At 43.1% G+C, this 69633-nt stretch overlaps 2 protein-coding genes across 2 annotated transcripts; both read right to left on the reverse strand.

The window, feature by feature from the left end:
* Window positions 1-974: 974 nt before the first annotated feature.
* LOC129830050 (peptidyl-prolyl cis-trans isomerase FKBP1A-like) lies at window positions 975-9025 on the reverse strand. The gene is made up of 5 exons (XM_055892227.1): window positions 8896-9025; window positions 8727-8774; window positions 6933-7045; window positions 3525-3687; window positions 975-3369 (listed from the first exon to the last, which is right to left on the reverse strand). Exons 1-4 carry the CDS (start codon window positions 8930-8932, stop codon window positions 3559-3561), a joined length of 327 nt encoding a protein of 108 aa, XP_055748202.1. The 5' UTR covers window positions 8933-9025; the 3' UTR covers window positions 975-3369; window positions 3525-3558.
* Window positions 9026-13483: 4458 nt separating this feature from the next.
* On the reverse strand, window positions 13484-25713 carry LOC129830051 (NSFL1 cofactor p47-like). Its single transcript, XM_055892229.1, has 9 exons — window positions 25571-25713; window positions 24728-24834; window positions 24468-24545; window positions 16049-16214; window positions 15817-15912; window positions 15582-15691; window positions 15230-15367; window positions 14445-14615; window positions 13484-14348 (listed from the first exon to the last, which is right to left on the reverse strand). Exons 1-9 carry the CDS (start codon window positions 25670-25672, stop codon window positions 14186-14188), a joined length of 1131 nt encoding a protein of 376 aa, XP_055748204.1. The 5' UTR covers window positions 25673-25713; the 3' UTR covers window positions 13484-14185.
* Window positions 25714-69633: the final 43920 nt, after the last annotated feature.

Consider the following 69633-nt stretch of genomic DNA (forward strand, 5'->3'; position numbering starts at 1 on the left):
GTGACCAAAACATCAGCCAGGAAGCATAGGAACTGAGAAGTGGTCTGTGGTCACCACCTGCAGAATCACTCCTGTTTTGGGGGGTCTTGCTAATTGCCTATAATTTCCACCTTTTGTCTATTCCATTTGCACAACAGCATGTGAAATTTATTGTCAATCAGTGTTGCTTCCTAAGTGGACAGTTTGATTTCACAGAAGTGTGATTGACTTGGAGTTACATTGTGTTGTTTAAGTGTTCCCTTTATTTTTTTGAGCAGTGTACTTTGTTTCCCTCATTTACTCAAGTGTTTCCTTTATTTTGGAAGTTACCTGTATATTTTAATCCCCTCAAACTCAACTCTGGACCTTGAAGCCAGTGCCACTGCTTGTTTGCATTGTCTCTCTCTAATCAGTGACTGATTTCGACCTGACACACTAGATGGGTGCAATTAATTATCAGGTAGAACAGAAAACCATCAGGCTCCAGACCTCGTAGGGTAAGAGTGAACATGAATGGTCATTCTTAAGGTTTAGCTATTCCACAGATTCAGCTTCTATAGCAAAATAGACTAATTCAACACTGATACTTTAAAATTGTTTTATCCTTGATGCCATATAATCCATTAATTGACTCAGGATAAATCAAATGTATGCATACCCATATACCCACAAATATCAGTGCAACAGTATAGTCTACCACCAATGTCCCACTTTTTCTGACAACCAGATACCCAATATCCCTCTTAGCCCTACCATTGACATCACAGAGACCTAAAGGGGAAAAAATATATAGTTTTTCCCAAAGCAGCTTAGAGAGAACTATTGCAACGGCACATGTTTTTTTTTCATCATTGGTTTTGCCTGCATATGTAACTCGGCACACAAATAGACAATACATAGGAGGACCATTTGTGCCACACACCTAGAAAGCTGTAACATCAAGAACAATGATGGCCAGCATCTGAAAAAGTGCTTTCTGAATTATAAAATGAACATTATTTCAACAGGCTTTATTTAATATCATACATAACATGGATGCCTCTGTCACCGGACTACAACAACACAGCATTTAATTTAGGCAGTGTGGTCAGTCTTATGAATGACACTGACAAAATAATTACTTTACAGGTACAGTATAAGTAATTCAGATGCCAATTAAGTTGGCACCGGAAAAATATAATGGCAATTTGTGAAACAAAATAAGGTGGGGGAGGTGACAATCAATTCCACAACCCCAAAATTCAGGCATTTCACTTCTAAGAAAAGCATCATCACTACTCCAACTAATGAGAGTATACTACAGAGCCATTTTCTGTTGACCATCAAGTCACTTTCCCGACATAAAAAAAAAACACCCTAGCAGAATAGCAAATGCCGATGTCGGGACCTTGGAAAACTTAACAGCGAGTGAGTGATGACCATGAAAAACACACAAGACTGATGGTTATAACTGTTTAAGAAGTATATTATTCTCCTGCCTTTATCTAGCTCTAATTGTGATATTTTACCTTGCCTTGCTGACTCTGTATTCAATCTTCCAGATGACATCTGCAATGTTGTAGATGATAACCATCTAGTTACATGTTTGTTAACTTGCACTAGCTGCATTTGATCATATCCACTGCTAAGTGAACTAAGAGGTTTCTCTTCGAACTGCGCGCGCCCGAGAACTGGATCAATACAGTTCCCCCATCTTTGCACTAATATGTTTAAAGCTCTCAATGGGGTTAAAGTTTTGACTTGGAAAGAAAAAGTGATTCAAATGCAGAGCATTAACACCTATAGATCAGGATATTATTAACATGCAGACCGGGCTAGTTTGTGGTTGTGTGTCTGGTAAAGAGAGGCACACATAGGATACAACAATTCTCTACTGTACTAGTTCCTCTGTGCAGAATGCTCACTAGCTCCTAATAAAATGAACAATCAAAATGAAAGAACCACTATGAAAGGTCTGGATAAATTACATATAAAAACAAAGTTCTTATTTTAGGGATCCCACAACTCAATATTTTACTACACTTATGCCACTCAACATTACACTAAACTAAATCAATTAATATTTGTTCTACTTTCAGCTGGGAGAGGTGTGGATGCAAATATGTGCTTTTCATATTCTATTAATTTTGTTCCTCAGTTAAAAAAGAGAAAATCCACTCAAAAACAAATCTAAGCATTTTCATAATCATGATATGGCCGGTGACACTTTCTTTCTTGAAACTTGAACATGCAAAACATTTTTGGGACTGAATCAACAATGGACTAAAAAGAAAAATACCAAAAGATCATTTGAGTGCATTTTCCCCTTTAAGATTTACTCAAGCACCAGCCCTCCATGTTAGTAATAGGTACTCTTACAAACAGATGAATGTCACTGCTAATATTTCATTGGTATTTTGTATTACTCATAACCATGCACAACCAATAATTTGAGAAACAAAGAAAAGTAAAGCACAATTCAAAAATGCAAGACTAAGAACATCAAGATTTTTAAGGTTATGGCTCATAGGTGTTTAAAGAGGGTGAATTGAAAGAAATATATAACTTAGTAACCAGGTTTCCATCCAACCTTTTTATGTCGGTTAGAAAATGTCACAGGCCTGGTGGAAACAGCACATTTTTCTGTGAACTTTCCAAATGTCGACAAAACAAAATACACTACACAAGGTGGGATCTTTGTGTCAGTAAAATGTATTATGCGAGAAATGGCGATGGAAATGCTTTTATGCGCAAATATTGATAACTATTATCTCGAAGTCACGTGATGATATGTTGCGTGGTCCTCCCACTACGACTCAGGAAAGCATGCAGTTTATTAGGCTACAAAGAAAATCAGTTGTAAATACCTTCACAGGGTGGTGAAAGTGCAAGGTGATGAGCTTGATGCTCCTTTCAATAAATATTGAGGGTCTTATTCTGGTGACATGATCGATGATTGGCTGCCGTTTGAAAAATATATACTTATAATCTAGCTATGTTGTAGGCTATACCCACACTGTATCTGTAAACTGTTGGCTAGAGCACACGTGCCAATACCAGAGTGGGCACATTTGCTATAATGCAACATTTGTGAGAAAAAAAATCATTAGAGTTGAAAATGCATGGAAACCCATTTTTTTCTTTAAAAAACAAATTGGTATATGGGAAACTAACTGCAACAGTAATTATGTGCACTAGGTAATCACGCATCTCTGGTGAGTAAATGTAGATTTTACAATATTCGCATGAAAATCTGTCACCAATTGGATGGAAACCTAGCTACTGACAAAAACAGATTTTGTATACATGGATAAAATATTGACCAGTGTTGGAACTATAGACTCAAGCCTCTTCTGGAATCAAGTGTAGACTCTCCTATCTTCTCTATATGTTTCCAAGGTAGGAAGTGACCTGCGAAGACAAAGAGGAGAAAGGAATTAGATTGAAACCATTGCTAAAACCATACCAGACTTTTGTGTGGTTCAGTCCTGTATACTAGATGCAGTTGTACTATTACCTCAACTGAGAATAACATAACAATTTGAAAATCTTCAAAAAGTACTTGCAATTTTTTTAAAGAAAATAGGTAGTGGGGATGCTTCACTCAAGGCTTAGTAGCTCAACATCAAAGAGGAGGGTGGCGTTGGGTGGGATGATCCCCGGGTGGCCCTTCGCCCCGTAAGCAAAGTCAGGCGAGCAGGTCAGCCTGGCCCTCTGACCGACACTCATCTTCAGGACAAGGGAGAGAGGACATAGGCAGAGATAAGCTATGGTTCATTTTTTAGAGAAACATTCATTGACACTGTTGACAACTTTTTTGCTCAAATCTAATTAATTATGCATCACTTTTTGGTTGGACTTAAGCAGCAATTCACACAAGCCCAGACGCTCACTGTTTGAATACTAAACAGAGGATTGTGTGTGGGAGGTGTTTGTCATGCTGTAAGTGTGGTGACTCTGATGAAAATGCCAAAGGCTCTTGTGGAGGAGTGCCATTAGCTGGGAGAATACCTAGCCCACACAACGAAGACTAATAAGGGTACGTCTGAATCTGTTGCCCTAATCAACTTCCTGTCAAACGCCAAGACTAAATGCTTTGAGGTACGCATGGTCTCAGTCTCAGTCTCTCCCTCCTGTTGCACACATCTCCCTTTTAAATCTGTTGCAGCTAAACATCACATGGCTGTAAAACAGAGGGCAGACTGTGTGCACTGCCCCATGAAACTACTTCAGTGTTTTATAGACCCCACCAAGCATGTCATTTGTTCAGATAACACTATGTATCAGTGGTGGAAAATTACCCAATTGTCATACTTGAGTAAAAGTACCTTAATAGAAATGAATCACGTAAAAGTTAGTCTCCCAGTAAAAGTATTTGTTTTTAAATATACTTAAGTATCTAAAGTAAATGTTATTGCTAAAATATACTGTACTTGAGTATCAAAAACAAATAATTTCAAATTCCTTATATGAAGCAAACCAGGCGGCACCATTTTATTTATAAATAGCCAGGGGCACACTCCAATATAACTTACAAAACGAAGCATGTGTGTTTGAGTCCGTCAGATCAGAGGGATGTTCTCTTGATGAGTGCGTGAATATGACCATTTTCCTATCCTGCTAAGCATTCAAAATGTAACAAGTACTTTTGGGTGTCAAATGTATGGAGGAAAAAAAAACATTTGATTTATTTTAGGAATGTAGTGAAGAAAATGAAGTTGTAGGGGCCTCCCGGGTGGCGCAGTGGTCTAGGGCACTGCATCGCAGCACTAGCTGTGCCACCAGAGCCTCTGGGTTCGCGCCCAGGCTCTGTCGCAGCTGGCCGCGACCGGGAGGTCCGTGGGGCGACGCACAATTGGCCTAGCGTCGTCCGGGTTAGGGAGGGTTTGGCCGGTAGGGATATCCTTGTCTCATCGCGCACCAGCGACTCCTGTGGCGGGCACAGTGCACGCTAACCAAGGTCGCCAGGTGCACGGTGTTTCCTCCGACACATTGGTGCGGCTGGCTTCCGGGTTGGATGCGCGCTGTGTTAAGAAGCAGTGCGGCTTGTGTTTCGGAGGACGCATGGCTTTCGACCTTCGTCTCTCCCGAGCCTGTACGGGAGTTGTAGCGATGAGACAAGATAGTAGCTACTAACAATTGGATACCATGAAATTGGGGAGAAAAAGGGGGTAAAATTCAACAACAAAAAATAAAAAAATAAAAAAAATAAAGTGAAGTTGTCAAAAATATATAGAGTAACAAAGATAACCCCCCCAAAAAACTACTTAAGTAGTACTTTCAAGTATGTTTACCCCACTGCTATGCATGAAAACCATCTTCCTACAGAAATGGAAGGCTGTACCTGGAAGTTAAATTCATCAAGCAATTTAAAATGTGTTTCCTCTGGATAATCTTGACTGAGGGTATCATATACAGTACCTTCAGAATCTACTCACCCTCCTTGACATTTTCCACATTGCGTTACAGCCTAAATTTAAAATGGATTACGATTTTTTTTTGTCACTGAGCCCACACACACACACAATACCCCATAATGTCAAAAGGGAGTTGTGTTTCTAGAATTGTTTACAAATGTGTTTATCAGGAATTTTGAATGACTACCTTATCTCTGTACCTCACACATACAATTACCTGTAAGGTCCCTCAGTCAAGCAATGAATTTCAAACATAAAGACCAGGGAGGTTTTCCAATGCCTCGCAAAGAGCACCTATTGGTAGATGGTTAAAAAAAGCAAACAAATATCCCTTTGAGCATAGTTAAGTTATTAATTACACTTTGGACGTACACCCAGTCACTACAAATATACAGGCGTCCTTCCTAACTCAGTTGCCGGAGAGGAAGGAAACCCCTCAGGGATTTCACAATGAGTCAAATGGGGACTTTAAAACAAACAGTTAGAGTTTAATGGCTGTGATAGTTCTCCTGAGGATGGATCAACATTGTAGTTACTCCAAACTACTATCCTAAAATGACAGAGTAAAAATAATGAAGCCTGTACAAAAAAAATATTCCAAAACATGCATCCTGTTTGCAACAAGGCACTAAAGTAAAACTACAAAAAGGATTTGGCAAAGCAATTCACTTTTTGTCCTGTATACAAAGTGTTATGTTTGGGGCAAATCCAATACATTACTATCACTCTCCATATTTTCAAGCATAGTAGTGGCCGCACCATGTTATGGGTATGATTGTAATCGTTATGGACTGGGGAGTTTTTTCAGGATAAAAAATATATATACGGAATGGGGCTAAGGCAAAATCCTAGAGGAAAATCTGGTTTGGTCCACTTTCCAGACACTGGGAGATTAATTCACTTTTCAGCAAGACAATAACCTAAAACACAAGGCCAAATCTACACTGGAGTTGCTTACCAAAACAGTGAATGTTCCTGAGTGGCCGAGTTACAGTTTTGATTGAAAATCTATGGCAAGACCTGAAAATGGTTGTCTAGCAATGATCAACAACCAATTTGACAGATCTTGACATTTTAAAAATAATAAAATGTGCAAATATTGTACAATCCAGGTGTGCAAAACTCTTAGACTTATCCAGAAAGACTGACAGCTGTTATCGCTGCCAAAGGTGAATCTAATATGTATATCAGGGGGTTGAATACTTATGTAAAATCAAGATTGTGTTTTATTTAATGATTTTTTTTTTACAAAATGCTACATTTCTCACTTTGACAGAGTAGTGTGTAGATCATTGACAGAAAACAACAATTAAATCAATTTTAATCCCACCTTGTAACATAAAATGTGGAAAAAGCTAAGGGGTGTGAATACTTTCTGAAGGCACTAAGTGACTGCATTGCAAATACATATACATATGGGATTTTCTGTGTTACAGTATGTCTAAATGGAAACCTCTCAGTTACAAGGAGATGTGTTCATTTCAACACAAAACCCTTCTCATGTACTTCCTGGAATTAGAGGCAGACAGACACCAGACATCTGCACAGTACACCCACCTGCACGACTCCCTCTTCCCAGCCACGGATCACTTCCTGTTTTCCCATTTTAAACCTAAAGGGCTTGTCACTGTCACGGGAGGAGTCAAACTTGCGTCCATCCGTCAGGGAGCCTAAACAGGAAGGAGGAGAAAATGAGAACAGAGCATAAAGGATTTATTTTGACAGTCTGTAACAGAGAAGGTTACGTTTATTACGTTTTAAAGCAATAACTTCAGGACTGAACTGGGGGTGCAATTCCTGTACTAAAACCGAAATGAACTTGAGCTTAAGCAGACAGACTGTCCCCCAATGGACATCTATCATTGTTACAGTTGTAAATGTTTTTTTATTTTTATTAATTTCTCTTTTTGACCTGAACTGTTGGAGTTCAGCACTTACAAATGTCACCGTACCCTGCAATTACATGCTCCCGAGTGGCGCAGCAGTCTAAGGCACTGCATCTCAGTGCAAGAGGCATCACTACAGTCCCTGGTTCAAATCTAGCCTGTGTCACATCAGGCCGTGATTGGGAGTCCCATAGGGCAGTGCACAATTGGCCCAGCGTCCTCCAGGTTTGGCCAGGGTAGGCCGTCATTGTAAATACGAGTTTGTTCTTAACGGACTTGCCTAGTTAAATAAAAAAATTGAAAACATCTGCAACCCTGTACATGCGACTGACAATCTAATCAGTAGAAGGGATTCCAAGGATTTCAGAAATAGCCCCTGCAGCTGTCTGAGGTGGGTAGAAGGGGGGGAAACGGAAAATAGGGCCATAAGAGTGTTTCCTGCTGCACATCTCTCTCTATTTAATGAACTATTAGGGATGGAATTCAACAACATTTTCAGTTGTATTTTGACTTAAAAAGGAAACTCGGGGACATGAGGTTGCCACAGACAACACAGCAGATATGTATCAGATGAGTATCACTGGTGTCTACCTTTAACATAACATGAGGGTACAATTGACAAATGAAAAATAAACCACGATAATTTTCAATCAAATGGGAACTCAAATTGACTATTGTTGCTATAGCAAAGTAGAACAGGCGTACTCTTGACGATTGCTTACACATTTTGCATTGGCATGAATCCGAGTATAATGTCAAAATTACATAATCCCATTTGTGTTACAATATCAACTGCCAATTGAATAGTCTCAATCGTATGAGAACATGTCAAGTAGCAATGTCAATCTAACTGAAAATAAACCAATAAACCAAACCCTGTAGCTATTATCCTATTGGGTTTGTTAAATTGTTCCATTAAACTAATTAGTAAACGATTCAAAAGAAACGAGTCACTCCAGACAGCGATAATCCTCAACAAAGGCAGGAAATCAGACAAGGTTAAAATCCCTCAACGTCTTGTCTGTCTCGGATTTAACCCTGCGGCGGCCGACGTCTGAAAGCATTCAAGGCAGACACATTAAATTGCTTTTACCATACTATAACCACCGATGGTGACAGGTGGCAACAACGTAACAAAGTAGTCGAGACTTCTCGTACGCGATGTTACAATGTTCCTATAACTGCATTCCAATACAAGGAAGCAGCCTCCATTTACAGAAAGCTGTAATACAACACATGGATGGGTGGCCAGCTACAGTTGTACTTGCAATTGCATCCTAATGGAATTCCCTTGAATTAACTAAATATAGTATTCCTACACAGCCAAGAGGCTGAGCCAAAAATACATCCATTCGCAAAGGCTACTGATACAACATGCGGCCTATCAAAAGTATGAATGAATAAAAAAAACGATTGGAATTTGCAGTGGTGCATGCATACGTCTCAGGAAATATCCTAAACTCACCAACATAATGCACAACACACGTCTGTCCTTTTTTAGGGAAAGTTCTTCCTGTGGAAGAAAAAGCGCATAGAAAAACAGGATAACGGTTGAGAAGACGATGATTAATTAATTTGAAAGAACGTAAATCCACCATAAATCTGAAGCGAAGATATGCATAAAAATATTTTACCATCGCCAGGGGTTATTGTCTCAATTTCGACTCCCATTTGTTCGGTACACCCTATCAAGAAACTCGCCTCCCGCAATCTGCTACTTCAATTGCTGTTCATAACTGTCTCTGTGCAGCGGCGTGACCCAGCGTTGCCAACGCTTTAGTAACGAAAGTAGCTATTGGCTGTCCTAAAAGTCGCTAAATGACGTCATCGCCTAGATTGCATAATTGGCCATGTGCATGTAATTGTGATGGATGCTGTAGGAGAGACAAAAAGTGAGTAATAACACCCTAAATATGTTTAGAACTACAAATAAACTTTCTTCTGTCGATTCTTGTTTTTTTTGTGTCACAATTCCAACCCTCCTCCTTTATCTGGGCTTGGGACCGGCAAAAGTGACCCAAAAGAGACACTCGGGCGGAGTTACTTGGTTTTTTATTTTATTTTTGTTATGTAAACCAGGGCGGGATCAGCCAGCGGCATGCGCGATTCAATTGCAGTCTGGAGGCGGAGGGGTGAACATCTCCTGCTCTGACTGGGCTGCCTGAGGACCCCTCTAGCAACATATTTTCAAAAAAGCGACTAGTGACAAATCTAGCGACTTTTTCTGGTGTTATTGGAGACTTTTGGAGACTCTGACATGAAAGCAGGTATCGTTCTTACTCTTCTCAACGAGGCCTCACCCCCACCACAATTATTGGAGGACCAAAAATAGCAGATAATCGGGTCGATTTTTATTTATATATATATATATATATATATATATATAAAATAATTGGGATGGGGTGGGGCCTCGTTACAAATATATATATTTGTAATAATGACAATTACAACAATACTGAATGAACAGTTTTATTTTAACTTAATATAATACATAAATAAAATCTATTTAGTCTCAAAAAAATAATGACACATGCTCAATTTGGTTTAAATAATGCAAAAATACAGTGTTGGAGAAGAAAGTCAAAGTGCAATATGTGCCATGTAAAAAATAAGCTAACGTTTAAGTTCCTTGCACAGAACATGAGAACATATGAAAGCTGGTTGGTTAAGAAGTTTTAGCTTGTAGTTATGACAGGTCGACTATTTCTCTCTATACCATTTGTATTCCATATACCTTTGACTATTGGATGATCTAATAGGCACTTTAGTATTGCCAGCCTAATGTCAGGAGTTGATAGGCTTGAAGTCATAAACAGCGCTGTGAAGCAAGCATTGCTAAGAGCTGCTGGTAAACGCAGTAAAGTTTGAATGAATGCTTACGAGCCTGCTGCCGCCTACCACCGCTCAGTCAGACTGCTCTATCAAATCATAGACTTAATTATAACATAATAACACAGAAATACGTGCCGTTGGTCATTAATATGGTCAAATCAAGAAACTATCATTTCGAAAACAAAACGTTTATTCTTTCAGTGAAATACGGAACCGTTCCGTATTTTATCAAACGGGTGGCAACCCTAAGTCTAAATATTGCTGTTACATTGCACAACTTTCAATGTTGTCATAATTATGTAAAATTCTGGCAAATTAGTTTGCCAGGCGGCGACTCTGCATGCAATGAACGCAAGAGAAGTGACAATTTCCCTAGTTAAAAGAAATTCATGTTAGCAGGCTATATTAACTAAATATGCAGGTTTAAAAAAATAGGTACTTCTGTGTATTGATTTTAAAAGAAAGGCATTGATGTTTATGGTTAGGTACATTCGTGCGACGAGTTTTTTTCCGCAAATGCGCTTTTGTTAAATCATCACCCGTTTAGCGAAGTAGGCTGTGATTCGATGATAAATTAACAGGCACCGCATGGATATTATGCAATGCAGGACAAGCTAGTTAACCTAGTAATATCATCAACCATGTGTAGTTAACTAGTGATTGTGAAGAATGTTTTTTAAGATAAGTTTAATGCTAGCTTGCAACTTACCTTAGCTCCTTGCTGCACTCGCTTTACAGGTGGTCAGCCTGCCACGCAGTTTCCTCGTGGAATGCATTGTAATTGGCCCTAATCGGCGTCCAAAAATGCAGATTACCGATTGTTATGAAAACTTGAAATCGGCCATGCCGATTAATCGGTCGACCTCTACAACATACACTTATGTATACTGTAGCTAAGAAAGTAATACTATCTCCCATGCATATTGCATCATTTATACAGCAGCATACAATACATTTTTGGACTCACCTTGTTGGGCTGTGCTCACTTGAACAGGAAGGTGGCGCGGCGGTCCTTCGTGGGCAAACTTTGCCATCAAAGTGTGGCATTCTCTAAATTTATGGTGCTTTCAAGACAACTCAGAACTCTTGGGGGGAAAAAAACAGGGTCGAATCATGACGTTAGTGTTCTTCAGGTCGGAGCTCCAGAAAGAGGCCAGAGTTCCCGAGTTGGATGACCGTTCAAAACGTATTTTCCCAGTCGGAGTTCATTTTTTTTCTCAGAGTTCCCAGTTTTCTTGGAACTCACTGAAGTCTGAGATTTCCCAGTTCAAAATTTCCAGTTGTTTTGAAAGCGGAAGAAGATATGCTGGATTGACAGCATGGCCAATGATGCATGTTTTATCCTTTTAAACTTGGAAAAGAGACCCATTTAACCCAGACTTGGACCACACATCCACTTCACTGAATAGCAGGCTAGTGATTGCTTTGCAATGCTTGCAGTTAGCCACTGATTGCTTCCAAACCGCTCATTGTTGAATTTGCAATTTCCAACTTGTCCAATGACCGATGAACACCGATACAATTTCTCTTCATATGACAAGGATTAAAAAGGATTTGCCAATAGATTGTCAACTTGATTCATGATGACTGCTAGCTTGCTACCTAAGATTTTGAAAGTATGATGTTGACAGTCCAAAGCTAATGTAGATATGTGATTTGACTTCATTTTATCTGTTGACGTTGAGCCTTCTTAGATGAATGAGCACTTCTAATGTAACTCTATGGCAGCACCCAAGGGGCCTGAATTTGAGCTCTCCCTGTGTCCCCATGAGCGACAGAACACTGAGCCAATCACAGCGCAACTAGAGAACATTACCAACCCCTACACTCTGTATTTTCCGCTGAAGTACCTGCATTTTGGAGTTGCCTTAAGAAAGCAAAAAAGAGACCATGTTTGTATGCAGCTTTATTAATTCAATTACCTTTTTTTATATACATTTGTTTGCAATCTGTGACACATTAATGCCAAACTAACATGCAAAACAGGCAACAAAAAACTCTGCCCCACCTGCCCTGAATGGCGGGTCACCACTGTATATTGTCCATTTTACTTTGACCTGTCATGTTTTTAGGATATGTTGTTGGTTAACATGTCAGTGTAACCGGTGCTGTACTGCACCGCTGTAGCTCTGCGTTGTGTATGGTTGATTGAAACTATAGACCTGGACTTCGGAGATAAGGTTGTTTTAATGACTCAGAACTCACTCTGCATCCAAAAGAAAAGACAAAACATTTGTGGAGCACATATGTTCTGCTAATCGTCGCGTCTTTCTACAACATACAACGGACTGGGGTCCGTCGAGGAGCTAGCCATCGTTCACACAATACCATAGCTAGCTAGTAACCACATGTTGAATTCAGAATGTTAATATCCCCAAAAAGTACAATTACATCCACTTATGAGTAACCTCTAAACATACATTATTCATGAACCAAACGGTGTATGGAATCAACATTTTCTGAAGACAGAAAAAGCGTGCCCACCTTTCATAGTGATTTGAGCACGCAGGGCAAAACGTAAGTACACACCCATATTCCCAGGATGCAGGCATACATAATAACAAATCAACATGCTATATTAATATGAACCTGGTGAAATTCAAAGTATTTAAACTGTTACATTACCACATTTTCAATTTGATACAGCACCATTTAGGTTAGGCTATTTGAACGAAGAAACCTGCACGATGTAAAGTTTGTCTCATTAATAACGTTACATTATCATACATTTGATCTCTGACCTGTCAGCTACAGAAAAGGCCACACACTGTTTCTACCATATCCTATATCTGCTACATGATTCATGTTAGATTATTTTTGGGACGGAATGGTAGTGGAATGCTGCAAAAGTGTGTTTTAATCAGCTATTTGATGACGTGAATATAATCCGATTAGTTATATCTATTGACTAGGATGGTCCTCCCCTTCCTCTGAAGAGCCTCCCCTGGTTTGTACAACTGCACACTAGTTTAATTTTTTTTTTTGAAATGTCCTAAATTGGGAATTTAAAAAATAAACGTTTTAAATGGGCCTACTCTATTAAAGCACTATAATATAGTGATAGACAAAAAGCATTCCATATTCCAGCAGATTACTTGACCGACTAGGCTATGGTTCAAAACTAGGTCTCAAGCATACCCCAAGACCGTTAGTCCGCTGAGCAAAAGCCATTTGGCTTGGGGAGCTAACGCAACTTAGTTACCAATTTCGCAGTCACGGGTCAATGAACCATCTCCATTACATTAGCATATCATCAGACTGCCTTGCTGAAAAACAAAGCACAATTTTTTTTTCAATAATGGATTTAATATCAATTTGAAATTATCATATGTAATCACAGTAATCATATGTTCTGTAACTCTTCATAATAGAAAATAGCAAGACTAGGAATTCCATATACATCAAACAAATTTATTGAATTACCTTCCAGAGGTCCAAACAATCATTCCAACTGTCCTGTTTTTGTCCAAGCCTGCGTAGAGATCAGTGAGATCAACCTGCCACTAAAACCCATTGTCTACAAGTTATAAAGTGAGTTTCTGTTCAATCATTAGTTTGATAGTAAAGCAATCTAGCTATTACATGTTACGCAATCTAAATCCCACTTCCTTAGTGTTGGGACTGTTTTGACGCTTTATTGAGATTCTGAATACGATGGGCGCATAAGGCTACTGGCATACATTGGGTACATTTGCGGTTGGGTTGACCTGATGGCAACTTGTTGTGTGGAAAAAGCCAAACTAACAGGCAGGGGTTGAGCCAGAGGAGAGATAAGTGGAAGATAGAAAGTGATGAACAAAACGAATAACAGTATTATTAACATCTAAAGCAATCTCTGAAACTTAAGAAAGCTTTATTGTTACTGTGCGTGTTCACCTAATACTTTCTAAACAGCTTTTACCACCAAATCAACTGTTTCTTCTGCCTTTCTTTGAAGCCCTATCCGTTCCCCACATTTGCCCCTCCAACTGCTGAAGAGGGAAAACGTATCACTATAGAAAAAAAAGGAATTAGAAGTCCATAAGTCCATGGTGTCTCGTCCCTCAGGGGGACCAAAGAGCTGTGAACCAGCCAGGCCACCAGGGGGCTCCATCACTTTAGCCGCTGCACGATGACTGCATTGAGCAGGTTGGCATCCCGCAGCGTCTGGCTCTCGTCAGTCAGCTCCTTGTTGGGGAAGGTTGTTATGAGCACAAACTCTGTTGCGGCCATTAAAGGTCGAGCTCCCACCACAAACTGACGCACGTCCGACACCCTATGGACAAGAAGAGAAATGATGGATATAATATTTAAATGTTGTTTGTAATGGTGGGAGTAAGGCGATGTAGAGCTTAAAGGCTCCAAAACTGACCTGTGAGTGTGGTTGAACTTCTGCACCAGTCTTCCCCCGTCGGCCAGTCTGATCTGGATGTTTGTGACAGGCTGGGAGGCGTCCAGGTTCACAGAGGCGATGGCCTGGGCCTCACTGGCTACCTGGTCCTGGTCCCCCATACGTGGAGCAGACACCAGTTCAGGGGTGGCACTGAGGCGGGAAAGAGAGACGTTTATTATGATTACTGTATTTAACAGTTATATCTAGAAAACATAAAAAAAACGTAAATCAAATACCATATCACATTGTGCCATAATTTCCTTTTCTACCCCCTTGTGGTAATAAGGTGTAACAGCCACCCTATTCAATCAATCACATTTATTTATAAAGCCCTTCTTACATCAGCTGATGTCACAAAGTGCTGCACAGAAACCCAGCCTAAAACCCCAAACAGCAACCAATGCAGGTGTAGAAGCATTTAATCTGAGAATCTTTGGTCTGTACCCAAATCTAAAAACCAGTGATGAAAACCAGGTTATTTCTTCCATGGCAGGTGGACAGACAGGCGAGTTGATACAATTTACATTACCCTTCTAGAACAGTATTTCCCAACTTTGGTCCTCCAGTACCCCCAACAGCACACATTTTTGTTGTAGCCCTGGACAAAAACACCTGATTCAACTTGCCAAGGGCTTGATGATTAATTGACAAGTAGAATCAGGTGTGCTTGTCAGGGGCCACAAGTTATGTTGGGGGTACTGGAGGACCTGAGTTAGGAAACACTGTTCTAGGTGATGCATTCTTTCGGAATAGATCGAGCTCACCTGCCCAGTTTCTGTCCTTCCCCGCCAAATGCCTTGAAGGTAACCTTGGGTTTGGAGAAGTCCTCATCCCGATGGTCCTCCATATCCAAGTTGACCTGACCCCCCCGGGAGCGCTGTCTCAGCTCCAAAGGAATTTCCCTGAAAGGAGGAATGACTTCTATTATGACAATGCTTCAGCAATGAGGAAACAGACTTCAGAGAGAAACATGTGTCCCCCAGCTGTCCAGTGCTGAGCAGAATGTGTATGCCATAAATTCATTTCTAACTTAGTAAATGGATTTAGGAACATGTGACATGAGCAGCCACGCATATAAACAGTATGACAAGCAGACAGTATGGACAGTGTACTCACCCCCTACGGATGGACTCCAGGAAAATGGCATTGCCAGGATCACTGTAGTTTCTGAGTTCACCGTCGCCCAGGCTGAAACCTGTCTTCCACAGCTTCAGGACTACATGCACCTTCAGCACGTAGTAAAGAAAATAGGCTACATCAAGTATACTAAAGTAAATGTACTCTTCCGAGATCAAATTTATACTAGCAATACAAAATATCTATTCAAATAAATTCACTGTCAAACACTAACATCCTGCTGGCTGTTAGCAGCTCTTCTCTCTCCAGCCACATAAACAGGCTCCTCCTCAGGCGCTGCACCAAGCCGGTAGCCACCGCCAATGAACGGCTAGAGGGAAGGTTAGAGGAGAAAAAGAATAAGCAAAACATTATACACCATTACCTCGATGATTTAAGGTCAATTCCAAAACACATGGATAATAACACATAGGTGCAGGACACAATTACTGAGAAGCTTTTCTTACCCTGGCTCGACTAGGCTCTCCTGGGCCTCTCCCAGCCTTCTCCACAGGTACGGCCCCATGCTCCTTAGCCCCCTTGAAGAGGTCCTCCACCACCTCATTAGAGCTCTTCTTCTTGGGGGGGCCCACAATCTGCTGCCCACTGCGTTCAGAACCCCCAGCAAAGAACCTAGAGGGAAGCAAAGGAAGAATGTGGATACAACACAATCAGAATTTTGGATCTTGTCCAAGAGGCAACCTCTGGTTACAACATCAGTGCTGTGATTCAAATAAATCAAATCTTATTTGTCACATGCTTCAAAAGCAACAGATGTAGACTAACAGTGAAAAGCTTATGGGCCCTTCCCAACAAATCAGAGAATTTTTTATATATATATATATATATATAAATAAAATAAGACGAGGAGTGAATGAGTAACGATAACTTGGCTATATACACGGGGTGCCTGTACCAAGTTAAAGTGCGGGGATACGAGGCAATTGAGGTACATATTGGTAGGGATAAAGTGACAAGGCAACAGTATAAACAAACAGTAGCAGCAGCGTATGTGATGAGTCAAAAGAGTTAGTGCAAAAAGGGTCAATGCAGATAGTTAACTAATTATTATTAGTATTATTGGTTAACCCAGACTAACTAGCAGTCTTAGTTTGCAGTCTTATGGCTTGGGGGTAGAAGCTGCTCAGGATTCTGTTGGTTCCAGACTTGGTGCATCGGTACCGCTTACCATGCAGTAGCAGAGAGAACAGTCTATGACTTGGGTGTCTGGAGTCTGACAGTTTTTATAGCCTTCCTCTGACGCTGCCTGTCATAGAGGTCCTGGATGGCAGGTAGCTCAGCCCCAGTGACGTACTGGGCCAGACGCACTAGACTCTATAGCGCCTTGCGGTCGGATGCCGAGCAGTTGCCATTCCAAGCGGTGATGCAGCCAGTCAAGAAGCTCTCAAATGGTGCAGCTGTATAACTTTGAGGATCTGAGGGCATATGCCTAATCTTTTCAGCCTCCTGAGGGGAAAGTGGCATTGTCAGACCTTCTTCACAACTGTGTGTGGACCATGATAATTCCTTAGAGATGTGAACACCGAAGAACTTTATGCTCTCGACACACTCCACTACAGCCCCGCCGATGGGGGCGTGCTCGGCCCTCCGTTTGCTGTAGTCCACGATCAGCCTCTTTGTCTTGCTGACTTTGAGGGAGAAGTTGTTGTCCTGGCACCACACTGCCAGGTCACCGACCTCCTCTCTATAGGCTGTCTCATCGTTGTCGGTGATCAGGCCAACCACTGTCGTATCGTCAGAAAACTTAATGATGGTGTTGGGAGTTGTGCACGGCTATGCAGTGGCAGGTGAACAGGGAGTACAGGAGGGGACTAAGCACACACCCCTGAGGGGCCAGTGTTGCGGATGTGTAGTTAACTACCCTCACCAGCTGGAGGCGGCCCATCAGGAAGTCCAGGATCCAGTTGCAGAGAGAGGTGTTCAGTCCCAGGGTCCTGAGCTTAGTAATGAGGTGTTGAATGCTGAGCTAGTCAATGCACATCATTCTCACATACAGTGCATTGGGAAACTATTCAGACCCATTGACTTTTTCCACATTGTTAAAATTCAGCCTTATTCTAAAATGGATTACATAGTTTTTCCCCCACATTTACACACATTATCCAAAAAAGGACAATGCAAAAGGGTTACACATTTTTGCTAATTTATTAAGAATAACACACTTAAATATCACATTTACATAAGTATTCAGACCCTTTACTCAGTACTTTGTTGAAGCACCTTTGGCAGCAATTACAGCCAAGTTTTTTAGGGTATGACTCTACAAGCTTGGTACACCTGTATTTGGGGAGTTCCTCCCATTATTTTCTGTAGATCCTCTCAAGCTCTGTCAGGTTGGATGGGGAGCTTTCCTGCACAGCTATTTCTCAGGTCTCTACAGAGATATTAGATCAGGTTCAAGTCCGGGCTCTGGCTGGGCCACTCAAGGACATTCAGAGACTTGTCCCGAAGCCACTCCTGCGTTGTCTTGGCTGTGTGCTTAGGGTCGTTGTCCTGTTGGAAGGTGAACCTTCGCTCCAGTTTGAGGTCCTGAGCTCTCTGGAGCAGGTTTTCATCAAGGATCTCAGTACTTTGCGCCGTTCATCTCTCCCTCAATCCTGACTAGTCTCCCAGTCCCTAAAAAACATCCCCACAGCATGATGCTGCCACCACCATGCTTCACCGTAGGGATGGTGCCAGGTTTCCTCCAAACGTGACGCTTAGCATTCAGGCTAAAGAGTTCAACATTGGTTTCATCAGAACAGAACATCTTGTTTCTCATGGCCTGAGAGTCCTTTAGGTGCCTTTTGGCAAACTCTAAGCGGGCTGTCATGTACCTTTTACTGAGGAGTGGCTTCCATCTGGCCACTCTACCATAAAGGCGTGATTGGTGGAGTGCTGCAGAGATGGTTGTTCTTCTGGAAGGTTCTCCCATCTCCACAGAGGAACTCTGGAGCTCTGTCAGAGTGACCATCTAGGTCTTGCTCACCTCCCTGACCAAGGCCCTTCTCCCCCGATTGCTCAGTTTGGCCGGGTGACCAGCTATAGGAAGAGTCTTGTTTGTTCCAAACTTCTTCCATTCAAGAATGTTGGAGACCACTGTGTCCTTGGGGATCTTCAATGCGGCAGAAATGTTTTGGTACCCTTCCTCAGATCTGTGCCTCGACACAATCCTGTCTCGAAGCTCTAGGGACAATTCCTTTGACCTCATGGCTCGGTTTTTGCTCTGACATGCACTGTCAACTGTTGGACCTTATATAGACAGGTGTGTGCCTTTCCAAATCATGTACAATCAAATGAATTTACCACAGGTGGACTCCAATCAAGTTGTCGAAACATCTCATGGATGGTCTGGATAGTTAAGTAAATAAGGTCTGTTTTTTTATTTTTAAAAGATTTGCTAAAATATTGAAAAACCTGTTATTGCTTTGTCATTATGGGATAGTGTGTAGATTGAGGAAAAATATTTATTTAATCCAGTTTAGAATAAGGCTGTAACGTAACAAAATGTGTAAAAGGTGGTCTGAATACTTTCAGAATGCACTGTAGGTGTTCCTCTTGTCCAGGTGTGAGAGGGAAGTGTGGAGTGCATGTGCACTAGAGAATGCATCATCTGTGGATCTGTTGGGGTGGTATGCGAATTGGAGTGGGTCCAGGATGTCTGGGATGTCGTTGTTGATGTGAGCCATGACCAGCCTTTTAAAGCATTTCATGGCTACAGATGTGAGTGCTACGTGCCGAGAGTCATTTAGACAGATTACCATGGCGAACTTTGGCACAGGGACTCTGGTGGTCTGCTTGAAACATGTAGGTATTACATACTGGGTCAGGGAGAGGTTCATAATGTCAGTTTAGACACTTGCAGGTCAGCGCATGGTCCGAATACACGTCCTGGTAATCCGTCTGCCCCCGCGGCCTTGTGAATGTTAAACTGTTTATAAGGTCTTACTTACATCAGCTATAGAGAGCGAGATCAGTCATCCGGAACAGCGGGTGCTTTCATGAATGGTTCAGTGTTGCTTTCCTCGAAGTGAGCATAGAAGAAACTTAGATCGTCTGGTATGCGAGTGGTTGATGCGAGTGGTTTTCCATTGAATGCCTATTGACTATGTAATTGGTTAGGGCCCAGATTGCAGTTCCTATGGCTTCCACTAGATGTCAAGTCTTTAGACATGGTTTCAGGCTTGTTTTCTGAAAAACTACGAAGAAAAAGACCTTTGGTCAGGGGACTGGGGAAGCATGCAGTACTGGTGTGCGCGCCCTTTGTTCTTTTTCCATTCTATTGAATACACTATTGTCCGGTTGAAATATTATCGATTATTTTGATAATTGACACCCTGAGGATTAGTTATAAACATTGTTTGACATGTTCCGACAAACTTTACCGGTAATATTAGGATGTACTCGTCTACATGTTTTGACCGCCTTTGAGCCAGTGGATTACTGAACAAAACGTGCCAACAAAACAGAGTTTTTGGGATATAAAGAAGGACTTTATCGAACAAAACAGCCATTTATTGTGTTCCTGGGACCCTTTTGATTTTTATTTAATTTATTTTTTTCACCAGATAGGCAAGTTGAGAACAAGTTCTCATTTACAATTGCGACCTGGCCAAGATAAAGCAAAACAGTTCGACACATACAACAACAAAGTTACACATGGAGTATAACAAACATACAGTCAATAATACAGTAAAAAAAATAAGTATATACAATGTGAGCAAATGAGGTGAGATAAGGGAGGTAAAGGCAAAAAAGGCCATGGTGGCGAAGTAAATACAATATAACAAGTAAAACACTGGAATGGTAGATTTGCAGTGGAAGAATGTGCAAAATAAAGATAGAAATAATGGGGTGCAAAGGAGCAAAATAAATAAATAAATACAGTAGGGGGAGAGGTAGTTGTTTGGGCTAAATTATAGATGGGCTATGTACAGGTGCAGTAATATGTGAGCTGCTCTGACAGCTGGTGCTTAAAGCTAGTGAGGGAGATAAGTGTTAACAATCAGAGATTTTTGTAGTTCATTCCAGTCATTGGCAGCAGAGAACTGGAAGGAGAGGCGGCCAGAGGAAGAATTGGTTTTGGGGGTGACCAGAGAGATATACCTGATGGACCGCGTGCTACAGGTGGGTGCTGCTATGGTGACCAGCGAGCTGAGATAAGGGGGGACTTTACCTAGCAGGGTCTTGTAGATGACCTGGAGCCAGTGGGTTTGGCGACGAGTATGAAGCGAGGGCCAGCCAACGAGAGCGTACAGGTCGCAGTGGTGGGTAGTATATGGGGCTTTGGTGACAAAACGGATGGCACTGTGATAGACTGCATCCAATTTATTGAGTAGGGTATTGGAGGCTATTTTGTAAATGACATTGCCGAAGTCGAGGATCGGTAGGATGGTCACTTTTACAAGGGTATGTTTGGCAGCATGAGTGAAGGATGCTTTGTTGCAAAATAGGAAGCCGATTCTAGATTTTACTTTGGATTGGAGATGTTTGATGTGAGTCTGGAAGGAGAGTTTACAGTCTAACCAGACACCTAGGTATTTGTAGTTGTCCACATATTCTAAGTCAGAACCGTCCAGAGCAGTGATGTTGGACGGGCGGGCAGGTGCAGGCAGCGATCGGTTGAAGAGCATGCATTTAGTTTTATTTGTATTTAAGAGCAATTGGAGGCAACGGAAGGAGAGTTGTATGGCATTGAAGCTCGTCTGGAGGGTTGTTAACACGGTGTCCAAAGAAGGGCCAGAAGTACACAGAATGGTGTCGTCTGCGTAGAGGTGGATCAGAGACTCACCAGCAGCAAGAGCAACATCATTGATGTATACAGAGAAGAGTCGGCCCAAGAATTGAACCCTGTGGCACCCCCATAGACTGCCAGAGGCCCGGACAACAGGCCCTCCGATTTGACACACTGAACTCTATCAGAGAAGTAGTTGGTGAACCAGGCGAGGCAATCATTTGAGAAACCAAGGCTATCGAGTCTGCCGATGAGGATGTGGTGATTGAGAGAGTCGAAAGCCTTGGCCAGGTCAATTAATACGGCTGCACAGTATTTTTTTTCTTATCGATGGCGGTTAGGATATCGTTTAGGACCTTGAGCGTGGCTGAGGTGCACCCATGACCAGCTCTGAAACCAGATTGCATAGCGGAGAAGGTATGGTGGGATTCGAAATGGTCGGTAATCTGTTTGTTGACTTGGCTTTCGAAGACCTTAGAAACGCAGGGTAGGATAGATATAGGTCTGTAGCAGTTTGGGTCAAGAGTGTCCCCCCCTTTGAGGAGGGGGATGACTGCAGCTGCTTTCCAATCTTTGGGAATCTCAGACAACACGAAAGAGGTTGAACAGGCTAGTAATAGGTGTTGCAACAATTTCGGCAGATCATTTTTAGAAAGAAAGGGTCCAGATTGTCTAACCTGGCTGATTTGTAGGGGTCCAGATTTTGCAGCTCTTTCAGAACATCAGCTGACTGGATTTGGGAGAAGGAGAAATGGGGAAGGTTTGGGTGAGTTGCTGTGGGGGGTGCAGTGCTGTTGACCGGGGTAGGGGTAGCCAGGTGGAAAGCATGGCCAGGCGTAGAAAAATGCTTATTGAAATTCTCAATTATAGTAGATTTATCGGTGGTGAAAGTGTGTCCTGTCCTCAGTGCAGTGGGCAGCTGGGAGGAGGTGTTCTTATTCTCCATGGACTTTAGTGTCCCAGAACTTTTTTGGAGTTTGTGTTGCAGGAAGCAAATTTCTGCTTGAAAAAGCTAGCCTTGGCTTTTCTAACTGCCTGTGTATATTGGTTTCTAGCTTCCCTGAAAAGTTGCATATCACGGGGGCTGTTCGATGCTAATGCAGAACGCCATAGGATGTTTTTGTGTTGGTTAAGGGCAGTCAGGTCTGGAGAGAACCAAGGGCTATATCTGTTCCTGGTTCTAAATTTCTTGAATGGGGCATGCTTATTTAAGATGGTGAGGAAGTTTTTTTTTTTTTTAACAACCAGGCATCCTCTATCCTTCCAGGATACCCCGGCCAGGTCGATTAGAAAGGCCTGCTCGCTGAAGTTTTTCAGGGAGCGTTTGACAGTGATGAGTGGGGGTCGTTTGACCGCTGACCCATTACGGATGCAGGCAATGAGGCAGTGATCGCTGAGATCTTGGTTGAAAACAGCAGAGGTGTATTTAGAGGGCAAGTTGGTTAGGATGATATCTATGAGGGTGCCCGTGTTTACGGCTTTGGGGTGGTACCTGGTAGGTTCATTGATCATTTGTGTGAGATTGAGGTCATCAAGCTTAGATTGTAGGATGGCTGGGGTGTTAAGCATGTTCCAGTTTAGGTCGCCTAGCAGCACGAGCTCTGAAGATAGATGGGGGGCAATCAGTTCACATATGGTGTCCAGAGCACAGCTGGGGGCAGAGGGTGGTCTATAGCAGGCGGCAACAGTGAGAGACTTGTTTTTAGAGAGGTGGATTTTTAAAAGTAGAAGTTCAAATTGCTTGAGTACAGACCTGGATAGTAGGACATAACTCTGCAGGCTATCTTTGCAGTAGATTGCAACACCGCCCCCTTTGGCCGTTCTATCTTGTCTGAAAATGTTGTAATTAGGAATGGAGATTTCAGAATTTTTGGTGGTCTTCCTAAGCCAGGATTCAGACACGGCTAGAACATCCAGGTTGGCAGTGTGTACTAAAGCAGTGAATAAAACAAACTTAGGGAGGAGGCTTGTAATGTTAACATGCATGAAACCAAGGCTATTACGGTTACAGAAGTCATCAAAAGAGAGCGCCTGGGGAATAGGAGTGCTTGGGGGAATAGGAGTGGAGCTAAGCACTGCAGGGCCTGCATTCACCTCTACATCACCAGAGGAACAGAGGAGGAGTAGGATAAGGGTACGGCTAAAAGCTATGAGAATTGGTCGTCTAGAACGTCCGGAACAGAGAGTAAAAGGAGGTTTCTGGGGGCGATAAAATAGCTTCAAGGTATAATGTACAGACAAAGGTATGGTAGGATGTGAATACAGTGGAGGTAAACCTAGATATTGAGTGATGAGAGAGATATTGTCTCTAGAAACATAATTGAAACCAGGTGATGTCATTGCATGTGTGGGTGGTGGAACTGAAAGGTTGGATAAGGTATAATGAGCAGGGCTAGAGGCTCTACAGTGAAATAAGCCAATAAACACTAACCAGAACAGCAATGGACAAGGCATATTGACATTAAGGAGAGGCATGCTTAGTCGAGTGATCATAAGGGTCCAGTGAGACGTGAGGTTGGTCTGGTTAATGAAGGCGGTGACTGATGTGTCCTGAAACAGTCCTGTGGCTTAGCATCCACTTCATCGGATCATCTCCGTATTGAGCGCGTCACTGGTACTTCCTGTTTGAGTTTTTGCTTGTAAGCCGAAATCAGGATGATAGAGTTATGGTCAGATTTGCCAAAGGGAGGGTGAGGAGACCTTTGTATGTGTTTGTGTGTGGCGTAAAGATGATCTAGAGTTTTTCACCTCTAGCTGCACAGTTAACAATCTGGTAAAAATTAGGTAAGACGCATTTCAGTTTCCCTGCATTAAAATCACTAGCCACTAGAAGCAGGCCTCTGGATGTGCACTCTCTCATTTGCTTATGGCCCTATACAGCTCATTGAGTGCGGTCTTAGTGCCAGCATCGGTTTGTGATGGTAAATATACAGCTACTGTTGACAAGTAACACAGGGACCCACTCCCACCCAGCAGAATCTGTTGATGCGGCAGAAAGCAATTACCAGCCTAGAGAGAACTGAACAGAGAAACCAAAATAGTTTTGGTACATTCTGGAGGCACCCTACACTCGGTCCAAAATACACAGCCTAGGCCTACATGCAATGTGAAATGCATACACCTTAAAGTCATAGAAGTAAAGACAGACTTACCTTTCCCCTTCCTCCTCGTCACTGTCATCTTCTTCCTCGTGCATCATATCCCTGAAGGAGGTCACTCTATTTTCACTCCTTTACCCAAAAAAAAAACAATGACAATAGGGTCAAACAATCATGTAACATGAAATGTTTCATAGAATAATCATTAAAAAAGGATGACAAAGGCAACACTGAAAGGACATGGGCATCCTGTTTTAATGGTACATAGAATGACAGTGTAACAATGGATTTACATAGGTCAGTTAGCTATGTACCTGCCAGGCCCTGTGGAACGAGGCACAGAGGATCCACCACTCTCTGGCTGAGGTAGTGTCACTATGTCATCCTCAGCACCATCTTCAAAGAAACTGGCCAGGGCAAGCTAAGGAAAGAGACCAAGATGCCATGTCATTCAAACGTCAATATCTCAATATCTAGTCATAGTCTAAAGCTGATTACTAGCTATCTAACGTTGGCTAGTTAGAGCTTAATTGTGAACTTGCCTAATTAGGAAGTAGCTACCTAATATTAGTTAGCTGAGACTGATGTTCTTTTACATACTATACTTGCTAGCAATTAACGTTAGGATGGGAAACATCTGATACATTAGCCATCATCTCAGTGACTAGTTGGAAAATGTTGTTAGGTAGTTATGAAGTTGGCTTACTACTGGACCATAATATCTGCCAATCGAATAGTTAGCTAACGCGTTAGTTACAAAAGTTAGCTAAATTAGCCACCTAGCTAATCTGCTAGCTAGCTTGTTAGCCAGATAACGTTAGTTAGCTAGAACGCAGTGAGCCATTCATAGATTAAACGGATAAGTTAGCAAGTTAATATTATACTCGCTACTAGACAGTGGTAGTAAAACATTGGTATCTGTGTGAAACTTAATGGTAGATATAACTAGATACCAGGGAATACGAATGCAATGGTCACTCGATCTAATGTTGTGAGAAAGAGTGACTTGCACAAATCGCCAGCAGAAACTAGTGCGGTAGCTAGCCAGCATGTAAGTGTTAGCTAGCTAACTAGATACTGTCATTCGTATGTTGTTGTGAGTTAACTTCAAATATCACATGTAGTACAACTCGTAGGTCGATGTGATCAGCATGTACCTGCAAATCCCAACCGGCAGACTCCAAGAAAAAACGGGCCCTCTCTTCATCAACATCAGTAACAGCAACGAACTCCCTCACCGACGATTCTTGGTCCGCCATTTTGATATGCCCATTCAATGACTGTTCCGACTCCAGTTGAGGAAACACCTACCAACTTGGTTCCTATCTCAGCAAAATGCGGTAGGCTACAGGAGGGTAAGGCAAACAGGCCTACATGTGAACAATGTTTATGACGTGTTGTATTTTCCTGACAAAGTTAATACATTTTATTTGGAGGAATAATATTTCACATAGATTTGACATTTATATCTAAAATGGTATTATCTGTAGGCTATTACCATGGTTACTGCTTCCAGGCCTCACTCACAAAGATGAGGTGAAGAAAGCCTTGTAGAGGCTAACAAATATACCGGTGTTTTCTGCCATAACAAAGGGGAAATCTGGGATTTGAATAATCAGCAAAGCAGTCACTCTGCCGCTTGTTTTTCTAAACAGCTGAGGGATTGGACTGGAGCAGTGTAACCACTCTCAAATTCATAGACAGACCATGAATGGGATCAACATTTTAGTTTTAACCACGTTTTTTAAATCTATATTGGTGTTTGTTTACAATCAAAACAAGCTTACATATTGGGTTCTGATGGGTATATCAGTTCTACTATTAAATACTTTTTGGGCAGTTATAAGTTATATTCTTCAAGAATTCCCCTGGGCTATCTGATAAGATTTCTATTTTAATTGTTTCTTCGTCTCTAATAGAGCTCGCCAGCTTATAGTCCTAAAAAACATACATTAGTTACCTCTGTTTTGTTTAGCCATTCCTATGCGGAAAATTAATGGGGATAAACGCTGAAAATAAGGTCTGAGTTTAACACAGGCTTAGGAGATCTTATATGTTTTGTTTTATAAGATAATATCAGTCAGTTAGCATGACCTTTATGAATTATGAAGCCTTTTATGTGCTTTGTGTTTCTTTTTATTACATAAATGCTTCAAAATTCACAAAAAGTGACATTAGCTGATGAATATTCTCATAGATGAAAATGTATCGGATCTCCTAAGCCTGTTTTTACCACAGACCTTATTTTCAGCATTTATCCAAAAACCCTACAAAACTCCATTTACTTTCCCATAGGCTTTGTCCAAAGAACCATGGCAGAGTTAGTCTGTACAAAAATAAGCCTTCACTATTGCTCTCTATAAAGAGGGCATTTAAACACTAACCATCTAGTATATACACTGAGCACTGAGTATGCCAAACATTAGGAACATCTTCCTAATATTGAGTTGCACCCCCCCAATCAGAACAGCCTCAATTTGTCGGGGCATGGCCTCTACAAGGTGTCGAAAGTATTCCACAGGGATGCTGGCCCATGTTGACTCCAATGCTTCCCACAGTTGTCAAATTGGCTAGATGTCTTTTGGGTGTTGGATCATTCTTGATACACACGGGAAACTGTTGAGTGTGAAAAACACAGCAGCGTTGTAGTTCTTGACACAAACCGGTGTCTTCCCCATTTACCTTCTGAATTGCACACACATAATCCATGTCTCAATTGTCTCAAGACTTAAAAATCCTGCTTTAACCTGTCTCCGCCCCTTCATCTACAGTGGCATAAAAAAGTATGTGAACCCTTTGGAATTACCTGGATTTCTGCATAAATTGGTCATAAAATTTGATCTGATTGTCGTCTAAGTCACAACAATAGACAAGCACAGTCTGCTTAAACTAATAACGCACACAATTATACATTTTCATGTCTTTATTGAACACACTGTGTAAACATTCACAGTGTAGGGTGGAAAACGTTTGTGAACCCTCCTGCTGGTTGACCCTCCTTTGGCTGCAATAAACTCAACCAAACATTTTCTGTAGTTGTGGATCAGACCTGCACAATGGTCAGGAGGAATTTTGGACCATTCATCTTTACAAAACTGTTTCTGTTCAGCGATATTCTTAGGATGTCTGGTGCAAACCGCTCTCGAGGTCATGCCACAGCATTTTAAAATTGGGTTGAGGTCAGGACTCTGACTGGGCCACTCCAGAAGGTGTATTTTCTTCTGTTGAAGCCATTCTGTTGTTGATTTACTTCTGTGTTTTGGGTCGTTGTCCTGTTGCATCACCCAACTTCTGTTGAGCTTCAATTGCCGGACAGATATCAAGACATTTTGCAGGAGAATGTAAGGCTAAACTAGGGAATTCATTTTTCCGTCGATGATAGCAAGCTGTCCAGGCCCTGAGGCAGCCCCAAACCATGATGCTTCCTCCACCATACTTTACAGTTGGGACGAGGTTTTGATGTTGGTGTGCTGTGCTGTTCCTTTTTTTATCCACACATAGTGTTGTGTGTTCCTGCCAAACAACTCAACTTTAGTTTCATCTGTCCAGAAGCACTGTGGAACATTTTGTGAATTTCGGACGTGCAGCAATGTTTATTTTGGACAGCAGTGGCTTCTTCCGTGGTGTCCTTCCATGAACACCATTCTTGTTTAGTGTTTTACGTATCGTAGACTCGTCAAGAGAGATGTTAGCATGTTCCAGAGATTTCTGTAAGTCTTTAGCTGACACTCTAGGATTCTTCTTAATAACCTCGTTGAGCATTCTGCACTGCTGTGCTTTTGCAGTCATCTTTGCAGGACGGCCACTCCTAGGGAGAGTAGCAACAGTGCTGAACTTTCTCCATTTATACACAATTTGTCTTACCATGGACTGATGAACATCAAGGCTTTTATAGATACTTTTGTAACCCTTTCCAACTTTATGCAAATCAACAATTCTTAATCTTAGGTCTTCTGAGATCTCTTTTGTTCGAGGCATGGTTCACATCAGGGAATGCTTTGTGTAAATAGAAAACTCACATTTTGTGAGTGATTTTAAGAGGGCAGGGCAGCTCTAACCAACATCTCCAATCTCGTCTCATTGATTGGACTCCAATTAGCTTTTGGAAAAGTAATTAGCCTAAGGGATCATATACTTTTTCCAACCTAAACTGTGAATGTTTAAATTATGTATTCAATATTAGCAAGAAAAATACAATAATGAACAGTTGAAGTCGGAAGTTTACATACACATAGGTTGGAGTTATTAAAACTAGTTGTTTATCACTCCACAAATTTCTTGTTAACAAACTATAGTTTTGGCAAGTTGGTTAGGACATCTACTTTGTGCATGACACAAGTAATTTTTCCAACAATTGTTTATAGACAGATTATTTCACTTATAATTCGCTATCACAATTCCAGTGGGTCAGAAGTTTACATACGCTAAGTTGACTGTGCCTTTAAATAGCTTTGAAAATTCCAGAAAATGTTGTCATGGCTTTAGAAGCTTCTGAGAAGCTAATTGACATCATTTGAGTCAATTGGAGGTGACCCTGTGGATGTATTTCAAGGCCTATCTTCAAACTCAGTGCCTCTTTGCTTGACATCATGGGAAAATCTAAAGAAATCAACCAAGACCTCAGAAACTAAATTGTAGACCTCCACAAGTCTGGTTCATCCTTGGGAGCAATTTCCAAACGCCTGAAGGTACCACGTTCATCTGTACAAACAATAGTATGCAAGTATAAACACCATGGGACCACGCAGCCGTCATACCGCTCAGGAAGGAGATGCGTTCTGTCTCCTAGAGATGAACGTACTTTGTTGTGAAAAGTGCAAATCAATCCCAGAACAACAGCAAAGGACCGTGTGAAGATGCTGGAAGAAACAAGTACAAAAGTATCTATATCCACAGTAAAATTAGTCCTATATCAACATAACCTGAAAGGCCACTCAGCAAGGAAGAAGCCACTGCTCCAAAACCGCCATTAAATAAAAGCCAGACTACGGTTTGCAACTGCACATGGGGACAAAGATCGTACTTTTTGGAGAAATGTCCTCTGGTCTGATGAAACAAAAGTAGAACTGTTTGGCCATAATGACCAACGTTATGTTTGGAGGAAAAATTGGGGCGCTTGCAAGCCGAAGAACACCATCCCAACCGTGAAGCACGGGGGAGACAGCATCATGTTGTGGGAGTGCTTTGCTGCAGGAGGGACTGGTGCACTTCACAAAATAGATGAAATCATGAGGGAGGAAAATTATGTGGATATATTGAAGCAACATCTCAAGACATCAGTCAAGAAGTTAAAGCTTAGTTGCAAATGGGTCTTCCAAATGGACAATGACCCCAAGCATACTTCCAAAGTTGTGGCAAAATGGCTTAAGGACAACAAAGTCAAGGTATTGGAGTGGCCATCACAAAGCCCTGACCTCAATCCTATAGAAGATGTGTGGGCAGAGCTGAAAAAGCGTGTGCGAGCAAGGAGGCCTACAAACCTGACTCAGTTACACCAGCTCTGTCAGGAGGAATGGGCCAAAATTCACCCAACTTATTGTGGGAAGCTTGTGGAAGGCTATCTGAAACGTTTGACCCAAGTTAAACAATTTAAAGGCAATACTATTTGAGTGTATGTAAACTTCTGACCCACTTGGAATGTGGTGAAAGAAATAAAAGCTGAAATAAATCATTCTCTCTACTATTATTCTGACATTTCACATTCTTAAAATAAAGTGGTGATCCTAACTGACCTAAGCCAGGGAACTTTTACTCAGATTAAATGTCAGGAATTGTGAAAAACTGAGTTTAAATGTATTTGGCTAAGGTGTATGTAAACTTCCGACTTCAACTGTATGTGTTATTAGTTTACGCACACTGTTTTTGTCTACTGTTGTGACTAAGATGAAGATCAGATAAAATTGTATGTCTAATTTGTGCAGAATTTATTATTCTTGCCACTGTACAGTGATTGAAGTGGATTTAACTAGTGACATTAATAAGGGATCATAGACTGACCAGGTGAAAGCTATGTCATGGAAAGAGCAGGTGTTCTTAATGTTTTGTATTCTCAGTGTAGATTCATGAATTGACCATAGTGCTCTCACTGTGAGGCCATAAAAAACACTTTTCCTATTTTCTTTTGCTCAGGTGTGAAAACAGCTTGGCCAGGGCATTTTTGTTTATGTTAAGATTTCAAAGAGCATTTTAACAATTTAATTAAGACTAGCTTATCAAAACTATTAGCATAGTCAATATATCAATGTTTTCACTAATAAATAAATATAATAAATTCTGGTTCCTTAATTCCTGGAGTTATGCCTCCAGTTCACCTAGAATCAAACTGATGTGCCGCACATAATTAGACTAATTCATTGTTATAATGCGCCACTAGATGGCAACAAAATATAAAAAATTGTTTAGACCTGGAGCACCTGCTACCTCACATTGGAAATACTGCTTGCAGCTTCAATAGCTGGTCTTCATTACAAAAAGGTATTGTACATCCATACTCTCTTTCTAAGGGAGATGCTCTGTGACTCCTCACAAGCGCACACTGATGACACCTGTCATGTTGTTTACCTACTCCAGCAGCCATAAGTTAGCTCTGGACTGAAATTCCTCTGTGTGAAATGTAATGTTCACAAAGAAAATCTATCACGTCACCACAGATCCCTGTTTCTGAAAACGATTATTCTAAACCAACATTCTAAAGAAAAAATATCTAATTTGGGATATAGCTCACCTTTGTTCCCTAACATCTATGTTCCAGACATGTAATACGTGACCTGTGTAATGTAAATGTTGTGTAGTGTAAATCTGTCGATGTGTCCTTGAGCAAGGCACTTAACCCTAATTGCTCCTGTAAGTCACTGAATAAGAGTGTCTGCTAAATGACAAATGTGTAACATCACAGAGCACCCACAGGGAGCCAGACAGCGTGGCTAAGCAGGCTTTAGATAGGGAGCTTCTAAAAAGCAGGCTTTAGATAGGGAGCTTCTTAATTGTTTCTGGAGGGATTTAAAAAGATGGATTTTTAATGTGCTGGTAGCCGTTTGATCATCAAGGCTAATTAAATGGAAAAGATCCTTGCTGTCACCAAGTACCTCTCAGCCCCCGTCCCTCAACATACTGTATGCACAAACACACGCACGTGTACACACAGGGAGAGAGAGAGAGAGAGAGACACAGACTGATTAAGTTGTTTTGCATACAGAAATAACTATTTAACATTTCAGGAGTGGTTTCAGCGACAATTTTTTTTAGTTTTTCCCGCCTCAGTTTTTCTTATTGCCCAGGGTCTGAACAATGAGGCAACAGTGCATAGATACAGAGCAAGAGAGTGAGCTCCAGACCCCTGAGACATAAGGATTCATAGACCTATCATTCAAGAATAAGACAACAATGTGCACTGTAGAATTTTTCATTTAATAAATCGGTTTATATAGAAGACCGCATTGAGAGAGGAGAGCTTATGATGAGTGAGACTGTATCAAAGGCAGACATGGAAGCAGATACCATTATCAGTGGTTGGGTTTATATTCCTGATTAACAGTAAGGCGATTGTACAACCTTTGATTTTGGTAGTATAATATAATTAAGTAACGTTAAAAACAGCATGAGTAGCTGTTGGGAGTTGATACGGGCATCTGCCAAGCACCATAAACCAGAGAAAAAAGAGACAACGCTCACAAAAAGGAGTGATGAAATTACCCTGCTCTCAATTCCCACCTCCGGCAAATAGCACCATGTCGTAAAATAACCGTTGCGTCCTTTATGACTCCTGGCAGTTTAAGATGGAAGGATCCTCTTTCCTCCCTCTCTCTTCCTTCCACACCCTACTTGTCAGTTGATGGAAAAGGGGTGACCTTATGACCTGAGGGGCACATAGGATTTGTTTCAGAAACATAAAAACATTGTCAGTGGTGTAAAGTACTTAAGTAAAAATACTTTGAAGTACTACTTAAGTAGTTTTCTTTGGTATTTGTACTCTACTTTACTATTTTTTGGGGGGGACAACTTGTAATTTTACTTCACTAGATTCCAAAAGAAAATAATGTACTTTTTACTCCATACATTTTCCCTGACACCCAAAAGTACATTTTTCATGTATAGCAGGACAGGAAAATGGTCCAATTCACACACTTATCAAGAGAACATCACCTGGTCATCCCTACTGCCTCTGATCTGACAGACTCACTAAAGACACATGCTTAGTTTGTAAATTATGTCTGAGTGTTAGAGTGTTCCCCTGGCTATCCGTAAATTATAAAAACAATAAAATCTTGCCGTCTGGTTTGCTTATATAAGGAATTTGAAATGATTTATACTTTTACTTTTGATACTTAAGTACATTTTATCAATTACATTTACTTTTGATACTTAAGTATATTTAAAACCAAATACTTTTAGACTTTTGCTCAAGTAGTAATTTTACTGGGTGACGTTCACTTTTACCTGAGACATTTTCTATTAAGGTATCTTTACTTTTAATCAAGTATGACAATTGAGTACTTTTCCCACCACTGAATATTGTTACAGCTGTCGAGTATGATTCAAGCATATGAACGAGATTGTACTGTCTGCCCAGAACAATTTATCCACTGTGGTTGAATTTGTGTTTAATAGTGTTCATCTCTCATTCTGAATCCCTCTCCATCCTTGTTGTGCATCCCCCATGTGTGTGGCTGTATGCAGATACATTCATTATACAGTATATTTCCCTGGTTCGGCAGTGAGTGAGGAAAGATCTGTGGTAGGGAAAGCAAAAACAGTAGCATCCTCTGAAATTACTGTGATGTAAATCTTCAGCCCTAATTACCTAAATATGGAAGGGCTTGCCCCCCAAGTTATTCCTTGGGTTTTAACATTTTATTGTGCTGCTGCAGGTGCTCAGACATAGAGATGGTGTGGTATCAACAGGAAGGGGCCAACTAAGGGGCTGGAGATGTGCTGGAGACACAGGAGATGAACTTATCTATCTCCCTGTTTTGAGTGGCCCTTCCACTCTAGTTTAGACCCCCCCCCCCCCCCCCCCCCCCCCACACACACACACACACACACACACACACACACACACACACACACACTGACCTTGCTCATTTGTAACTCTGACATTTTAATCAGTGAGTCAAAACTGCATGCAATGGCACCCCTCCATTGACACGCAGTCTCTTTCTTATCTTCCTTCCTCCCTCCCTCCCTCTCCTATCTATCTACCTACCTTCCTCCCTCACTCCCTCTATATCTACCTACCTTCCTATCTATCTATCTATCTACCTACCTTCCCACCGAACTACTCTACACTCGTAGAAAAAAAGGCGCTATCTAGAACCTAAAAGGGTTCTTCGGCTGTCCCCATAGGAGAACCCTTTGGGGGAAAAAATTGGGTTCAAGGTACAAGAACCCGTTTGGTTCCAGGTAGAACCATTTTCGGTCCATGTAAAACCCCTTCAACACAGGGTTCTACCTGAAACCCCAACGGGTTCTCTTTTTGGGGACAGCTGATGAACCCTTTTGGAACCATTTTTCCAGAGTCTAATTAACTAACCTACCCGTCTGTTCTTCCTTCCATCCGTCCATGCGTCTCCCCACCTCTCGGATAGCAGGGATGCACAACAGTCTATCTTCACGACATCAACACAATCTCACACCTGAGAGGAGGTCTGTTCTATTCTCATCTCCATGGCAGCAGGATATAAAGTTCTGCTAACCAGGATATACAGGAGGACATGTTATATCCTCCTGTATATCCTGGTTAGCAGAACTAGACCACATAGAATGGCTCTTTAAAGAGATTCCAACCATATCATCTCTTGCTCTAAGGTTATAGGGCCATAAGGACAATGTACCCCTTGACTTTAGCTAATTCTATGTCTCCTCATGATTTGATGAACAGACAATGAGAAACAGCCAATCCAGGCCCTCTGGGAGGTTTCAAGTGTTTTTGAGGGGATAGGAGGATCCATTCCATTCCAGTCAAACAGCCATAAATCTGAGACACTCAGCCCAGATTTAACACAAGTCACAGTGTTCATTTCACATTCTGCTCCCTCCAACAGCAGGGAAGGTCAAGCACTAGGCACACACCATTGTTCCTGAAGGACACACTGGCCTTCCATCACTGCCCTGTAAAGTTTAATTAAACATGGTGATTTACGGTGAAAGAGATGGCGAAAACCACAAGGATATGTTAGACACACAATCAATTCTGTTCTAAAAAAACATACTATCCTCGAATTGAATTTCCTTTTAATTATTCTGAATTGTATGAACTGTGTTATTGGACCAATTAAACTGTATAAAGAGCAGTTTCCATGTACAGTATCTAGTCTGCTGCCCTTAATTGGTTCATGTGCATTTCTGGTTCAATTGCTCTGTATTTAAAATGCATTATAGTTTACACACCCTCCCCCCTCAAAATAATCGCCTAATATGCTCATCTGGATTCATAGCCGCTCGTGGCATCTCAGAATAATATAATTATTTCACCATGTTCGGAAACAAAGGGAGTCAATTGATGCTATAAAGCCTTGAGCACTCCCTTGCCCAAGCCAATGCCCTATATCTCAGCTGACATTTGGCTGTCTTTAGTGTTTAACTGGCTGTGTGCTGATATGCGTGTGGGGGAGTGGTCTATATGGCAAAGCAGTGATGATAGTTAATCTGGGCCACATAGCAATGATGTCTGTCTTGCGTTTTTGTTTTGTTTCCCTGGCAAAAAAAAATACATAATTGAGCTGAACTAATGAATATAGAGCAGACGATGGTGTGGCCCAAGGCTCACCTGTGTCTGTGTCCTCCTGCTACTGTCTGGTAGCTCTGTTTTGGGATAATTCATTTCTTGGATCAATATCTGAGAAACAGATTTGGTCCTGTTGGCTTGTTGATGCTGGAAATACGGAGGCTAATTAAATATTGTCCCTCCTAATTAAATAATGTCCCTCCTAGAAACGGTGCTATCTAGATAGGCTGTCTCCATAGGAGAACCATTTGAAAAACCCTTTTTGTTTCCGTATAGAACACTTTCCACAGAGTGTCCTACCTGGAACACAAAAAGGTTATCCTATGGGGACAGGCGAAGAATCCATTTAGTGGATTCGGCTATTTCAGCCACACCCGTTGCTGACAGGTGTATAAAATCGACCACACAGCCATGCAATCTCCATAGACAAACATTGGCAGTAGAATGGCCTTACTGAAGAGCTAAGTGGCTTTCGACATGGCACCGTCATAGGATGCCACCTTTCCAACAAGTCAGTTTGTTCATTTTGTGCCCTGCTAGAGTGCTTAGGCGCATAACGCATAAGAATTGACTCGTCGTTTGCAACATTCACTACAGAGTTCCAAACCGCGATAATGCTTGTAAATATACTTCAGTATTCCATAGTAACATCTGACAAAAATATCTAAAGACACTGAAGCAGCAAACTAATATTCGTGTCATTATCAAAACTTTTGGCCACGACTGTATATATATATATATATACAGTGCATTTGGAAAGTATTCAGACCCCTTTACTTTTCCCACATTTTGTTACGTTACAGCCTTATTCTAATATGGATTAAATAAATAAAATATCCTCAGCAATCTACACACAATACCATATAATGACTAATTGAAAACAGGTTATCAGACATTTTTGATAATGTATGAAAATAAAAAAATCAGAAATACCTTATTTACATAAGTATTAAGACCCTTTGCTATGAAACTCGAAATTGAGTTCAGGTGCATCCTATTTTCATTGATCATCCTTGAGACGTTTCTACAACTTGATTGGAGTCCACCTGTGGTAAATTCAATTGATTGGACATGATTTGGAAAGGCACACACGTGTCTATATAAGGACCCACAGTTGACAGTGTATGTCAGAGCAAAAACCGAGTCATGAGGTCGAAGGAATTGTCCCTAGGGCTCTGAGACAGGATTGTGTTGAGGCACAGATTTGGGCAAGGGTACCAATACATTTCTGCAGCATTGAAGATCCCAAGAAACACAGTGGCCTCCATTATTCTTAAATGGAAGAAGTTTGGAACCACCAAGACTTTTCCTAGAGCTGGCCGCCCAGCCAAACTGAGCAATCGGGGGAGAAGGGCCTTGGTCAGGGAGGTGACCTGATGGTCACTCTGCCAGAGCTCCAGAGTTCCTCTGTGGAGATGGGTGAACATTCCAGAAGAACAACCATCTCTGCAGCACTCCACCAATCACGCCTTTATGGTAGAGTGGCCAGACGGAAGCCACTCCTCAGTAAAAGGCACATGACAGCCCGCTTGGAGTTTGCCAAAAGGCACCTAAAGTCTCTGACCATGATTAACAAGATTCTCTAGTCCGATAACACCAAGATTTAACTCTTTGGCCTGAATGCCAATTGTCATGTCTGGAGGAAACCTGGCACCATGAAGCATGGTGGTGGCAACATCATACTGTGGGGATGTTTTTCAGCGGCAGGGACTGGGAGACTAGTCAGGATCCAGGAAAAGATGAACGGAGCAAAGTACAACGAGATCCTTGATGAAAACCTGTTCCAGAGCGCTCAGGACCTCAGACTGGAGCGAAGGTTCACCTTCCAACAGGACAACGACCATAAGCACACAGCCAAGACAACGCAGGAGTGGCTTCGGGACAAGTCTCTGAATGTCCTTGAGTGGCCCAGCCAGAGCCCCAACTTGAACACAATCAAACATCTCTGGAAAGACCTGAAAATAGCTGTGCAGCAGCGCTCCCCATCCAACCTGACAGAGCTTGAGAGGATCTACAGAGAAGAATGGGAGAAACTCCCCAAATACAGATGTGCAAAGCTTGTAGTGTCATACCCAAGAAGACTCATTGCTGTAATCACTGCCAAAGGTGCTTCAACAACTTACTGAGTAAAGGGTCTGAATGCTTATGTAAATGTGATATTTCAGTTTTGATTTGTATTTTTTTTTTAATTGTCTATAAACCAGTTTTTGCTTTGTCAGTATGTCAGAGGTAGCGGTCCTGCTGCTGGGTTGTTGCCCTCCTACGGCCTCCTCCACGTCTCCTGATGTACTGGCCTGTCTCCTGGTAGCGTCTCCATGCTCTGGACACTACGCTGACAGACACAGCAAACCTTCTTGCCCCAGCTCACATTGATGTGCCATCCTGGATGAGCTGCACTACCTGAGCCACTTGTGTGGGTTGTAGACTCCGTCTCATGCTACCACTAGAGTGAAAGCACCACCAGCATTCAAAAATGAACAAAACATCAGCCAGGAAGCATAGGAACTGAGAAGTGGTCTGTGGTCACCACCTGTAGAACCACTCCTTTATTGGGGGTGTCTTGCTAATCGCCTATAATTTCCACCTTTTGTCTATTCCATTTGCACAACAGCATGTGACATTTATTGTCAATCCGTGTTGCTTCCTAAGTGGACAGTTTGATTTCACAGAAGTGTGATTGACTTGGAGTTACATTGTGTTGTTTAAGTGTTCCCTTTATTTTTTTGAGCAGTGTGTGTATATATATATATATATATATATATATATATATACTGTATATATATACCGGATAGGTGCAATGAAATATGTTGTTTTACAGGGTCAGCCATAATAGTACGGCAAACCCTGGAGCAAATTAGAGTTAAGTGCTTTGCTCAAGGGCACATTGACAAATGTTTCACCTTGTCAGCTCAGGCATTTGAACCAGCGACCTTCAGTTACTGGCCCATTGCTCTAACCCCTGGGTTACCTGCCGCCCAAAAGAAAACTTTTGATTGTCACATGTTCTTACAAAGATTGTAGAATTGGCAATGAGTGGTGAGGAACTGTTTCATCTCTTAGGGAGATGAAAGGGGTGGTTGAGAATGAACAGAGAAAGATAAAGAAAGAGAGAGGGGGAAAAGGAGCGGAACACAGCTACGTGACCAAAAGTGTAGCTTTCCCCATCACTGTCATGTAGATCACTGAGTCAACCCAGCAACTTAATCAATCCCTGATCAATACATCAACAGGTGCAGGGTTTCATTCACATGAGGTTTGTGGTTGAGAATGAGATCCACCCTCTGTACAAGGTACTCCCCATCTCAAAGGGATAACAACCTAATTCTTGTAGGTAGCGCATCCAAATCACATGCAGATGAAAGGTGTTTTTGAGGCTGTGGTTCCGGCTTGTTCCCATGAGCCCACCCCCTCTCATCAGCTTTTGATTCTCTTCCAGACAAAACAAGGCCTTGGATCTAATGCTATCTCTACGCTATCTCTGTTTTTCTGTCTTGTTTGGGCTTTTTTTCTCTCAATCTGCCAACCTTTATAATCTCTATCATCTTTCTCCCCCATCCCTCTCTTCCCCTCTGTGACTGATTGTTCACATCTTTGGCAGGTACTGTAGGCTCCCCTGACCTATTTCAACGACAGGAAATACATGTTTTGATGTCATTTCATCAATTCCATAAGGCAGTGTCTTCTTCTGCTCCTTCATAGCCTCTGTTTCCCTTCCGTTTCTGATTTTCTGCTATTGCTCTAACAATTCCCCCAGTTTCATTATCTGCTCTGCCCTCTAGCTCTCAGATGTCTATTTTCCTTTTTCTCACCCAGTCAGTCTCAGCTTTAATCCTTTTTCTCTGCATCTTCCTAACTGTCTTTTTTTGTTCTCCCTCACTCTCACTCTCACTCTCTGTATCTCTCCTAATCTGTCTTTCTCCTCTCCTCTGGTGGGGTTTCCTCCCGGCTCTTATGGCTCTAGTTTTCACTCCTTTATCAAACAGGAAGTGGCTCAAAGTGGCATCCTGTCCCACATACACCAGGCATGAAAATACTCAAGAAAATAGGTTGACAACTATTTATGAAATATTCAGTGGACACTGCCAAGAGCTCACTCTAACACGGCTTCAATATTTAAGAGCCATGCGTTACAATTATTTTAAGTAATGCACATCACAGAGTTGCACAACTCTACAAATATTGTCTGTTTATACTACTCTGTTGTGGCTGACCCAAGTTTGAATGTTTTATAGATTTTTGATAGGTCATGACATGTTTTGAAATTCAATAGCAGAAAATTCAACAAAGACAACATGACCTTATGGGACAAATGTGGATTGATCAGGGTACTATTCTCTCTGCTGCTGTGTGAAATCAGACAGATGTAGCATTCAACAAGAGGTAATTACTTTGCCCATTATCAATTCCATCTCTGTTCCCATAAACCAATATTAGTCAAATACTGGGACCACACAGGCATGCCAGCTATGCTGCACGCACAGACCAGCTACAGGCTGAATCAAGTCTAATCAACACACTCTGGCAGAAGGAAATAAAGAGTGAGGAGATAGAGAGACAAACAAAACAGAAATTAGGAGAGAGTACACCTATAAGTACACAGGCAGAAAACAGAGACATTGTGAAAAGCAAAAATAAGGGAGCAGACAAAATGTAGTGGTTCGTTGCTGATTCAACATGCATGGTATTTTCTGTCTAAGAGGAGTGCAGAAAGTAAAACGGGTTGTGTGGGAGGAGGGCTGTGGTTGATAAGGAGGAACAGAGACAGAAACGTTACAGAAACCAGACCTCCGTCATGAGGTGGAGATAGTTGGAGACAGAAGGCTAGTCATGCCAAGGAACAAAACAAAGTCAGCCCATATCTAATGCAATTGGGATTCGTCTTTCCTTCCAGCTATTATTGCGTCAGAGTGACGCTGGCCAACAGGTGAGTCAGGTGACCCATGTCAGGATGAGTCTAAGGAGTATGTGTGTGTGGGGGGGGGCAGTTATGGTTAATGGTGACTAAGCAGGATATAGATCAAATCTATCACCTGGCTAGAGTGACGTTGGACTAAGAGAGAGAAGAAGAGATGAGCTGCCTGTGATGTAGACAAATAAGTTCCGACCAGGACAAAACCCCACCATGATGAAAATGACATTTGGCAGTCCTCCTTTGCCTTGGGAGATGAAAATGATTACTGTAGCACAAGCCTTTCATTCTGTCCCCCTAACACACACACACACACACACACACACACACACACACACACACACACACACACACACACACACACACACACACACACACCCCCTACCCGGTGAAATTCCACACCTTCCCTCTGTTTCTGCCTCAGGTTACACTGCAGCATATGAATAGTCTTTCCAGTAAAAGCTGACGACAAAAACAAATTAACAATGTGCACATTAAATTGCCCTCACTTCGCCAATAAACATGTAGCAGAGAACATTTCATAACTTGTCATGCGGATATAGTCTGACAACATAGTACAGCTCAATGTCTGACTAATCTACAAGAGGAAACATACAAAATGTATTCCACAATAATGATTGAGCACTTTATCCATAGTTTCTTCATTATTGTTGTGTAGACTCAACATGATCTGTGTTGTGACCAGAGAGGAGAGCTTACTGAGACTGCACCAGCAGCAGACAAACACACACACACACACACACACACACACACACACACACAGGAGGCACATATACACACGCGGCTGGTATAGCTGGACTGTTATTTCAGCCTCTTTCTGTCTCTCTGTCAACACCTGACAACATGACCCCTGACCCCACAGCCAGCTTCCTGCTTCATGGATTAGAGCCCAAATGGAGTCCATCTGACCAGGAGATAGAGCTGGATCAGAGCCCAAAGGAGTCCATCTGACCTACAGCTTAAATTTCCCTGTGACATTATGAGATGGGGAGGGTATTCATTCTATTCTGATGCTCGACCCTGAGACGGGAACTGTAAGTCTCCTTCCAGTATCTTCTGTCATATCAAGGACCAACATTAAGAAATATGCAACACCAACTGAAAGATTGCTATAGAGGATATGGAAAGCCTCCCTGATCTTTGTGGTTGAATCTGTATTTGAAGTTCACTGCTCGACTGAGGGACTTTACAGATAATTGTATGTGTGGGGTACAGAGATGAGGTAGTCATTCTAAAATCTTGTTAATCACTATTATTGCACACAGAGCGAGTCCGTGCAACTTATTATGTGACGTGTAGTGCAATGGCAATTACGTGGTCCGTGGATCTGTTGGGGAGATACGTGAATTGTAGTGGTTCTCATGTGGAAGAACAGCTGAGATTACTGGTGGGAGAAGAGAAGGAGACATTATGGTATTGGTTGTCCTGCTGGCTAATAAGGGGTGCTAACCCCGCTGTACCAATCCTCTTACTGGCAACCCTATATAATACTCACCACCCAGCACAGCACACAACAACAACAGCAACCAAAACTGGAGCATGAACGCCTCCAGAAAAACCATAGTACTTAGTCAGCTCTGGTGAAATGCATACATTTCCATCAGGAACACTCATTATTTGGTTAGTGCTCTGACCATGTGACTATGGGGTTGTACATAGTCTACAAAACTCCAGTGATTCACAAACGGGGATTTAAAAAAACATTTATTTTTTTTACAAACGCTCATTTTAATCAATAATAGCTGAATCATTGTTGTTTGATCCGTATTAGTAATTCAATGACTCACCCTATGCTCTCACTCTGATTGCTTGTGATGTATAAATCAATGAGGGGGAACGGATGTTTATGTCTAATTCATGTAACCGTTTTCATGACTAATTCAGCCTCTGGTGCAGTTTGAAATAGCAGAGGCCCAACAGTATTTCAGAATATCTTCAGGAACGGCAGCACAAGAAAAATGCACCCTCTCCATTGCCTCGCAAACAAAGGCACCTATTGGTAGATGGGTAAAATAAAAAGTAGACATTGAATATCCCTTTGAGCATGGTGAAGTTATTAATTACACTTTGATTGTTGTATCAATACACCTAGTCACTACAAAGATACATATGTACTTTTTGCTGCATACATTTTCCCTGACACCCAAAAGTACTCATTACATTTTGAATGCTTAGTAGGACAGGAAAACTGTCCAATTCACACAATTATCAAGAGAACACCCCTGGTCATCTCTACTACCTCTGATCAGGTGGACTCACTAAACACATGCTTCGTTTGAAAATTATGTCTGTGTTGGAGTGTGTCCCTGGCTATCTGTAAATAAAAAAACATGAAAATGGTGCCTTCTGGTTTGCTTAATATAAGGAATTTGAAATTATTTACACTAACTTTTTAGACTTAAGTATATTTTACAAATTACATTTACTATTGATACTTAAGTATATTTAAAACCAAATACTTTTAGAATGTTACTCAAGTAAAAGTCAAAAGTTTGAACAAACCTACTCATTCCAAGATTTTCTACATTGTAGTAACCAAAAAAGTGTTAAACAAATGAAAAAATATATAATATTTGAGATTCTTCAAAGTAGCCACCCTTTGCCATGATGACAGCTTTGCACACTCTTGGCATTCTCTCAACCAGCTTCATGAGGTAGTCAACTGAAATGCATTTCAATTAACAGGTGTGCCATGTTAAAAGTAACTTTGTGGAATTTATTTTCTTCTTAATGCGTTTGAGCCAATCAGTTGTGTTGTGACAAGGTAAGGGTGGTTTACAGAAGATAGCCCTATTTGGTAAAAGACCAGGTCTATATTATGGCAAGAACAGCTCAAATAAGAAAAGAAAAATTACAGTCCATCATTACTTCAAGACATAAAGGTCAGTCAATCTGGAAAATTTCAAGAACTTTGAAAGTTTCTTAAAGTGCAGCTGCAAAAACCATCAAGCGCTATGATGAAACTGGCTCTCATGAGGACCGCCACAGGAAAGGAAGACCCAGAGTTACCTCTGCTGCAGAGGATAAGTTCATAGAGTTAACTGCACATCAGATTGCAGCCCAAATAAATGCTACAGAGTTCAAGTAACAGACATATCTCAACATCAACTGTTCAGAGGAGACCGTGTAAATCAGGCCTTCATGGTTGAATTGCTACAAAGAAACCACTACTAAATGACACCAATAAGAAGAAGAGACTTGCTTGGGCCAAGAAACACGAGCAATGGACATTAGACCGGTGAAAATCAGTCCAAATTTGAGATTTTTGGTTCCAACCGCCGTGTCTTTGTGAGACGCAGAGTAGGTGAATGGATGATCTCCGCACCGTGAAACATGGAGCATGGAGGTGTTATGGTGTGGGGGTGCTTTGCTGGTGGCACTCTCTGTGATTTATTTAGATTTCAAAGCACACTTAACCAGCATGGCTACCACAGCATTCTAAAGCGATACGCCATCACATCTGGTTTCCCCTTAGTCTCTTTATCATTTGTTTTTCAACAGGACAATAACCCAACATACCTCCATGCTGTGTAAGGGCTATTTGACCAAGAAGGAGAGTGATGGAGTGCTGCATCAAATGACCTGGCCTCCACAATCACCCGACCTCAACCCAATTGAGATGGTTTGGGATGAGTTGGACCCCAGAGTGAAGGAAAAGCAGCCAACAAGTACTCAACATATGTGGGAACTCTTTCAAGACTGTTGGAAAATCATTCCTCATGAAGCTGGTTGAGAGAATGTCAAGAGTGTGCAAAGCTGACATCAATGCAAAGGGGGGCTACTTTGAAGAATCTAAAATATATTTTGAATTGTTTAACACTTCTTTGGTTACTACATGATTCCATATGTGTTTTTTAATCATTTTGATGTCTTCACTATTATTATACAATGTAGAAAATAGTAAAAAATAAAGAAAAACCTTTGAATGAGTAGGCGTGTCCAAACTTTTGACTGGTACTGTATATCAAAGTGTCAAATATCTAAGTTGAAAACTGAATCAGCTTTTCCTCTATGATTTTGCCTGTGCTTAGCTCTATTCTGTTTATTTTTATCCTTAAAAAAAGTCCATAGTCCTTGATGACAAGCATACCCATAACATGATGCAGCCACCACCATGCTTGAAAATATGAAGAGTGATACTCAGTGATGTGTTGGAGTTGCCTCAAACATAACACTTTGTATTCAGGACATAAAGTTATTTTCTTAGCCAATTTTTTTGCACTTTTACTTTTGTGCCCTATTGCAAAAAGGATGCATGTTTTATAATATTTTTATTCTGTACAGGCTTCCTTATACAATCTTTATGGGCTTTCAGTATAGTTGTCTAATGTTGGTGGAGCAGGTTAACCTCTTGTATTTATACTCCTGAATCACTATGATCAAAACAAGTTTATCTTGAGTGTACTTTTAACAGAGCTGAGATTTACTTTAAAGTGCATTCACTCTATTGCTTACACCCCTATACCTAGCAAGTTGTTTCATGACAGGGCCTTCCTCATTGGTGCGGGGTAGCCTGGTTTCGAGACCTGCCAGGGGAATCACCCTACTCTCACATTCTTAGCAAAATAAGTTAATGAAATTATTTGGCAACAATTACAACACACCTGTTCTAATTGAAATTAGTTTCTCATTGAAAAATGGGATTCTATAGGATTTCCCCTTGAGGATTGTAACGGCTTTCTTCCTGGGATGAATGAGAGGACCAAAATGCAGCGCAGTTAGTGTTCAACATGTTTAATCAACAGAATAAACGGTGAACATTAACCAATAGCAAAATAACAAAACGTGAAAGCCGAAACAGTCCTATCTGGTGCAGAACACAAACACAGAGACAGGAAACACGACGAACACTTGAATAATTACAAAACAACAAACGACGTAGACAGACCTGGACGATGAACTTACATGAAACGAAGCACGCACGAACAGGAAAAAACAGACTACACCAAAACCGAACAAACAAACCGAAACAGCCCCGTGTGGCGTAACATACACTGACACAGGAGACAACCACCCACAAACAAACAGTGTGAAAACACCTACCTTAATATGGCTCTCAATCAGAGGAAATGAAAACCACCTGCCTCTAATTGAGAGCCATATCAGGTCACCCTATTACCAACATAGAAACACATAACATAGACTACCCACCCAAACTCACGCCCTGACCGTCAAACACATACAAAATAACAGAAAACCGGTCAGGAACGTGACAAGCATAAATGATTGGTTATGAGTATTTATTACTATATAGCTGAGCATCACAAAGAGAACTATCGTCTTTTTGAAATCTACACCACATATACCATGTAGAAAAAACATGTCATTGAATTTTTTTAATGTATTTAATCAGATACACTACATGACCTGCTCGTCAAACATCTCATTCCAAAATTATAGGCATACATATGGAGTTGGTCCCCCCTTTGCTGCTATAGCCTCCACTCTTCTGTGAAGGCTTTCCACTAGATGTTGGAACATTGCTGCAGGGAATTACTTCCATTCAGCCACAAGAGCATTAGTGAGGTCGGGCACTGATTAGGCCTGGCTTGCAGTCAGTGTTCCAATTCATCCCAAAGGTGTTCGATGAGGTTAAGGTCAGGGCTCTGTGCAGGCCAGTCAAGTTCTTCCACACCGATCTCGACAAACCATTTCTGTATGGACCTTGCTTTGTGCATGAAGACATTGTCATTCCTGAAACAGGAAAGGGCCTTCCCCAAACTGTTGCCACAAAGTTTGAAGCACAGAATCGTCTAGAATGTCATTGTATGCTGTAGTGTTAAGATTTTCCTTCACTGGAAGTAAGGGGCCTAGCCCGAATCATGAAAAACAACTCCAGACCATTATTCCTCCTCCACCAAACTTTACAGTTGGCACTATGCATTGGGGCAGGTAGCGTTCTCCTGGTATCTGCCAATCCCAGATTAGTCCATCAGACTTTACACAACTTCGACAGACGCTTGGCATTGCGCATGGTGTTCTTAGGCTTGTGTGCGGCTGCTCGGCCATGCAAAACCCATTGAAGCTCCCGACGGGCAGAACTTGTGATTAAGTTGCTTCAGAGGCAGTTTGGAACTCGCTAGTGAGTGCTGCAACCGAGGACAGGCGATTTTTACACACTACGTGTTTCAGCACCTGGGGGTCCTGTTCTGTGAGGTTGTGTAGCTTACGACTTCGCGGCTGAGCCGTTGTTGCTCCTAGACATTTCCACAATAATAGCACTTACAGATGACCGGGGCAGCTCTAGCATGACAGAAATTTGACGAACTGACTTGTTGGAAAGGTGGCATCCTATGAGTTCAAATCACAGATGAATATGTTGAATAATAATTACTGTATAAATGAACATGCACATTGTAAGATCTATGTCAAATGTGTAAGTTAAAAGCACTGTGTGTGTGTATTCCTAACCTTGCCACTAGACAAAGATCCATGAATGGATCAGTGGTTCACCAATCAGGGCCTTGATTGGCTTGGCAACAGGTGTAAGGACCCATACATTTTTGGGAAAACATTTCTTTGGGACCATCAGGCAATGTCCTGACAACTGATACACAGAAATGTTCCTGCAACATTCTCATGAAACGTGTCTAGAACATTAATATCTTATATTCTGAGAACATGGCAACTGTGTTCTGTGTGTGTGTGTGTCTGGTAGGACGTTGATGGAATATTCTCCTAACCCTCAGAAAACTGGACACATGAATGTTCTTGCAATGTTCCCATAAAACATTTCTAGAACATTAATATCTTAGTTTCTGAGAACATGGCAACCATGTTCTATGTATGTTTGGGAGGACGTTGATAGAATATTCTCCTAACCCACAAAAAACTGGGTACATGAATATTCTTGGAACGTTCGTATATCTTAAGTTCTAAGAACAGGGTAATGATGTTCTGGGTAAGTTCTATTTGACAATAAGTGAATAGTCTCTTGGAACTTATCCTTGCACATCATTCCTATGAAAACGTTAGTTAATGACCTAATGAGACTCTGAAAGGAATGTTCTGTAAAGTTGTGGGAATGTTTGATGTTAGCTGGGAAGACTCATTCACAGGATCCCAGTTCACCTGACCTGGTTCCATCACATCAGCCAACCATATGCATGCAGAAGCAATGCATTCACAGCATTTCCCCGTCTCCAGTTTTCAAGCGCTACTCACAAATTATGCCCTTCCCCCAACACACACATGCATGAGAAGACAGATTTTATCACGTGCTCCAGCTCTCACCCCATATAATCTACCCCCATTGTGTAATCGCCTTTACATTTTAAAATATTTTTTTATGATCTATATCAAACTTTTTTCCCCACATTTTCCCACATAATAAATTAATTCATGTAAACACAAATCTGTTTTCACATCAATACATGACTTCATTATTAGGCTACTTAACATGAGTTACATATTTAATAGTGTCCTTGGAAGTTAGTAGTAGCTTTCTTTTTCTTTTTAATTCCGTTTTGATTTGTTTAAAACTAATGTTCTTAGGGACTGGCCTTTACCATGCCCATATGAACCATAGTCTGTTTCTCTCCTCCTCTCCTCAGATCCCCACAGCTTCACCACTGGGTGGGTCCTTACCTTACATATTTCATGACTCATATACGCAGCCGAAGTCTTAATGGAGAATCCTAGTCGAATTATGGGCTCTGGGGTACAATGTCTCACAGATGCACAAGCGCTGGTTAAGACTCTCTCTCTCTCTCTCTCTCTCTCTCCTTATCAATCAGTAGCTTGACCATTGGATTTAGAAGGCCAGGGGGATCTCACCTGTAAATTGTTCTAATACCTGTAACTTGGGCTATTATTGCATGCTGTTATGTTCACATGTTAGAGAAAGCTCCTAACTATCAGACAGGCTGGGGGACGCTTAATGGTGTGACACCTTCATTAAAAGGGACATTAACAAAGCCATGTTATTACCCTCCAGATCCAGAAGCCTAGGGTGCGTTTTGATTTATTTTCCTCAACATTCAAGGCATTGCATACCTGATAGTCAGCCATGATAAGGACAGTATAATTCAAATCTAAACCAATTAAATTTTGTCCTTCTCTTCCCATTTCCTTGGTGACTCTTTACTTTGAACACTGTGATCCTAGAGTATATACAGTACCAGTCAAAAGTTTGGAAACAACTACTCATTCAAGGGTTTTTCTTTACTTTTACTATTTTCTTGATTGTAGAAGAATAGTGAAGACATCAATACTATGAAATAACACATGTAGAAACCAATTTTTTTTAACAAATCAATATATATTTTAAATTTGAGATTCTTCAAAGTAGCCTCCCTTTGCCTTGATGACAGCTCTGTACACTCTTGGCATTCTCTCAACCAGCTTCATGCGGTAGTCACCTAGAATTCATTTAAATGAACAGGTGTGCCTTGTTAAACGTTAATCTTGTGGAATTTCTTTCCTTCTTAATGTAACGGCGATCCTCCTCCTCTCCATCTTCGGAAAAGGAGGAGTATTGAGGGAACCAAGGCGCAGCGAAGTTTGAATACATATTTATTTAACAAGACGAAAAACGAACACGAACTACACTTGAAATGATACAAAATAACAAACGACGTAGACTGACCTAAACATGAGAACTTACATAGACACGAAGAACGCACGAATAGGAAACAGACTACATAAACCGAACAAACCGTATACAGTTCCGTATGGTGCAAACATAACACAAACACGGAAGACAATCACCCACAAACAAACAGTGAGAACGCCCTACCTAAATATGACTCTTAATTAGAGGAAAACGCAAACCACCTGCCTCTAATCAAGAGCCATACCAGGCAACCCAAAACCAACATAGAAACAGATAACATAGACTGCCCACCCAAAACACATGCCCTGACCATAAACACATAAAAAACAGCATAAAACAGGTCAGGACCATTACACTTAATTTGTTTGAGCCAATGAGTTGTTTTGTGACATGGTAGGGGTGGTATACAGAAGATAGTCCTATTTATGTCAAGAACAGCTCAAATAAGCAAAGAGAAACGACAGTCCATCATTACTTTAAGACATGAAGGTCAGTCAATCTGGAAAATTTCAAGAACTTTGAACATTTCTTCAAGTGCAGTCACAAAAACCATCAAGTGTTATGATGAAACTGGCTCTCATGAGGACCGCCACAGGAAAGGAAGACTCATAGTTACCTCTGCTGCAGAGGATAAGTTGCATCCCAAATAAATGCTTCATAGAGTTCAAGTACCAGACACATCTCAACATCAACTGTTCATAGGAGACTGCATGAATCAGGCCTTCATGGTCGAATTGCTGCAAAGAAACCACTACTAAAGGACAACAATAATAAGAACAGACTTGCTTGAGCCAAGAAACACAATCAATGGACATTAGACTGGTGGAAATCTGTCCTTTGGTCTGATGAGTCCAAATTTGAGATTTTTGGTTCCAACTGCCATGTCTTTGTGAGACACAGAGTAGGTGAACAGATGATCTATGCATGTGTGGTTCCCACCATGAAGCATGGAGGAGGAGGTGTGGGGGTGCTTTGCTGGTGACACTGTCAGTGATTTATTTAGAATTTATGGCACACAGCCAGCATGGCTAATACTGCGACAATACACCATCCCATTTGTTTTTCAACAGGACAATTTATTATTATTATTTTTTATTTCACCTTTATTTAACCAGGTAAGTTGTCATTTACAACTGCGGCCTGGCCAAGATAAAGCAAAGCAGTGCGACACAAACAACAACACAGAGTTACACATGGGATAAACAAACGTACAGTCAATAACACAATAGAAAAATCTGCATACAGTGTGTGCAAATGAAGTAAGGAGGTAAGGCAATAAATAGGCCATAGCGGTGAAGTAATTACAATTTAGTAATTCACACTGTAGTGATAGATGTGCAGATGAGGATGTGCAAGTAGAAATACTGGTGTGCAAAAGAGCAGAAAAACCAAAACAAATATGGGGATGAGGTAGGTAGTTGGGTGGGCTATTTACAGATGGGCTGTGTACAGGCTGTGTACAGCTGCAGCGATCGGTAAGCTGCTCTGACAGCTGACGCTTAAAGTTAGTGAGGGAGATATACTGTAAGTCTCCAACTTCAGTGACCCAACACACTGCCAGGCTGTGTAAGGGCTATTTGGCTAAGAAGGAGAGGGATGGAGTCCTGCATCAGATGACCTGGCCTCCACAATCACCCGACCTCAACCCAATTGAGATGGTTTGGGATGAGTTGGACTGCAGAGTGAAGGAAAAGCACCCAACAAGTGCTCAGCATATATGGGGACTCATTCAAGACTGTTGAAAAAGCATTCATTTTGTGAAGCTGATTGAGAGAATGTCAAGAGTGTGCAAAGCTGTCATCAAGGCAAAGGGTGGCTCCTTTTGAAGAATGTAAAACATAAAATATATTTTGATTTGGTTAACACTTTTTTAGTTACTACATGATTCCATATGTGTTTTTTCATAATTTTGAAGTCTTCATTATTATTCTACAATGCAGAAAATAGTAAAAACTAAAGAAAAACCTTGGAATGAGTAGGTGTGTCCAAACTTGACTAGTACTGTATGTTCAAGGTAAAGAAACAAGGCCAAGGAAAAGAGAGCACTAAAAGGCGCTGCATGGTCAATCAGGTGTCGGCATTGGCCGTGCAGCATTTATGGTGATGTGGTCTCTGCAGAAGTGAGGGCATTCATACTTCTTGAGCTTTGCGGTAGCAGCGCAAAGATGTTGAGCAGAGCTGTTGTGAAGGGAGTCAAGGAAGTGAGTTTGTTTATACAGGACCTCCCTCCCTCACCTACTGTCAACCAATCATGTCAATGCGGAGCTGTACTGAGCCCTCCGCATTGTTGCAAAATTTGGGAGACGCACACCGTGTAACGGCTGTCGCTCTCCTCATCCTCGGATGAGGTGAGGAGAGAAGGATCTTCAGACCAAAACGCAGCTTCAGGGAAATAAGCCATCTTTATTATAAATACGACGGCAACACGAAACAAAACAAAACACTTTCAAAACTACAAAAACAAGAAAACGACGTAGACGACAAAACCTGAACATGAACTTACTTAACTGAAACGTAAAACTCACGGACAGGAAACAGACTACATCGAAACGAAACCAACCGAAACCAGTCCCGTGTGGCGCAACGACATACACAAACACAGGAGACAATCACCCACAAACAAACAGTGAGAATGCCCTACCTAAATATGACTCTTAATTAGAGGAAAACGCAAACCACCTGCCTCTAATCAAGAGCCATACCAGGCAAACCAAAACCAACATAGAAACAGATAACATAGACTGCCCACCCAAAACTAACGCCCTAACCAATTACACATACAAAAACAACATAAAACTGGTCAGGACCGTTACATAACCCCCCCCTCAAGGTGCGAACTCCGGGCGCACCATCACAAAGTCCAGGGGAGGGTCTGGGTGGGCAGGTGACCACGGTGGTGGCTCCGGCTCTGGACGCTGTCCCCACACCACCATAGTCACTCCCCGTCTTCTTCTTCCCCTCCCAATGCCCACCCTAAAACTCACATCCCCTAAATAAACATCCAGCACCAGGAGAAGGGGCAGCACCGGGACAAAGGGCAGCACCGGGACAAGGGGCAGCACCGGGACAAGGGGCAGCACCGGGACAAGGGGCAGCACCGGGACAAGGGGCAACACCGGGACAAGGGGCAACACCGGGACAAGGGGCAACACCGGGACAAGGGGCAGCACCGGGACAAGGGGCAGCACCGGGACAAGGGGCAACACCGGGACAAGGGGCAACACCGGGACAAGGGGCAACACCGGGACAAGGGGCAACACCGGGACAAGGGGCAGGTCCCGGCTGATAAACTCTGGCAGATCCTGGCTGAGGGACTCTGGCAGGTCTATGCAGGCTGACGGCTCTCGACGCTCATGGCAGGCTGACGGCTCTCGACGCTCATGGCAGGCTGACGGCTCTCGACGCTCATGGCAGGCTGACGGCTCTCGACGCTCATGGCAGGCTGACGGCTCTCGACGCTCATGGCAGGCTGACGGCTCTCGACGCTCATGGCAGGCTGACGGCTCTCGACGCTCATGGCAGGCTGACGGCTCTCGACGCTCATGGCAGGCTGACGGCTCTCGACGCTCATGGCAGGCTGACGGCTCTCGACGCTCATGGCAGGCTGACGGCTCTCGACGCTCATGGCAGGCTGACGGCTCTCGACGCTCATGGCTCTCTGACGGCTCTGGCTGCTCATGGCTCTCTGACGGCTCTGGCTGCTCATGGCTCTCTGGCGGCTCTGGCTGCTCATGGCTCGCTGGCGGCTCTGGCTGCTCATGGCTCGCTGGCGGCTCTGGCAGATCCTGTCTGGTTGGCGGCTCTGGCAGATCCTGTCTGGTTGGCGGCTCTGGCAGATCCTGTCTGGTTGGCGGCTCTGGCAGATCCTGTCTGGTTGGCGGCTCTGGCAGATCCTGTCTGGTTGGCGGCTCTGGCAGATCCTGTCTGGTTGGCGGCTCTGGCAGATCCTGTCTGGCTGACGGCTCTAGCGGCTCCTGTCTGGCGGACGGCTCTAGCGGCTCCTGTCTGGCGGACGGCTCTGTAGGCTCATGGCAGACGGGCGGCTTTGGAGGCTCATGGCAGACGGATGGCTCAGACGGCGCTGGGGAGACGGATGGCTCAGATGGCGCTGGGGAGACGGATGGCTCAGATGGCGCTGGGGAGACGGATGGCTCAGATGGCGCTGGGAAGACGGATGGCTCAGGCCGGATACGGCGCACTGTAGACCTGGTGCGTGGTGCCGGAACTGGAGGCACCGGGCTAAGGATAAGCACCTTCCTACTAGTGCGGGGAGCAGGAACAGGGCACACTGTATTCTCAAAGCCCACTCCACAACTGATGCGCGGCACCGGCACTGGTGACGCCGGGCTGAGGACAAGCACATCAGGATTAGTAGGGGGAGAAGATACAGTTTGTACAGGGCTCTGGAGACGCACTGGTAGCTTAGTGCGTGGGGCCGGAACTGGAGGCACCGGGCTAGATACACGCACTACAGGGAGAGTGCGTGGAGGAGGAACAGGGCTCAGGATACGCACTGGTAGCCTAGTGCGTAGTGTAGACACTGTAGGTACTAGGCTGGGGCGGGGAGGTGGTGCCGGAAATACCGGACCGTGGAGACGTACTGGCACTCTTGAGCATTGAGCCTGCCCAACCTTACCTGGTTGAATGCTCCCGGTTGCCCGACCAGTGCGGGGAGGTGGAATAACCCGCACCGGCCTATGTAGGCGAACCGGGGAAACCATGCGTAAGGCAGGTGCCATGTATGCCGGCCCGAGGAGACGCACTGGAGACCAGACGCGTTGAGCCGGCCTCATGACACCTGGCTCAATACTCAATCTAGCCCTACCAGTGCGGGGAGGTGGAATAACCCGCACTGGGCTATGCACTCGTACAGGAGACACCGTGCGCTCTACTGCGTAACACGGCGCCTGCCCGTACTCCCGCTCTCCACGGTAAGCCTGGGAAGTGGGCGCAGGTCTCCTACCTGCCCTTGGCCCACTACCTCCTAGCCCCCCCCCCAAGAAATTTTTGGGTGTTACTTACGGGCTTTTTTGGCTTCCGTGCCAGACGCGTTCCCTCATAGCTCCAGTTCCTCTCTCCGGTAGCCTCTGCTCTCCTCCGTGCCTCCAGCTCAGCTTTGGGACGGCGATATTCTCCCTGCTGTGCCCATGGACCTCTCCCGTCCAATATTTCCTCCCAAGTCCAGAAATCCTTGTTGCCCTGTCGAGCTTTCCCTTGCCGCTTGGTCCTAATTTGGTGGGTGATTCTGTAACGGCTGTCGCTCTCCTCATCCTCGGATGAGGTGAGGAGAGAAGGATCTTCAGACCAAAACGCAGCTTCAGGGAAATAAGCCATCTTTATTATAAATACGACGGCAACACGAAACAAAACAAAACACTTTCAAAACTACAAAAACAAGAAAACGACGTAGACGACAAAACCTGAACATGAACTTACTTAACTGAAACGTAAAACTCACGGACAGGAAACAGACTACATCGAAACGAAACCAACCGAAACCAGTCCCGTGTGGCGCAACGACATACACAAACACAGGAGACAATCACCCACAAACAAACAGTGAGAATGCCCTACCTAAATATGACTCTTAATTAGAGGAAAACGCAAACCACCTGCCTCTAATCAAGAGCCATACCAGGCAAACCAAAACCAACATAGAAACAGATAACATAGACTGCCCACCCAAAACTAACGCCCTGACCAATTACACATACAAAAACAACATAAAACTGGTCAGGACCGTTACACACCGATGCAGTACGGACCTCAATGTGGCCTCTGTCGGGCTTCCGGAGGCTCCGCATTTGCGTCATACCATCCATACTGCGCCTCCAACCACATTTTCGGATCAAGCACAAGTTGGCTCTTAGATTATATTTACTGAATGCAGACATACCATAATCATCAGGCTCTTTTCATGTCCTGTCATGTCCCCCCGGACCAAATGATACAATTATGCACCCGGGCAAGCCATTATAAGTTAATGTACTTGTTCCAGTTCTACCTCCAAACTTTTCTATTGTAAAATCCTTTGCTTACGTTGGCAACCCAGTTTAGTGGCATTGCCGCAGACATTAGCGTTTCTTTTTCAAGATGCGTTGAGCTTCACAGCATGACATCCACATTATAGAGCAGGGAGAGAAATCACTAAATTACTGCTGCTTATTCCAGTGGAAGAGTTAAGATGCAATATTAATTTGACAAAATCAGACATACTATGTGAATAGATGTTTGCATAGTGTAGAAATATTTAAGGTCTATTATGTTTCATTGTTTTCTAGTAGGTTCTCCCACATAACATACGACAGTTTACTATAGAAAACTATAGTACTTACTATAGAATTCTGTAATAAACTGTAGTATACTGTAGAATCCTATACTCCACACTGTAGTATCCCTTAACCATGTGTAGTACTTACTTTAACATTTTTAAGTATACTGGAGAGTTCTATACGACACACAATTGTGTAGCACTTACTATAGAATTTTGTAGTATACTGGAAAATACTATACTACTACTGTAGTTTCCCCCTCGATCGTGTAGTGCTTGCCATAGAATGTTGTAGTATACTGTAGAATATCATACTACACAGTTATCTCTTGATCATGTAGTGCTTACTTTAGAATGTTGTTCTATAATGTGTTTAATACTATACTACACACTGTAGAATCCCTCATATACGTAGTGTTTACTTAATTTTTTTGATCAACTGATTAAGCTTTACTACTAACTGCTCGCTTTGTCGATGCTGTTTTGATTTGAACGTGAGGTCCTTGGGGAGCTCATGCCAGGGATTTCCTCTGAAGTTCCCCCTCGATCGAGTAGTACTTATTATATCATTTTTTTGTAGAATGCTGTAGAATACTATATTCCATATTGTAGTATCCCTTGATTGATTTTATTTGATTATTTAATAGCACAATACAACCACAAATGCATTTATACATTCCCATTACACAACAAAAAGTTTACAATTTATTTCCATTGTGGTCCTAGTTCAAACATCAAACATGTGACACATTTACAGCTAACCCACATGAAAAAAAATATATAGTACACTATGGTCTAAATAATGTTTTATTACTATATTTATAAACTCTAGTATTCACTGTAGTGTTTTTGTGGACATGACTGTAGTACACTATAGTATCAAATCACATTTTATTGGTCACACACATTTTTAGCAGATGATATTGTGGGTGAAGAGAAATGCTTGCGTTCCTAGCTCTAACAGTGCAGTAGTATCTAACAATTCACAACAATACACACAAATCTAAAGTAAAAGGACGAGCAATGTCGGAGTGGAATTGACTAAAATACAGTAGAATATAATACGGTATATACATATGAAATGAGTAACACAGAACAGTATATAAACATTATTAAAGTGACTAGTGTTCCATTATTAAAGTGACCAGAGATTCCATGTCTATGTACAGTGGCTTGCGAAAGTATTCACCCCCCTTGGCAATGGAATTAAAATAGATTTTTGGGGGGTTTGTATCATTTGATTTACACAACATGCCTACCACTTTGAAGATGCAAAATATTTTTTATTGTGAAACAAACACGAAATAAGAAAAAAAAAACTGAAAACTTGAGCGTGCATAACTATTCCCCCCCCCCCCCCCCCAAAGTCAATACTTTGTAGAGACACCTTTTTCAGCAATTACAGCTACAAGTCTCTTAGGGTATGTCTCTATAAGCTTGGCACATCTAGCCACTGAGATTTTTGCCCATTCTTCAAGGCAAAACTGCTCTAGCTCCTTCAAGTTGGATGGGTTCTGCTGGTGTACAGCAATCTTTAAGTCATACCACAGATTCGAAAATTGGATTGAGGTCTGGGCTTTGACTAGGCCATTCCAAGACATTTAAATGTTTCCCCTTAAACCACTCGAGTGTTGCTTCAGCAGTATGCTGAGGGTCATTGTTCTGCTGGAAGGTGAACCTTTGTCCCAGTCTCAAATCTCTGGAAGACTGAAAGAGGTTTCCCTCAAGAATTTCCCTGTATTTAGCGCCATCCATCATTCCTTCTATTCTGACCAGTTTCCCAGTCCCTGACGATGAAAAGCATCCCCACAGCATGACGCTGCCACCACCATGCTTCACTGTGGGGATATGGTTCTCGGGGTGAGGTATTGGGTTTGCACCAGACATAGTGCTTTTCTTGATTTCCAAAAAGCTACATTTTAGTCTCATCTGACCAGAGTACCTTCTTCCATATGTTTGGGGTGTCTCCCATATGCCTTTTGGCAAACACCAAAAGTGTTTGCTTATTTTTTTCTTTAAGCAATGGCTTTTTTCTGGCCACTCTTCCGTAAAGCTCAGCTCTGTGGAGTGTATGGCTTAAAGTGGTCCTATGAACAGATACTCCAATCTCCGCTGTGGAACTTTGCAGCTCCTTCAGGGTTATCATTGGTCTTCACGGTGCTGCTAGCTTGGTGGTGCCCCTTGCTTAGTGGTGTTGCAGACTCTGGGGCCTTTCATAACAGGTGTATATATACTGAGATCATGTGACAGATCATGTGACACTATGATTGCACACAGGTGGACTTTATTTAACTAATCATGTGACTTCTGAAGGTAATTGGTTGCACCAAATCTTATTTTGGGGCTTCATATCAAAGGGGGTGAATACACGCACCACTTTTACGTTTTTTATTTTTTTCATTTCACTTCACCTATTTGGACTATTTTGTGTATGTCCATTACATGAAATCCAAATAAAAATCCATTTAAATTACAGGTTGTAATACAAAAAAATAGGAAAAACGCCAAGGGATATGAATACTTTTGCAAGGCACTGTATATAGGGCAGCAGCCTTTAAGGTGCAGGGTTGAGTAACAGGGTGGTAGCTGGCTAGTGATGGCTATTTAACAGTCTGATGGCCTTGTTATAGAAGCTGTTTTTCAGTCTCTCGGTCCCAGCTTTGAGGCACATGTACTGACCATGTCTTCTGGATGGTAGTGGGGTGAACATTCTATGGCTCGGGTGGTTGATGTCCTTGATGATCCTTTTGGACAGCCTGTGACATCAGGTGCTGGAGGGCAAGCAGTGTGCCCTCGGTGATGCGTTGGGCAGACTGCACCACCCACTGGAGAGCCCTGCGGTTGTGGGCGGTGCAGTTGCATACCAGGTGGTGATGCAGCCTGAAAGGATGCTCTCAATTGTGCATCTGTAAAAGTTTGTGAGGGTCTTAGGGGCCAAGCCAAATTCATTCAGCCTCCTGAGGTTGAAGAGGCGCTGTGGCGCTGTCGTCACCATATTGTCTGTGTGGGTGGACCAATTCAGATCGTCAGTGATGTGTACGCCACTGCGGTCCCATCGACGTGGATAGGGGCATGCTCCCTCTGCTGTTTCCTGGTGTCCACGATCAGCTCCTTAGTTTTGTTGATGTTGAAGGAGAGGCTATTTTTCTGGCACAACTTCGCCAGGACCCTCACCTCCTCCTCCTCAGGCTGTCTCGTAATTACATTTACATTTAAGTCATTTAGCGGACGCTCTTATCCAGAGCGACTTACAAATTGGTGCATTTACCTTATGATATCCAGTGGAACAGCCACTTTACAATAGTGCATCTAAATCTTTTAAGGGGGGGGGGGGGGGGGGTCAGAAGGATTACTTTATCCTATCCTAGGTATTCCTTAAAGAGGTGGGGTTTCAGGTGTCTCCAGAAGGTGGTGATTGACTCCGCTATTTGTTGGTAATTATAGCCCACAGTCCTTGGGAGCGAGTCACGTCGGTGGCACTATGTTATCCTCAAAGCGGGCGAAGAAGGTGTTTTGCTTGTCCGGAAGCAAGACGTCGGTGTCCGCGACATGGCTGGTTTTCCCTTTGTAATCCGTGATTGTCTGTAGACCCTGCCAAATACATTTGAAGTCGGAAGTTTACATACACCTTAGCCAAATACATTTAAACTCAGTTTTTCACAATTCCTGACATTTAATCAGAGTAAAAATTCCCTGGCTTAGGTCAGTTAGGATCACCACTTTATTTTAAGAATGCGAAATGTCAGAATAATAGTAGAGTGAATGATTTATTTCAACTTTTATTTCTTTCATCATATTCCAAGTGGGTCAGAAGTTTACATACACTCAATTAGTATTGCCTTTAAATTGTTTAACTTGGGTCTAACGTTTCAGGTAGCCTTCCACAAGCTTCCCGCAATAAGTTGGGTGAATTTTGGCCCATTCCTCCTGACAGAGCTGGTGTAACTGAGTCAGGTTTGTAGGCCTCCTTGCTCGCACACGCTTTTTCAGCTCTGCCCACACATCTTCTATAGGATTGAGGTCAGGGCTTTGTGATGGCCACTCCAATACCTTGACTTTGTTGTCCTTAAGCCATTTTGCCACAACTTTGGAAGTATGCTTGGGGTCATTGTCCATTTGGAAGACCCATTTGCGACCAAGTTTTAACTTCCTGACTGATGTCTTGAGATGTTACTTCAATATATCCACATCATTTTCCTGCCTCATGATGCCATCTATTTTGTGAAGTACACCAGTCCCTCCTGCAGCAAAGCACCCACACAACATGATGCTGCAACCCCCGTGCTTCACAGTTGGGATGGTGTTCTTCGGCTTGCAAGCCTCCCCGTTTGTCCTCCAATCATAACGATGGTCACTATGGCCAAAATGTTCTATTTTTGTTTCATCAGACCAGAGGACATTTCTCCAAAAAGTACGACCTTTGTCCCCATGTGCAGTTGCAAACCGTAGTCTGGCTTTTTTATGGCGGTTTTGGAGCAGTGGCTTCTTCCTTGCTGAGCAGCCTTTCAGGTTATGTCGATATAGGACTTGTTTTACTGTGGATATAGATACTTTTGTACCCGTTTCCTCCAGAATCTTCACAAGGTCCTTTAATGTTCTGAGATTGATTTGCACTTTTCGCACCAAAGTACGTTCATCTCGGAGACAGGGAAGTCAGGAACCAAAACACCTTCTTCAGGGAAGTCAGGAACCAATATACTCAGTCAGTTAGGAAAGCTAAGGCTAGCTTTTTGAAAAAAAATGTGCTTCCTGTAGCACTAACTCTAACTAACTCCTGTAGCACTAACTGTAAAGTCCATTGAAAGTAGGAGCACCTCATCCCAGCTGCCCACTGCACTGAGGATAGGAAACACTGTCATCACCGATAAATCTACGATAATCAATCATTTCAATAAGCATTTTTCCACGGCTGGCCATGCTTTCTACCTGACTACCCCTACCCTGGTCAACATCCCAGCACCCCCTGTAGCAACTTGCGCAACCCCTACCCCCCCTGCTTCTCCTTCACCCAAATCAAAACAGCTGATGTTCTGAAAGAACGGCAAAATCTGGATCCCTACAAATCAGCTGGACCCTCTCTTTCTAAAATTATCCGCCGCAATTGTTGCAACCCCTATTACTAGCCTATTCAACCTCTCTTTCATATCGTCTGAGATCCCCAAAGATTGGAAAGCTGCCGCGGTCATCCCCCTCTTCAAAGGGGGAGACACTCTAGAACCAAACTGTTATAGACCTATATCCATCTTGCCCTGTCTTTCTAAAATCTTCGAAAGCCAAGTTAATAAACAGATCACCGACCATTTAGAATCTCACCGTACCTTCTCCACTATGCAATCTGGTTTCAGAGCTGGTCATGGTGCACCTCAGCCACGCTCAAGGTCCTAAACAATATCATAACCGCCATCGATAAAAGACAGTACTGTGCAGACATCTTCATCGACCTGGCCAAGGCTTTCGACTCTGTCAATCACCGCATTCTTATCAGCAGACTCAAGAGCCTTGGCTTCTCAAATGACTGCCTCGCCTGGTTCACCAACTACTTCTCAGACAGAGTTCAGTGTGTCAAATCGGAGGGCATGTTGTCCGGTCCTCTGGCAGTCTCTATGGGGGTGCCACAGGGTTCAATTCTCAGGCCGACTCTTTTCTCTGTATATATCAATGATGTCGCTCTTGCTGCTGGTGAGTCTCTGATCCACCTCTACGCAGACGACACCATTCGGTATACTTCTGGCCCTTCTTTGAACACCTCCAAACGAGCTTCAATGCCATACAACACTCCTTCTGTGGCCTCCAACTGCTTTAAATGCTAGTAAAACTAAGTGCACTTCAACCGATTGCTGCCCGCCCCCTTCCGCCTCACTAGCATCACTACTCTGGACCGTTCTGATCTAGAATATGTGGACAACTACAAATACCTAGGTGTTTGGTTGGACTGTAAACTCTCCTTCCAGGCTCACAATAAGTTTGTTGAGAATATATCAAGGTTTGTTCTAGATGCAGACAGTATCATGACAGACCCCTGGCCTTGGTGAGTAAAAACATGACCAATCCCCTATTAAAACAAACAATGGTGATAGTGTATATTACTGTAATCCTCACTCACAGCAGGGCTCCACCTCCCTGGCACGTAGGGGCAGTACAGAGACTCTATGCCCATAAACTGGCACAGAGAAAGGGATGCTTGGATCCCATGGTAGGGGTGGAAGCCGTGGAGAGTGTCAGTGAACCACCGGCCAAGAATGGTATCTAAAATTTGAGAAATGGGCACAACATCTGAGATTTGATGAATCAACTAGCCAAGCTTGAACATTATTATAACACACTGAGGGTTCTCTGAGGGTTCTCTGAGCTACCATATTGTGTAACCCCAGCCCAGTGTAGAAGTGGTTCTCAGGACAAGGTTGCATATATGATGCATATGTATTTCAAGTGTTTATTCTAAAGCTAAGCACATGCAAATGAGGACATAACTCTGTGTGTGTGCACGTGTGTGTGTGTGTGTGTGTGTAAGACAGACTTATACACACAAGCCTTCTATAGAAGAAGAAGGCAGACCAGCTTTAGAAGCAGTCTTATGGACATTAGCTGGAGCTGAAAGTGGGGTAGATTTTGCAGCTTTAATTACTAGAGGGATTTACCCCTGAAAGGCTCCTGCCTGAATTGAAAAGAAGGAAACAAAGAAGAAAGAAAGAAACAAAGAAGTTGTTTGTTGATGTTGCTGTTACTGTATTATTAGTACTTGCTAGCACGTAATACCCTGTGCATGTTTCTCTGTATGTCTGTCTGCTTGTCCTCTTCCTGTGTGTGTCCGTCTTTTTTGTTTTCCTATTTCTCTGTTTCTCAGTATATCACAGTTCCCCAGTGTGTGTGAGTATCTGCCAGTGTCTCAGTGTTTATCAGACTCCCCCATGATATTCACTCACAGTTCAGAGTCCGACCCAGTGGGCAGCTGCTCACGCCTGTCTCAGTCCAGGGCACCAGCTGTGTTCCAACGGACCACTAGCCTACTAGGACAACTGGCTCCAGCAAATCAATGGAGCTAACAAGCTAAGGCTCTCATCCAGCTGCAACTCTGCACACATGCTGTGATCTCCATGGACATGAATGAATTATTCAATACACTCCAGACCTTTTAATTTAGCTTTTTTCTATTTGATCCAGCATGGGGCGGCAGGTAGCCTAGTGGTTAGAGCGTTGGGCCAGTAACCGAAAGGTTGCTGGATCAAATCCCCGAGCAAAAATCGGTCATTCTGCCCCTGAACAAGGCAGTTAACCAACTGTTCCGAGGCTGTCATTGTAAATAAGAATGTGTTCTTAACTGACTTGCCTAGTTAAATAAGAAAATATTCAATGTTTATTGAAATCTGACCTCTGGAGACTTGTTGTTCATCAACTCAATCACTAAGGGCTCGATTAGGAAATTACGTACTTCTCAGTAGTTGGTATTCAGATTTACCTTATGAAGGTTCATAATGGCATTTGCAGGTGTGGTTCCCTTACGCGCGCTGAATAAATGTCATTCAACTGTTGAAAACCCTCCCACTTGCTGGCCAACAGATTTTCTCGTCGAGTTTTCATTCAATAGGTTTTTCAGTACATTTATCTTAAGTAATCCCTTTTAAATATGGTGTACCTGTCACGTTCCTGACCTGTTTTCCTTTGTTATGTATTTGTTTTAGTTGGTCAGGGCGTGAGTTGGGTGGGTTAGTCTATGTTTTCTATTTCTATGTGGGGTTTTGTGTTCGGCCTGGTATGATTCTCAATTAGAGACAGGTGTGTATCGTTTGTCTCTGATTGAGAGTCATACTAAGGCAGCCAGGGTTTCACTGGTGTTTTGTGGGTGTTTGTTTCCTGTCTCAGTGTTTGTTCTGCACCAGATAGGACTGTCTCGGTTTTCACGGTTTGTTATTTTGTTATTTGTTAAGTGTTCATGGTTATTGTTTATTAAACATGTTGAGCACTGGCTACGCTGCATTTTGGTCCTCTCTTTCACCCCAGGAAGAAAGCCGTTACAGAAACACCCACCAAACCCGGACCAAGCAGCGTAGCAACGGGGAGCAGCAGCGGCCCAGTACACAGGACTACTGGACACAGGAGGAATGGTCTTGGGAGATCATGGACGGAAAAGGACCCTGGGGAAGGGTTGGAGAGAATCGCCGCTCTCGAGAGAAGGAGGCAGCCACAGCCCAGGAGCGGTGGATTGAGGAGGCAGCACGTAAGAGAGGCTGGAAGCCCGAGAGGCTCACCCAAAAATTTCTTGGGGGGGGGGCTAAAGGGGAGTGTGGCGAAGCCGGGTTGGATACCTGAGCCAACTCCCCGGGCTTACCGTGGAGTGAGAGGGCGTCGTACCGGTCAGACACCGTGTTATGCGGTAAAGCGCACGGTGTCCCCAGTACGCGTGCTTAGCCCAGTGCGGGCTATTCCACCTTGCCGCACTGGGAGGGCTAGGTTGGGCATCGAGCTGGATGTCATGAAGCCGGCCCAACGTATCTGGCCTCCAGTACGTCTCCTCGGGCCGGCGTACATGGCACCAGCCTTACAGGTGGTGTCCCCGGTTCGCCTGCATAGCCCAGTGCGGGTTGTTCCACCTCGCCGTACTGACAGGGCTACGGGGACCATTCAACCTGGTAAGGTTGGAGAGGCTCGGTGCTTAAGAGCGCGTGTCCTCCTTCACGGTCCGGTATATCCGGCGCCACCTTCCCGCCCCAGCCCAGTACCACCAGTGCCTACACCACGCACCAGGCTTCCAGTGCATCACCAGAGCCCTGTTCCTCCTCCCCGCACTCGCCCTGAGGTGCGTGCCCTCAGCCCGGTACCTCCAGTTCCGGCACCACGCATCAGGCCTATAGTGCGTCTCAGCCGGCCAGAGTCTGCTGTCTGCCCAGCGGTGCCTGAGCCATCCGTCTGCCCAGCGCCATCTGAGCCATCCGTCTGCCCAGCGCCATCTGAGCCATCCGTCTGCCCAGCGCCATCTGAGCCATCCGTCTGCCCAGCGCCATCTGAGCCATCCGTCTGCCCAGCGCCGTCTGAGCCATCCGTCTGCCCAGCGCCATCTGAGTCATCCGTCTGCCCAGCGCCATTAGAGCCGTCCGTCAGTCAGGAGGTGCCAGAGACGCCCGCCAGTCAGGAGCTGCCAGAGACGCCCGCCAGTCAGGAGCTGCCAGAGACGCCCGCCAGTCAGGAGCTGCCAGAGACGCCCGCCAGTCAGGAGCTGCCAGAGACGCCCGCCAGTCAGGAGCTGCCAGAGACGCCCGCCAGTCAGGAGCTGCCAGAGACGCCCGCCAGTCAGGAGCTGCCAGAGACGCCCGCCAGTCAGGAGCTGCCAGAGACGCCCGCCAGTCAGGAGCTGCCAGAGACGCCCGCCAGTCAGGAGCTGCCAGAGACGCCCGCCAGTCAGGAGCTGCCAGAGACGCCCGCCAGTCAGGAGCTGCCAGAGACGCCCGCCAGTCAGGAGCTGCCAGAGACGCCCGCCAGTCAGGAGCTGCCAGAGACGCCCGCCAGTCAGGAGCTGCCAGAGACGCCCGCCAGTCAGGAGCTGCCAGAGACGCCCGCCAGTCAGGAGCTGCCAGAGACGCCCGCCAGTCAGGAGCTGCCAGAGACGCCCGCCAGTCAGGAGCTGCCAGAGACGCCCGCCAGTCAGGAGCTGCCAGAGACGCCCGCCAGTCAGGAGCTGCCAGAGACGCCCGCCAGTCAGGAGCTGCCAGAGACGCCCGCCAGTCAGGAGCTGCCAGAGACGCCCGCCAGTCAGGAGCTGCCAGAGACGCCCGCCAGTCAGGAGCTGCCAGAGACGCCCGCCAGTCAGGAGCTGCCAGAGACGCCCGCCAGTCAGGAGCTGCCAGAGACGCCCGCCAGTCATGAGCTGCCCTCCAGTCATGAGCTGCCCTCCAGTCATGAGCTGCCACTCAGTCCGGAGCTGCCACTCAGTCCGGAGCTGCCACTCAGTCCGGAGCTGCCACTCAGTCCGGAGCTGCCACTCAGTCCGGAGCTGCCCCTTATCCCGGAGCAGCTGCCCCTTATCCCGGAGCAGCTGCCCCTTATCCCGGAGCAGCTGCCCCTTATCCCGGAGCAGCTGCCCCTTATCCCGGAGCAGCTGCCCCTTATCCCGGAGCAGCTGCCCCTTATCCCGGAGCAGCTGCCCCTTATCCCGATGCTGCCCCTTCATTTAGGTGGGTTTAGTTGGAGGGTGGTCATTGGGCGGGGGATACGGAAGCGGGGAGTGACTATGGTGGGGTGGGGACCTCGCCCAGCGCCAGAGCCGCCACCGTGGACAGACGCCCACCCAGACCCTCCCCTAGACTTTGTGCTGGTGCGCCCGGAGTTCGCACCTTAAGGGGGGGGGTTCTGTCACGTTCCTGACCTGTTTTCCTTTGTTATGTATTTGTTTTAGTTGGTCAGGGCGTGAGTTGGGTGGGTTAGTCTATGTTTTCTATTTCTATGTGGGGTTTTGTGTTCGGCCTGGTATGATTCTCAATTAGAGACAGGTGTGTATCGTTTGTCTCTGATTGAGAGTCATACTAAGGCAGCCAGGGTTTCACTGGTGTTTTGTGGGTGTTTGTTTCCTGTCTCAGTGTTTGTTCTGCACCAGATAGGACTGTCTCGGTTTTCACGGTTTGTTATTTTGTTATTTGTTAAGTGTTCATGGTTATTGTTTATTAAACATGTTGAGCACTGGCTACGCTGCATTTTGGTCCTCTCTTTCACCCCAGGAAGAAAGCCGTTACAGTACCTTTAATTAGAATTTTGACAACAGACAAAAATACATTGAGAGAACGGGTAAAAAAAAAAAATAGGGATCAATGAAAGAATGTCATGTATGCATCTTCATCTCAATTTCAGCACCAACTGATAGATTTTAAAATACTCTGATTTGTTAGATTATTTAGGAACATTTTAGGGTTAGGAAAGTATGTATGAATCATAAAAAAAACTGGTTTGGAGAGCATTTACGCTTTAAATATATTGATAAATAAAAATACAGTGGTTTGATTCATCCTGAAAGTTGTCATATTCAATTTCAATCCATTAAATATTGGAAGGTGGAAAAAGGTGTACAATAGGTGTTGAACAATAGTCCTATGAATCTACCCTAATCCTCACTAATCATGGAACTGTGATGACAACGGTCAAGTCGTCGTGAACCATATTGAGTCAAATAGGATACAAGTTCCAAATTTATAAAAATTATTGCACAATGTTAGCCTAATATGATCCACTAATGCTAGCGACCCTCAGGAATAATTAACACAGACCTGACAGAGGAAAGAAAGGTAAACGGAATGGAATGAAATGATCCAAAATGTAAGATACAAATTGAAGAGAACTAACACTAAAGTGACAGTTATAAATGTATATGGGTATTACGGATGGTGGCTCCCAATAGTGGCTAATATTTCACATGATACAAATTGTAAAATAAAATGGAAAAAAGCCCTGGCATAGACTATAATTAAAACATTATAAAGTACCTACATCAACTCAGCATGTTCAGCCCTACAGAAGCTTTGATGTCCAAATTTCATCCATGCGAAAAAATTCTGGCATAAAGATAACCGCACACCTATTTATTGTCTATTTCACTGCGGAAAAGTTCACGTCATATTGATATGATTTTCAGTTTGCTTCCATTTAACTGATTTTACATTCGTATCCAGGGATCATAAGGGGAAATTATCTAAAACAATTGCTATGTGTATTTACAATCCCCTTCTCCAAACGGATTACTCATTTACCTAGCTCTTATCAATAGCTCTTATCAATAGCTCTTATCAATTTAGAAATGACAGCGCATGGAGAATGCTGTTATTTTTAGCTATGGAACCGGCAGGTTTGCATGACCTTATTCATGGTTTCCTCGGGCGTAAAAGTGGTGGAATTATGAGGGAATTAAGTCAGTCAGAATAGGCTTATCTGTATTCTGGGTTCTTCAGCTGTCTCCATAGGAGAACCTTTTTTGGTCCAGGTAAACCCCTTTTTGGTTCCAGTTAGAACAATTTTGGGTTTCATGTAGAACCCTCTGTGGAAAGGGTTCTACATGGAACCCAAAACAGCTATATTTGGAACCAAAAATTGTTATTATATGGTGACACCCGAAGAACCCTTTTAGGCCGTAGATAGCACCTTTTTTTCTAAGAGTGTAGACACACCTACGCCACACCTTAATTTCTTTGATCTCCACCCCAAACGAAAAGTGCTATTCTCATGCTTCAGTTCAAGATCAGAATACGCATAAAGAGAGAAGTGCGCGTGCTTAACTCGGGTCGAAATCGGGGCCTGATTGATCTGTTGAGTCTGCTTTAAGTCAATTACCCTGTTGAAAGACATAGTGACACACACACTGACCTATATTCCAGTGCAATATCTTGGAATTATGGTTCAAGAGTATATCACATATATAATTTAAAGAAAATGTGCTGTGACAGTCCATCTGTGCATATCTAGAGTGCATTATAGTGCACTACAACACCATAATAAAGTATGTGGTAATCATCACTATAAAATACAGTATAGCATATTACATCATTATTGACATGCTTGTACTATGATCTGGGTGACCAACAGTACTGATAGGTTGGTCACTCCCAGCCTGTGTTAAAAAGACAAACCCTGCCCACCTTTGTCAAGAGAGTAGTTCATTACAGGACATAGAAGGTCAGGGTTTGCAATAACAACAGGGTGGGAGACTTCCTATCAAACTTGTGATGTCAGTCAAGGGATTTTTCAATGAAAGAGGTTAGATAAACACAGGCAGCCCTGGAATTGCCCAACTCTGGCCTGAGGTACTCTCAATATTTGGCATCCGTCGTGGGAGGGTAAATCCGTTGTTTCCGTTAATTACGGCTCCTGGCCTGACATTGTTATTGTCAGACAGTGTAGGGTTGTGAGGCAGACAGGTCAAAGTGCAGAGGAAGACACATCTCATCTGATTGGCTGGCTTTCTCCTTATCTCAGTGATTTAAGGCCTTTTACGGTACATATTTCCAAACGGAAAGTCTGAAAGTTTCCCAGAAAACAAAATGGAAAGACAAGCACCCGAACCGATAGACACATACACTCACACATTGACCCTCACTGAAATAATAAAATACCTCAAGAACGTAATAAACAAAAGGAAGCTCATATGGTAAGAAATTGAAGTGATAGGACCATTTTTCTCAAGTGATGCTCTACCAGCCCAACTAGTATTGTTTGAGTGTGTCTCAGATGTTTTTTCTGCATTCACCTGTTCGTTTACGAGCTTGATACATTATTAAAGGAGTTGCTTTGCACGCCTCCTAAAGTGACACGTTGGTGTCTCTGAATGCCCTGTCAGAGATCCAACAGAAACGGGTTTAGGCATGGCTCTGCACTCCTGCCCTCCCACGCTATGACTTTACTGTTGCAAAACAGTAGCAGGCACAGACACCTTGCTAATAACCTTGTTTGCCATCGTCATCTAAAACATGGGAATCTTCCTTTCTGTTAGTGGTTTAGATAGGCTGACGTGTTATATTGTCAATATGTTTTACACAATCTATAAATATCCTGTTTCGCCGGCATCATCCGCCCTATATCCCCTGCCAGACTGTCACTCGTTCGTCCCTTTCAGCTGATCTAAAGATGGTTTCACAGTTCAGCTTTTAAAGATTATGGTTAGAAGTTGCTGATCTGACTGCAACGAGAGCCATAGGGGCTCTAGTTGCGTATTGTACTGAACAGTACCATTTAGAGGCTGTATTTGTATGTACAGAAAAGGCTAAATATGCCTCCGCGTAGCAGGTAAGTGTAGCAGGTAAGTTGTGATGTGATCCATGTGGAGTGCTAAGTTAAAAACCACACTGTCCCCCGGTTTTCCCACAGGAAACAGCACCCAGAGCATGTACACTCACACACAGAGACCCCATCTGCCCCTTGTCCCTAATCAGCTTATCACTGTCTGTCATCCTCCCTCCTGCCGGTGGGTGAGTGTGTCAGGGCTTGACATACATTAGCAGAAGCCTTCTTATAGGAACTAGGGCTCAGGAAGTCTTCAGTTTACAACACCAACTCCCCATGGCCCCCTGTTTAACCCAGGCCTCATAGTCTAAAGTCAGACTCCACACACACATACACACACCCACAGAACAGAGACATACACTCAACAAACATGCAGTACACACTAAGACGGCTACATTTCCACATGAGTGTGTGTGATTGTGAGCAAATGCAGATGTGTGTGTGTCTGTGTGTTTTCCCCTTCCAGAGCCCAGCTGATCTCTCAGTCAATATGGACATATGGCCTCCTCTATGCCTTCCTCACTCACTCTGCCTGAGAGCTAGCTGATCCCGTTTGTCTGTCAGTCTAATGGGAAACGACAGAGCATGGGAAAACACAGGAAATATGCTTGAGTTTACTCCCTGTCCTGCACTCCTTCAACATTCGCCTTGTGTCTTGAAATGGCACATTTCACGTCATAGGATCCTCTACTTTTGAAAAGCTGTTGAAAGAAAATTTGAGGGGCCAATAAGGCATACTAAAAACACAATGGTAGTAGTCCCTGCCTTGTCTGTTGTCCTTATACCTGTGTTCCTTACGACATCAGTTGTTTACTAAACAAAACACTGGTCTTCCCAGACCAAGGGAGTCTGCTCCTTCTGTATAAGCCCTAAAACCCAGCATATTGGCATGCAGAAGGTGCACTCTCTCGCCCTTCCTTTCCTCCCCCACTCCTCCTCTTCCTCTCTCTCCACTGAGGGCTGGACATGAATCACTGCTGACCAGAGTGA

This window comes from Salvelinus fontinalis, chromosome 31, assembly GCF_029448725.1.
Source record: "Salvelinus fontinalis isolate EN_2023a chromosome 31, ASM2944872v1, whole genome shotgun sequence".
NCBI classification, from domain to species: Eukaryota; Metazoa; Chordata; class Actinopteri; order Salmoniformes; family Salmonidae; genus Salvelinus; species Salvelinus fontinalis.

Bases quoted from the DNA above. Each gene is read 5' to 3' on its own strand.
- LOC129830050 (XM_055892227.1), bottom strand. From the start codon at position 8,932: ATGGGAGTCGAAATTGAGACAATAACCCCTGGCGATG. The intron at 8,775-8,895 runs GTAAAATATTTT...TTTCTTCCACAG, and splicing joins GACAATAACCCCTGGCGATG to GAAGAACTTTCCCTAAAAAA. The intron at 3,688-6,932 runs GTGGGTGTACTG...CTTGTCCTGAAG, and splicing joins GGGAAGAGGGAGTCGTGCAG to ATGAGTGTCGGTCAGAGGGC.
- LOC129830051 (XM_055892229.1), bottom strand. From the start codon at position 25,672: ATGGCGGACCAAGAATCGTCGGTGAGGGAGTTCGTTGCTGTTACTGAT. The intron at 24,546-24,727 runs GTACATAGCTAA...TTTTGGGTAAAG, and splicing joins CGTTCCACAGGGCCTGGCAG to GAGTGAAAATAGAGTGACCT. The intron at 15,368-15,581 runs GTGAGTACACTG...TCCTCCTTTCAG, and splicing joins CTGGAGTCCATCCGTAGGGG to GGAAATTCCTTTGGAGCTGA.